At 38.0% G+C, this 72,089-nt stretch overlaps 1 protein-coding gene across 5 annotated transcripts; it reads right to left on the minus strand.

The window, feature by feature from the left end:
• Nucleotides 1-3,396: 3,396 nt before the first annotated feature.
• Nucleotides 3,397-56,526, minus strand: RBM26 (RNA binding motif protein 26). Of its 5 annotated transcripts, none has more exons than XM_069878281.1 (22): nt 56,235-56,526; nt 44,513-44,631; nt 43,844-43,980; nt 42,908-42,996; nt 42,149-42,387; nt 40,085-40,345; nt 36,144-36,383; nt 34,574-34,714; nt 34,051-34,191; nt 32,961-33,072; nt 32,032-32,191; nt 30,581-30,745; nt 26,985-27,116; nt 25,927-25,998; nt 22,681-22,809; nt 20,502-20,576; nt 19,845-20,018; nt 16,685-16,789; nt 14,626-14,835; nt 12,912-12,998; nt 9,690-9,803; nt 3,397-5,472 (listed from the first exon to the last, which is right to left on the minus strand). In XM_069878281.1, exons 1-22 carry the CDS (start codon nt 56,303-56,305, stop codon nt 5,383-5,385), a joined length of 3,063 nt encoding a protein of 1,020 aa, XP_069734382.1. In that variant the 5' UTR covers nt 56,306-56,526; the 3' UTR covers nt 3,397-5,382. The 5 variants fall into 5 exon arrangements, with proteins under 5 accessions (XP_069734382.1, XP_069734369.1, XP_069734399.1 ...); XM_069878268.1 differs by having other exon boundaries at nt 34,547-34,714; XM_069878290.1 differs by having other exon boundaries at nt 3,400-5,472; nt 42,176-42,387; nt 56,235-56,525.
• Between the last annotated feature and the right edge of the window lie 15,563 nt (nt 56,527-72,089).

Raw genomic sequence — 72,089 nt, forward strand, 5'->3', positions numbered from 1 at the left:
AATTCCATGGAAGATGAAGAATAAATTATGACCTTTAAAACCTAAGAAACTTCTCTCATTTCCCTGGAGAGCAAATTATTGTATAGAGAGAAGAGTAAGTATGCCTTAGAGCTGAGAAATTTTCTGCCTAGCTGCAGATCATTAGGAAAACATTTTAGAGAAGTTACTGTTTCTTTTTTTCCTTTGCATTTAAGAGAACATTAAGCCCAAGAAGCAAAAGGCGTTCTTTAGCAACTGGGAAATGGTCATCAGCACTGTTTGAGTTTAGAGGCCTGTAAATAGCCTTTCTGATATCAAATCATCTCTGATGTTTACAGTTCCTCCTGATGAACTATAGTTTGATTTTTTTTTTCCTACCACTTACTTTTAACATATGCTAGATTACAAAAAGATCTTACTTACCCAATAAACTGCCAAAAGTCTTATGGGAAAATGCAATACAAAAGCAAGTGTAAAAGGTTAAAGAGATGTTACCCCATCTGCATCCATTGTCAAAATGAAATAAGTATGTCTGCAGGAAAGTTTCTCAGAAAAATGAATTTTGAGGACTACATGCCTCAAAACTTTTCTCCCAGTTGCTGACAAGAAAATACTAAAATCCAGGTCATCAACTAGCACAGACAGATTTTCAGAATGTGGTATTTGCCAGAGAAAGGTGAGAAACCTAAATAGACTGTTGTGCTAACAAAGCAGGAAGGATCTTGGAATTCAAATCGTAACATCAGTCAAAACTGTTATAGAATACCACAGGGTCAGATGAGATGATTTTCAAAGACATGAACTGGTCTCAGGATAAGTGTACTGGAAGAACAAAAAAAAAATATTGTCACTCACATGGGCAAAGAATGAAGTACCAACATTCAGATAAGCTTTACCATTATTCCATATGTAAGGGTTTTACAAATAATGACCCATTAGGAAAAAGAAGTTTCTTGTACAGAACATTCTTGAAATTGCTCTCATTAGCATTCCAATTATATCTAAAGAGACTTTAAATAAAAGACTGAAATCACCGAAGTGTATTATTGTTTCAAGTATTTTTGATATCACATTAAACATTAAAATAATTTTATAAAACCACGGTGCTTAGCTGAGTGAAAAGCATGCCAGTGTGCTTATAAAGTTCTACATGAATCCATAAAAATTAAGAGTTCATTTTCACTGAGGATCAAATTACAGCTATATTGGTTCAACTGAAAAAGAATTTTTTTTTTAAATCTTGACCAAGACCTTTTAGTTTGCCTGATTTAACAGGTTCATTTGAAAGTAAATCAAGTGCTGTAACACCAGTAGAGTAATAAACAGCTCTGCTCAGAACAGGATAATGAACAACCTAAGTGTGAAAACCTGAACATTTAACTCCATTACTTTTTTCCTCCCTCCAAATCCTCAAATTTCTACTATTTGTTCCAGCTGTTCTAAACTTGTTAAATGTAACTTTATTAGCCCATTGTTAGCTTTTATTAACTTCAACTATAACTTCTTCAGTTGCAACATTAAAACAATGCTGAACTACAGTTAAAGAGGTGCTTCTTCAAAAACCTAAGGCCCTTAATATTATTTTTTGTATCCGTACAACAGTAGTTAAAAAAAAAACCCTGCCCTTCCCTATCTTTTTTTTGGCAAGACCTACTAGTTCAGGGATTAGTTAAAAAAATTCAGAGAATATCCAAAATAATTTGAGTCAAAACCAAATTCTTCTGCTAATTTTTGTTCTTTCATGCTTCGGAGACAACTGATAATTACAAGTTGTCTATTCCATCTAAAAAAAACCTCAAGTAAATGTACAGTTATTGAAAGTTATCCAAGGATTGACAAGAACATTAAGGTTAGCTGGTTTGAGGACCACTCAGAGTAGGTCAACAACACAATCAGGTATGTAAAATTAGGTACAATTTTGCCATGGTGATCTCAGATACCCAAATTACCCAAATAATACTTCTTGACTCCTTTTCTCATTAAGGAATAAAGATTGTTTTCAGAGAGTGACTTAGAACAGATATGTATTTTAAGTGCCTGAAGTTACACAATTTTCTACAGGCGTTTTCTCTATTTAAGAAATAGACCTCCTTAGACTTGGTTGTAAAATAAGTCCTCTCCTTCTGTGTTTCACAAATACCTTGTTTCTTCTGTGGCTTTTCTGATTTGAACTTACCAAGTTTTAAAAGAGATAAAATTACCAGTAGCACTGCCCATAAGTAACGCTTCAAAGAGGTATTGTTACTTTATTGTTTGGCAGACATTTGTTTTTTGTAATACAGTTTGAATTACTGAATTGGAACTGGGGGGGATTCTGAATCATGGGGAATTACTCCCATTATTTAAATTTTTTTTTCGTTCAACCTAATATTCGTTCAACTACAATATTGTCTTGTACTACATGTCAGAATTCATCTTATTCAAGCCCTTAAGCACCTACCTGGAAAAGAAAGTCTCCTCTTAAACGTTTACCTTTTCTTCCATAGAAATTTTGAAAAGCTGCCTGGGGAATATCAAGGTAAACCCACTCATGGTGTTTCAGACTAGGAAAAGCCATTTGCAGAACTGTTAAAAAAATACAATGTCTTAGCTAATCACAGCAGAGACATGCTTAGGAATGCATTCAGAAGGATGGACTAAGTAAAGGGAATAAAAGCCAGCAGGATGCTTGGTTTGTTGATTCAAACAAGGATGGATAGTGCTCCAGGTGACAACAGATTTCACTGACAGCTGTCCTAAGGATCTGACTGGGATGACAAGAGCTGGCTCAGGTAGTGGCAAGAAAGGGAGCAGAGCTAGACAAGAAATACAAGGTCAAAGCAAACAAAAAAGAAATCAAATCAAGACAGTATTTTGGAAGTAACATTCCAGTTTGTTTCTTAAAGCAAAACTAAATCAAGCCTTTCTGATCCAGGTGGTTTTCAATCATTCAGTTTCACAAGGTAACAGCAGAGGACAAAACACATGCCAGTAAGAACTACACCCTACACCTTTCACTGATGATAATTTGGGGGAGGAAGGTGGTAAAACCAATTTTAAGATATTTCTTCCCCCATATGTAGACCACAGTACAGTTATTACAAAATTAATCTTGCATGAATGCATTACCAGGCTGAATTCAAAGCAAGCAGGCAAACTCGCAATACTAATTTTAAAATCACACAATACAACAATTTCAAACGGCTCATAAGAAGCATCCATGTAAGGAACACACTAATAGTCATCATTAGCTTGGGCTGATTTACTGCAGCAAAAGGCAGGTTTGAACACCAAGCAAAGCATGCCGCACAACCAGCTTAGAGCAGCACAATCCTTTCCGGTGCTGTAAGACAACACACAAAAACCTTTCACCTTCCAGACTGTCAATCTGGCACCCTTCAGATGTACTGAATTATTAAAAAAGAAAAGTAGGAAAGCTTGTATTTAATTCAGTGAACTAGAAACAGCTCATTCAGAGCAATAGATAAAAAGGTTCTTAAAATATTTTATTTTGCCTGAAATCCAGTGTAAAAGGAAATGAATTTCCCAAATACAATTCCTTAATTCAAGATTTAGATCTTAATGTAACAAGCACGGCAGTCAATTGTGAAATTTCAATGTGAAACTAAGACTATAAAAAATATACAATGCATATTTTGGCAATAAGATATGCATACACATGTGGATGGCATACACATGTGGATGCAGAAAAAAACCCGAACAAAATAAAAAACAAAATCCCCCAAAACAGGATCCAGGTTTCAAAAACCCCTCAAAACTAAAAAGCACAGAACAAAAAAATTACCACTGGAGGTTTTCTCCTGGGATATTACTACTTTCTGCCACTTCTATCTTAGAATTAGAAGAAAAAAAAAGGGGGGGGACATGACTTAAAGGAATTTTCCAAACCTCCCATCAAAAAGACAAAAACACAGATAAAAGAAAACACTGATAACTGAAGTACTATCCCCTGCACCTGTTTGATAAATGAGGCTGTGGCAGTGAATTTTTGCTGCACTTCTTAATGAGTCGATGGGAGAAAAAATCCTAATAAAACACACAACTCTAACACTTCATTTTAAATGGACTTTCTTTTGAAAAGAGACTAGGAGAATGCCACTAAATGGAAATAAACCCAAGTCATTCTGATGAGAAAGGTCATTTAGTCCAGGCAGTATCCCTCCCTAGAAAGAGGGCCTCATGTAACAGAATGCTGTTAAAAAGCCTATTGGGTATTTCTGTGGTGTAGAAGTTCTAACATTTCATGTATATACATTTTTAAATGTTGATTATACACTACAGTGTGAACTTAGTATCTGAAATGGAAAAAATGTAATAAAATAGAATTAAAAAGATGCATTGGTGTGCACATTCAAATTTTTCAGAATAATTTCTACCAAACATTCGACTTCATCTACTGTATTTTTCTAAATTATATTTCAGTACTACATATATTTGTAGGAACTAATTTTCTTCTACAGTTGCACAGTGGAGGGATGCAGAATAAATTCCTTATTGTTGGAATATTATTCTATTTACTGCTTGACTTAAATGATTTTAAAATTTTGCAGACATCCAAAAGATCTTAAGCAACAGAGTACACCTGTGTTAATGTAAATGAAACATCATTATGTTGAGATATTTTTTATATTAAATAGCATTTCAGTATAAGTGATAGTGATTACAGCTCCTTTTGTGAATATGGGGGTGGGGTTGCCATCTGGAATGGTCTTTTTTCTTTTTTTTTTTCTTTTTTTTTTTTCCATTATGAAGGACCATAGCTTTTTTGGTTATTGCTTTTTTTTTTTCTTTTTTTTTTTTTCCTTTGAAGACCATCCCATTCCTTTATTTTTTAACATCTTAAAGTCATAAGGACTTATATGCAAAGCAGTCATACACTTTATCATTAAAATCCATAGGTAAAATACGTACACAAATCCAACAAAAGGCTAGTACATAGTAAAGCCTAAGCATACTACTATGCAATATTATGAATACATAACTTTAGAGACTTCAGTTTAGTACTGTTATCTATTCATTTCTGAAAACATTCACAAAGATTTTTAAATGCAAATTTTCATTCCGTATTTGGAATAGAACAAAAATTATCTATGTTATAACAACGTTTGGTCATTTGTGTTTGACCAATTCAGTAAATTACAAAGAACCCAAAGAATTCTGTAACTTTCTGTAGAACTATGTAATAAAAACATTGCATATGTTCCTAGTATGATGTCTTTAGCAATCATTTACTGAAATGTAACTCAAATAATCTCTCAAAACCCATAACTGACCAGCTGCTTTTTAGTCTAAATTGAATCCAACTTCATCACAAAATCCTTTTTAGTACAAAGATGCAGAAGTACATTAGATAACACTAATGCAACACAGGTGCAGTTCTAGCATTGTCATTCATCAGTTGAATCATCTTCTCCATGAACGAGATTCATTATCCTCCTCCTCTTCATCATCATCTTGAAGCAGCGAGTCATCCACCAAAGATTCCTCCTGAAACTTCAAGAGAAAAATATGATACTGTTATACTAGAAAATGGTAAAGATCAAAAGACAAAACAAATCTGATACTTGCAATTTAATTTTTAATAAATAGCAATACTTTTGAGAAGTACACTGTATATGCACTGTACACATATACTAATAGATGATGACTGAAACTTTCTTTCCAGTGGACTTCAAAATGACCATGCTATAATGAAAACTAATGTTAAGTTTTGGTATTTCACAATAACTATGCTTGACTTGATCCAAGAGCTTAATCTACCTGTGCCACAGTATCAGAAAGGTGGAACTGGAAACACTTATTTTGACAGTTTAATCAACCTTAAAACTGATACAAAGATTTAAAATATCAGGGCAGGGAGACAGCCATCTACATAAATTCAGAGAAAACACAGTAAAGTATTTTCAATTGCTTTCCGTGACAACAGCGTAACTCAGACTTAACAAAACCCTGAACATTTCACGCTGACAGTTACAGGCTTCAGAGAAGCAAAGTTAAAAAGTAAGATCAACAGAGTTGTTGTAACTTTTACCTATGTATAAGCACAGAGGTATATACATACGCTATCTCATCGCACACCTTTTTTAATGACCGCATGTATCATGGCAACTTCTGCACTAGCTAAAGAAAGGACTAGAACACAAGGATGTCTAGTAGTCTCCCAGTTGTCAGACAACAGTTATGGTCTTCCTTGCTTCTTGTACCAGTAACTTGGTTTTTGCTACAGAATTTCCAAATTCAACAAGACACCTGAAGGTTGACTTGTGAAATAAGGGAGTCTTCCGGAGAGTCATGAGACTCTAAGCTGAAGAAAGCCTAGAACTAAGCCTTCTCGATACCTGATCTGTCAATGTACACTTGGGTAGTCTGAGCCAGACTAAAATGCAGAAGCTTTCTCAGGACTTAATCCCTTTCCCTGCTGTACAGATGTCCAGCAGGCTAAAATATAAGCGTGCTGTCAAAAAGGAGGAGTCCTGGGCAGCACACATGGCAGAAATCTAAGGTGCTCAAGGCTGAGTGGCAGTAGGGATGATCAAAAAGCCCGGAACAACTTCCATATAAGGAAACAACTACAGGGACTTGGGTTCTCTGACCTGGAGAAAAAGCGAAGAGAGAATGATGATCTTTTTGACACAAGAGCAAGAGATTATCAAAATTAAACATGCAGGTGGCAGTATTAAGATACTTATTCTTGGTATCTTTAGTAGAACAGTAGCATCCCCTGTTGTAGGACATTAAAGATGTCATTCATATTTGAAACTACCCAGACAAAGTTGAAAACAAACACCTATGGAGGGCTTTCAACTACAAAGACCTCTGACTCAATAGGTCCCTGGAACCGCAAACCACTGATGATTAAACCCTTATCTCTATTTACAGGTCTTACACTCTTCTTAAGCACCTGCTGTTGACTCAGTAAAGTCAACTCTTACTAGGCACCCAGGTGTAGAACATAAGGCATGTAGGAAGATTAGGTGCTGTCATAACAGAGTGGCTCCTTACAATGGACCATCTACAGCATCCAGAAGACCTACTTCATTTTCCTAAATGGACCAGGAACCCTGTTCCACTATTAATATATCACTTTGCTGAATGATCTAGGCTACACATTGCCCCCAGCTCATCCCCCAATTTTTTAAAAATACCTCTGTAGTTGGTTTCACTGAAGTCTTAAGCCTGCTATTCCTCTTTAGCATAGAATTAAAATGAAGGGAACATTTTTCTGTGTCTACAATAGATGCTATAAAATAAAGCTAAATAAGTAGCATGATAAACTGTAGGTATGTAGAAACTAGAGACATTTTACATGCATAAAGAATGCAAGATAAATTCAGGACACTGACTGTATGAACCTACCCCATTCTCAATCTAATACTGCCTAAATACCAAATTTTAAACAGTAAAAACTAAGTAAAATTTCTTCTATACAATTGGTTGAACTTAGGCGCATGAACAAGAAGCTCTTGAACTCACCCATCCAGGACCTGGGGTTCATAACATTACACTTCAAATACTAACTTAACCAAATGCTAGAAGCAATACAGAACTCACAGAAAGAAAGAATGGTATTTAAATTTGAGATAACCCAAGGATTACAGAGCAGAAATTCCTCATGTAAAGAGGTTCAGAGAATGTTAGTTAGGACTAATTCAGTTGTAGAAAATTCAGGTGAAATCCAATGTCATTACAGAAAGAAGATATTAGAGCTACATAGATTCAGCTTGTTTTGAAAATGGAAAGGGTCAGAGGAACATACATCAATCATGTTAAATAAAACACATACTAGTGCAAAAATTTCAGCCAGCATACAAAATAAATAGCTAAGGGGTTTGATCCAAGATGAACTCCTGTACATTTTCCACAGAAACAATTAGTCAAGGAATAATTGCAGAAACAGTCCAGAGACAAATAAAATCTATTAAAAACCAAATCACATCAAGATGACTGACTGAAAAATAAACAGTCGGGGGGGGGAAAAACCCTACAATAGAAGTAAACATTCCAATAAGGAAATTATTTCTTAGTAACAAAAAAACTCTCATTACTTCCCCTTTTTACTTATATTTTGAAAATCTGGGCAGTTGTAGATGAGTCAATCAACTTATGAATTACAGAAAACCATCACACACAGTCTTTTTAGAATCATAGAGTGTGTTTTCGTTCCATACCTGATGACTCCTGTCAAGGAGAACTACCATTACCCTAAAACACATGTAACCCATTACCAACAAATATTTTTCAGCTGAAAAGTGGTCATCAAGCAACTAGCTCTGAGGTATTTTCAAAAGTCTGTAAATCCGTCCTTTCCTTCTGCCAGGGTAGCCAGTGTATGTCACTTGTTACTATCTTCAATCCCTTTCCCCAATACCTACACCCCAGAAGTTCCCTCCTACACTCATCTTCAGGTGTGATTAAAAGATAAATCTCACTGCAGTTCACCTACCAATGAATCAGTACTTCCATCAGTTATTCTGCTGAGTTGTTTGCATATCCCTGCATGTCCTTCTTTCATTATGCAAAATGGAGAAGTCTCAGTGGAGTAGTTACTCAGTGAGACCACTCAACAAGTTTAAGACCCTGGCAGCAACAAACATTGCTGCTGATTTTCACAGGCAAACATCCGTAGAGAAGTAACAAGATATGCAAGATGCTCTGAAGATGATTCATGTGGCCTTTTGTGCACTCACTGCTCATTACTATCTGACAATGCCTGAAGTTTGCACATACAAGGTAAGTAATATTTAGTAAGACTGCACAGATACCTAATAGAAATACATAGCAGTGGATGCTGTCTATTCTACCCATCTCTGACATGCTAAAAAGCAATTAGCATTTTTTGAGACAGAAAGCAGACATACTGGTTTCCCCTTCAGAAAAAAAAACCAAAACAAAACAAACCCACCAGAAAGTGAATACTACGAAAAGTAAAAAGAATAACCAAATCTGGTTACATAAAAACAATCTTGTGAAACTGCTTTTATGGTAGGCCTGCCAAAAACAAACAAAATACTACCACCAAGTAAATAAATGTGTACTTCTATTTCAGCTATTCTAGGGCGAATACAGTTAAATGACAGTAAATGAACTAAGAGAAAGATTGCTTGACTTCTTCCCCAAATGGCATTTATTTTTCAGCATTCACAAACATCGGCATTTTGACTGAATGAGTTAAATGCATCGAGAAATGTTGCCCCACTACTCCTATATTAACTAATAAAGGTTATTTGGACAAGGCTGTAGTATCTTTCATGCACCACCATGAAGCCTAATACTCAGCAATGGTATTCTAGATGTCTAAACAAAGTCAGTAAATGCACTAAATTAATCCTTCATCTTATTCTCCAATCTATCTCTCTTAAGGAAATGTAGATGCTGAAATTTGATACTCTCAGGAATTAGTGCTTAAAGTAGATGGTACAAACCACCACATTTTGGCAAAAATCCTCTGAATCTCTTGTGCGAGTTCAAACCCATCCCTTCCATTTTCCAGATATATCCCCTACAGTTTTCTGTTGTGCGAGAAATAAAACATTTCTGTAAGAAAAAGCAAAGTGTCTAGACTTCCAACAGCCTAGAACACAAGAAACAAGACTTAGAGTAATACACTTTCTGTATATAAATTCAAATCTTTTCTTTTGAAAAACCTGCATTGCTTCATGATAAAAAAAAAAAAGAAAAGTTAAAGGAAAAAAAGCAAAAAGCAAGCTTACTTCTTCTTCATCAGGTTCTGCTTCTTCTGGTTCAATGGCAGACATAGTAGCAACAGGCTTGTTCCATGCCAACTTTAACTCTTGTCCTTTGAAACGAGATCCGTGAATTGCAGCCTAAAACAAGTTTCAGTGTTTTAGTTATACATTTATTTGTCAGGGGATAAAATTAACTTCCATAATACTTAAATGCCAGAAATAAAACAAGAGCCTTGGTCTTTCAAAAGAAAATCCAAGTTGTAGTTTGTTTATACTGAAGTGTCATTACTAGGTTGAAACAAAACAACTTCATTCACTGCACATGGGATTCACACATCCTTTCAGGAAAATGATCAAAATATATTCAGAAGAATTAAGGTCTGAAAATCATAAAGCATTTGATCATGTGGGTTAACATATTGATGGAACATCCTCCTGGTTTTTAACATTATCTTGATGGGTTCTTCACATTTCAAAGATGGACACAAAACTGTTAATGCATAAACTTACTGGAAGGAGGTAGACACCCCACAAATACGAATTATTTAAAACATTAAAAAAACCAAACCCAAACAACTAAAAAAGCTCCTTTGTGATTACAATTTAATCTACTAGAAAATGTTCCACTTCCTGTAAAGACATTGTAATTGAAATGTAAAAATTTTTAACTTATGGGATATTCATGCCTTTCTAAGTAACGGCTGCATTAAGTGGCTGCTTTGGAAATAGTATGTTCAAATTAAAGTAACATGAATGAGCATAAATCAGCGTTAGCAACATTCCGAAATAACCGTCCTGGTCACAAAAGATTTATAGTACAATCTGAAAGCACAGCATAATGTGAAATGTAGAAACAATTACATGTTCAATGACATCTGAACATGAATTGTGTGATATTAAAGTCCCCAGGTATAAATTTTAAATCTGTACATATAAATTTATGATAAATTTAAAAGATTCTATGCTTATTAAAATGCAGCTCAGGAGCTTTTTGTCCATGGTCTCATCACAATGTCACAGAACTAGAATTTTTAGAAGTACTTATACGTGACATTAAGGTCCAGAAACAACTTGTAATCTTTGGAAGAAATTGCTACTACATAAAAATGCAACATTTTACAAGAGGGAATCCTCCACTTTCTTCCAGGCTAGAACACATGATAATAAAGCTTAGGCCTATTTTCATTTAAGAAGGTAAAATATTAGCTGCATTTACATCACAATTGGCCTCAACAGAGGTTTTCAATGATTACCTTCTAGAACTTCTCCTATTGCCAGCCTTAAAGTCTGGTTTAATAGTAAACACAGAAATTCTAGTGGAAATAAATATTTAAGAGTATCTCAAGGAAAATACATATTTAAGTAAATATGAAAAAAACCAGCTTTAATAGAACTTTAAATTAAAAATGATGCTGCATTTTGACACAAAATCATTCGACAATTAAAAGTTTTAATGCTAACTAGAATGTGGACATCTCACGCATCAATCATGAAAGCCGGCCCAGCTAAAATATCCCCACTTACCAGAGCATAGTCTGAACTTAACTGTGAATACAGCTTGAAAGTTCCACCTATTCTATTTGAGAGTGATTAAGGAAAAATACACTGCTTTTCAAATGCAGTGAAACGCAACGTAAAAGAAAAAAAAAAAAGAAAAAAGTACATAACATTGACTTCAACCTTTCCACCAAACATCTAACTTCGACCCCTGCCCACATCTTTCTTTACTCTTTTTCACTACCTTCTTTTTCAGTTACTTCCCATCTCTACACTTTATGTTTGGTTCCAAAATACTATCATTCCCTGCTTTTCAGGTACAGAAACTTAGCTAAGACTGATATGACTCTTCATAGCAATTTTTAGGTAAAACAGATAAGAGTAAAAACTGTATTTTGCTGATAAACAAATATCTGTAGTAAGAATCTGTCAAGATCCTTCTTGTGAATCATACTCCACCTGGGAGAAGACTTCACTCAGACAGTCCATAAAAACAGACTGTTGTTCTGGGCGATATTTTTTTTTAAGGGAAGCAAAAGTTTCTTTCCATATTTAGAATATAGCTTTTATCTGCACGCGCACTTTTCATCTCCACAGAGCTTTTGTTCACTGTTGAACTGTGTTCCTTCCATACAATTGTACAGTACTGTTTTTCCCTGTCACTCAGTATAAATTATGTACCATTAAACTACCTTTTTTAGAGAATAAATATAATCTCCATACTACTAGTGCTCATCGTTGCTATATATACGATTTCCTAAAACAAAATGTCTGTGTTTCCGTAAAACATCTGCACATGCATCAAATTGATTCTCAAAATATGGTAGCAGTAATGATAGTATAAATTTTAAAAACTATTGTCATTGGCTTAATTTGAATTGTAAATATCAATATTTCTGTCAATCAAGTCGCTAGTGTCTCAAGATGAAGCATATAAAAAGAGAAGAGTCTAGCCAGGACTGAAAATTGTGTTCAAGTTAAGTTCCACAAGACGAACTTTGTGTAAGAAAAGAATCTGTGCAAAGTAAAAATATAAAATGAAATCTTTCCATACAACCATACCATAAACATGAACACATTCTTTCTGGACTACCTCTTTTTTTCAGGATACTCCTTTCAAACTGTTATGGAAGAATTTTTTTAAGAAAAAAAAAATCATTTGCAGAACAACCACGGCAGTTATTTTGTGCAAGTTCACACTACCTACACCACAGGCCAATTAAGACAGGTGTCTCTACCAAGCCAAATGCATGAAGTCTTAAAGATCTGCAAGTAAGGACAGTGAATTAAAATTTATCTCAACTCTGGATTTCAGTCTCTAAAAGTTACTTCTATAATTCTATGCTTCTGTAATTACCTAAGTTGAACAAATATACTAAAAGAGGAAAAAAAATCATATCACATCAGATCACATTTACACCATCACAGGTTTTCAGCACAGGTAAATCCATCTGATCCCAAAACAAAATACACAGGCTTACTCCACAGGATGTCAGTGACATTTCAGGCAGACTGTGAAGGTACCAACTCTTCAGGTGAAAACAAGCGGCAATTAAATAGATATAAACAAAGGTATTTCGCTATCAATTGCAACATGTTTCTCTTAATTTCTCTCCCCTATCCTGCACTTCAGTTTGCTATAAACATCTCCATTTTCTAATACGTTCACATACATGCTGTTTAAATAAATCTGTCAGTCTAGAAAGTAGTTGAACGTTGTAGTGCATTTTCAACAAAGACTATACTCACAGCTTCAGCTTCTGCTCTTGTCTTAAAGGTAATCACCGCATGGAGAGAAGAGTCGTCTATCTGGCAATCTTCAATTTCACCATATTGCTTTTAATACATAAAAAAATAAAAGCTTAGTGAAATAGTTCTCTAATTCCAAAAATGCTGTCCTAAATCAAATGTCCTCAAAAATCACATAACATTAGAATAGCATACCTTTCACAACCTTAAGCCCAATCAGAATACTTGTCTTTGCAAGGAATACAGTTACTCTTACTTGCATTTCTTAGAAACAAAAGTGCTGTAGTCTCAGGCTTTTGAGTTGTAAGTATACACGTATGAAGTAAAAGTATGACAGAAAATAAGTTTTCTGCTTCAATACTTCCCTCTTGATCAGAAAGAAGGGATCTTGAAATTATTCCATTAGTCCATTATGAAACTCTTCCACAAAAAGATTTACCAGACACAGGGATTGTGGCCTGCTTTTACACCAAAAATTTGTAAAGTTATTGCTTAAATGCCCAGCACAACATGCATCTCTGTACAAAGTTCTTTTGTTCCTGTTAAATACACACACACTTATATACAGGTATGTATGAAGTTCAGTCTGTTTTATTTTTTGTATAGAAAATATTTTTGTTGTTTTTTACAGTTATGATAGTTCCTCTTCATTACCCTCCATAGAACCATAGTGCGGTTTGGGTTGGAAGGGACTTAAAAGATCACACAGCTCCATGCCCCCTACAACAGGCAGAGACACCTCCACTAGATCAGGCTGCTCATGGCTCTATCCAACCCAGCCTTGAACACTATCAGGGATGGGGCATCCACAACTTTCCTGGACAAACTATTCCAGTGTTTCACCACTCTCAGGGTGAAGAGTTTTCTCCCAACATCTAGTGTAAATCTTCCCCTCTCCAATATACAGCCATGCCCCCTGGTCCTATCACTAGATACCCTTGCAAAAAGTCCCTCCTCAGCATTCTTGCAGGTCCCCTTCAAGTAGTGCAATGCTGCTGTAAGTTCTCCCTGGAGCCTTCTCTTCCGAGGCTGAACAACCCCAACTCTTTCAGCCTGTCCTTGTACAGGAGGTGCTCCAGCCCTCTGATCATCTTCATGGCCCTCCTCTGGACATATTCCAAGAGTTCCATACCCTTATCTTGAGGACTCCAGAACTCGACCCTACACTCCAGATGAGGTCTCACAAGAGAGCAATGGAGCAGCAGAATCAACTCCCTTGACCTGCTGGCCATGCTTGTTTTGACGCTGCCCAGGATACGGTTGGCCTTCTGGGCTGCGATCACACATGGCCAGCTCATGTCAAGCTTCTCAATGAGCACCCCCAAGTCCTTTTCTGCAGGCCTGCTCCCAATCACATCACCGCCCTATCCTTACAGAAACCACAGACTGCCCAAATCCAAGCACAGGACCTAAAAACTTAAAATTTTACATATATCCCAAACAAATAAATACTGTAAGCCCTGACTTTATATTCCAAATTTCTTTTTAAGAAAGAAACAAGCCTTGTAAATGCTATGCGATTAGAGCTGTAACTAGCTGAACCAATGCTGTTATTTCTGTTTCACCTTTTTCTGATAAATCTGTTCACAGAAAAGAGAATGTGTCTTGTTAAAGAACCATTCCTAAGCAGTACTTCCAGATTAATTAAGTGGAAACAAGTCATTCAATAGAAGAACATCATCCAAAGAATAAAAACAGCGAAATTGCCACATACCGCAAAATGAGGAAGAAGATCTTCTCTATCACTTTCTGTAAATGCAGAGATTTCTAATGCCCTAGGTCGATGATCCACAACTGCATGCACAGGAACTCCTCTGCCTCTACCCCGGCCTCGTATTCCTCTACCTCTGCTACGTGATGCACCCCGACCTCTTGCATGAACCCCTCTACCACGAACTGAAGAAAGAATCCCTCGTTTGGCAGCCTAAGATGTTTATACAGAACACATTATGTATTGAAATTCATAATTCAAATATTCAGACAAAATTAACAAATACATTTGCTAATGTTTCCTAAAAACACATGCCCAAAGAAGCCTCAGAAAAAGCAGCTTATATGTCTTAAAACAGCAATAGGCGAACACATTAATAACATTTCAAAGCTAATACTGTTAATTATTAAAAGATCGAAATAGGATGAAAATAGGAAAAATAAAGGTATTAAAAATAGACGTCAACAGTGCTTAACTATGAGAATATCTCCTCACAGGAGAAAGGAACTGCAGTATAACATTTGAAATTTCATTGACAAAAGCTTTTTAATGGAGTGACTAACTACTTGATTTGTGTCTTTATCTACGCCTCTTAATTTGTCTCTTGAAGTCCAGTCAGGACTTTTATTCTGACTAGAATTAATCCAGTGTAATAGCTCTTGGCCACAGAATTGTGAGGTACGAACAGAGGCTTTAAGAAGCATCTGCAAGGACAAAGCATTTACTAAAAATCTTGCTCTATGTACTCACTAATTTCCATTCACACAATACCTGTGCATCTCTTCTAAAGAACTGGCATACACTCTCTGAGAAAAGTCAAAAGGCCAATGACCATTATCTCTGATAAAATTATTAAAAAATTATTTGTGATAGTATAAGATAGTTCAATTTTCAATTACTGTAAAGAGAATCCTGTGTGTTCAATTAAAAAAAAATTAAATGGTTAAATAAATAATCCAGACAGTTAAAGATTATGGTGACTCAACAAGCAAGCTGTATACTATTTGGGTTTTCTCACAGTAAAATCAGAGACTCCTAGAACAGAACAGCAGGTTAGGAATTGTGGGAGTTGAGGTCACAAAAAGTGTGTGTGAATAGTTTTTCTAAACAACTTGTAAGAATACTAAAGAATCAAACATCAAGGGAAAAAAGACTCAGAATATATATGATTAACAGAAGCTTTTATGACATCTCCATTCAACTGGCTTGGTTTACTAACAAACCTATTTCCACAATTATCAAAATTCCATAATAACTTCATTTTAAAGCAGGATTTTAATGCAACTTAGCCCTACTTATGAGCATTGTGTTCATATGTAGTTACACATAAGACATGACCAAACTTTATTAAGACAAAGAGGGATTTAAGCGACAGCAGCCTGCTTAACAGTAAAAAGAGATAAGATTATCATGCAATTGAGTAGATATTATACAATCATATAGGCAAGACAATGCAACATAACAGAATAACACACAGCATTCAGAATTTCTAAAGAAAAACATGTGAAAAATCTTGCACAGCATTCTGAATTTTTTTAAAAGCAAGTAGTCTTAAGACAAAGCACGTTTCTATACACTGAAGAGTTCCTTGAAACACTATTTGGTTCTGGTAAGTCATCCTTCTCTTGACACCAACACTGTAATACTACTTGGGGCACTTAAGCCTTTTTGGTTTGCCTCATTAAGAGGATGCTAACACTTAAGAATAAAAGATCAAGCAGCGTTTTTCAACTCTCCTCTATCAAACACAACATCAACTACAGGTAACAACTTAAAAACACTCCATGCTCTCAACGAAGCATTACTACCACAAATCTATGAAGTACCACGTCATCTAAACAAAGAATTTAAATAGTTTAACATTCAAAATTAAAGACAAAACTATTTTTATACCTCAGTAGCATTCAAGTACATTTTTAAAAATATTAGTGTTAAATTCCTTCATCTACATGCAACTTAATATCACTCTCCAAAAAAAAAAATAGTTGTTGATATAATACACAAGCTAATAAACATATATTAAAATACATGATTAAAAGTTAATTGCTACAAAAAAACATACTTCCAGCTGAAGCTCTGTGTATTTTCGTCTTAATTCCGTAACTTCTTCCCCAGCTTGCATCTTCTTGTATAAATCCAGTTCAGTATCTAGTAACTCTTTCTGCATCTAAGAAATTGTTACGGTAAATTATTAGTTTCACAGTTCACATTCTCTACTGAGGAAACAATTTCCTGATAAAACCCAAGATTCTATTGCTATGCTCCTATTAGCAGTCTATTTAAAAAATACACAGCATCTTAAGGATTGGCAGCACTGGCCTCCAGGCAAGGTAGAAGTCTGCCATGGTGCCTCTATTTGGAAAACAAGTTCCTAGAACCTCTAAGGAAAGGGAATTTGAAAACTAGAAACCCTAGGGAAATTTTAAACTGAATCAAGTTGTGGCGCATTAATTCAGACCACAGCTGTAATTTTGCAAGTATACTGCTTACTACACTAGGTTTCCATCTTCAAAAACAAACCAACCACAAACTTAAGAGCCTTCTTGTCAAGATAATACTTCAATGTGTAGCAGTGTCTTTCTGAGCTTGGTGATGTCAAAGCTTTTAGACTGCCACACAAAGCCAAAGGGAATGGAATTTTTCCTAAAGTAGAAATACACAATTATATGGTAGTGATGATGAGATAAAAAGGGATTCTACAAAAAAAGCAGTACAATTATGGATGAATACAAATCTATAACCAATAATGAGAAAAAGAGCCCAAGTTTATCGCAATTCCATTGCAAAAAGCACAAGTGGTAGCTGTGTTCAGGCCAGAGTATAAAAAACAGTAACAAGAACTCTGCTAACAAAAGGCTGGCCTCTGATGCACCTGGAGTTGCCTTCCAGCACACAGTGCTTTAAAAAAAAATATTAGAAAGCACAAAAATACATATGAAACTACAACTTGTCTCCAAACCTGAATTTAGACATGTTTATTGGAACCACTGATGTGCAGATGATGGTACAGGTGCAGGAAGGGGCTTTATGTGACCATGAAAGCTTGATTTGAAGTTCTGTCTCAAATTGAAAGCTTTTTTTAAAAAAAAAATAAAATATGGAAAACGCAGCAGCCAAATGTTCCAATGACAACAAATGAAGGATAAAATTACAGATGACTGTGAAACAGTTTTATATTTACACCCGATGATTCAAAACCACAGCATGTAATTTATTCAAAGGCTGGTTGTCAAGAGATGAAGGTTTCGCAGTTGTGACAGTTGGAAACCAAGTATCACCACTGAACGATAAAGGGGGTTTTTTTTGTTTCTTTGTTTTTTCCTGGAAGCTTTAAAAGAAAAAAAGCTGGATTATTCAACTGGCAACTTAAACCTGAACCCCTTTCACCCCATTTTCTGATTATCTACAGCAACCACAGTTGCACTTGCTGATGGAACAAGATGATCCCCAGAGAACCTTTCCAATCTCAAACATTTAGAGCAACTTCGTTTACTGGACTAGCCACAGGGTAAAATAACTGTCATGGGTCAAAATACTGCATTCAAGATTAGCTAGTCAAGAATTTACCAAGTCTGTGATGCAACTCACTAATTCACTTCTATGGGTCTATATTTTCCCTTGCATGTGACAACACCAGAAAACAACCACTATTCTTGGATCTAAACTGCTATAAACTATAAGCTATTCTTCCCATTTTAACTTAGGAAGCACTGTACAGCGCCCAGCAGAAGAGTATTCCTCAAAACCGGGAAGCTTTAACTATCAAATGCAGCTTTGACCATGTCCTGAAAACTGGCAAATTTACTCTATAAGTAGGTAACTTCTTCCTTCAGACCTCTTCTCAGAAACATTTTCTTACCAAACAACACCCCCTTTTTTCCAAAAACTTAAAACCTTGTGCCTCATTAAAAAAAAAAAGAAAGAAAAAGAGGAATTTAATCTTATTATAGCAGTGTCTGAATTCTGGAATAATTACAGTTAGTTCCTCCTCTAAAGCACAGTAGAGTATTCTGCTGCAACTTAAGTTGTTTAAAAGACAAACTGATTTCCAGAAAATATAATCTATGTCAATTTTCAGAACACAAATAAGATGCTTCATCTTTTTGACTGATGAACAGTGTAAAGACATACAGTCATTACAAAAAGGTCATTTCAGTATTTCTTGTTGATATTTCTTTTCAAAACTATGCATCATTAATTTACACTGTAGTTACTTTTAAAGCCTACATTTCCATGCAAAAGGAGTACAAATGCTTTTCCTAGTATTCTAATGATGCATTTAAAATAAACTTGGGTTGTAATATTACATCAGCTTTTTAAAACAGAATCTCAAACATTAGAGAAGAATAAGCATTCTGAAGATTTCATAACTGAATGAAAACAGCAAGAAAAGAAGAAGGCTTTTTGTACTCTACTGAGAACATACAAAGATCACCTCTTATTGGTATGCACTTCCTCACTCGATAAAACAAGAAAAGCTTATACTGTATTTCTAAGAACATATTAATTTCTTAAAATTATTATTTATTAAAGTCTCGCCTAATTCTTAATCACCTGGTGATCTGCTTAAGGGCAAATACTTCTGTATAAAGCAAAACAATGCATTTTAAAAGATATGTCATCTTTCGACAGTTGGGAAACTGGTTATAGACATATTAAAAAGAATCACAGTGGAGAAGGGAAATTCGTCACAGGTACAACACACACACAGATAACTCAGTAGAAGGAAAACAGAATAGTATAATCTCCAATCTAAAAAGTTTCATATGCTGAAAAATTTCAGTGTCATTAAAAAATGCAGAAAACTATGTACCATAAATAATCAATTATTTCCATGATGCAGTTTTTGTGTATGTTGCATGTTTTGCATAATGATAATCCTCTTGTGTAAGAAATACTATTTCCATGTTTTCCATTAAAAATTTAAGAAAGCAAGACTATCCACAAAAGATTGGATAAGGCAAATGAAATAATAATGATGGGGAGGGTATTTTCAAAATGAAAAAATATCTGTGTTACAGCAGATAAACCTTTTGGATAACAGTACAATTTCAAAATAAGCTATATTCCTTTAAAAAGTGGGCAAAACCAATGTCGCTTCAAAGAGGACTTAAAAATTAAACCAGTATGTTTCTAAATACTGCTGATGTGGCTGCATATTTTTATCTGCTTACACAGGCATGTGATTTCATCTTATTAAAATGCTGACCAAAATAGAGTACCTGAGTTTTAGTTTTCATGCTTTTTAAAGAAGCTGCTCCGGCTCCAGGTGATACACCTTTTAATTCATCCTTTAACTTGGTAATGCTATTAGTCAAAATTTCCAGTGTTTTCATGATTTCTGCTTTGTCTTCTGATTTCATGGCTTTATTCTTCTCCAGCTTTGAAATCAGCATCTGTCCAATTTAAAAAATATATATATAAATATCTTCTTGCCTAGAAACTACTATTACTAATCTGTTTTCCAGTTCTCAATACAACTAATGGAAAAAAACAGCATATACAAACTTAAATTAGCTCAGAATTTTAATTCAGTTTAAATGTCATTTTGACCTTTTTCTCCTCCAAGCCAAGTGCATTCACACATACTTTTCCTACATCAGTCTCTCTTGTCAAGCAGAACTCTCAGGCTTTCAGTTCCCCCCAAAAACATACACGTCAGACCCAAATTAGGTAATCTGAACTAAAATTGTATAAATTTGTAGTTTAAGTGAACTAACAAGATTAGTTAGATTAAAATGCTACACTTCAAATAATGCAATAGTTATTATTTCATAGGGCAGTTTCGCAGCCCATGCTTACAATCCTAAAATATTTTAGAGAAGTTAATTGAGATTCCACAACTGAATTGCTAAGTTTCTTTAATGACAACATGTTACCTTTTGTGTTTCAATGTGCTTCTCTAAGATTTCCTGTTTCTTTTTTCTCACATCTTGTTGAAGTCGTAAAGCTTCCTAGAAGCATAAAAAAATTACAGAAAGTTTCTAGATTTTGAAAAATAATGCCAAAAGAATAATACACTATACTTGACAACTGTACAGTAGTAACACATAATAGGGAAAAATTATTAACAGAAACTCAAAGTACTAATAGCCAATATTTCAATTATGCTTTGGAAAACAATTTATCACATATTAAGAAGGATCTAACAATCCTTCTTAGATCTGTACTGGGAAGGCTTCATTACTTCTTGCATATCAAGTAACCCCTTACACAACTCCACTGAAAGCTGAAAGGCAATATTATATGCTACAGCAAAAGGTACAACATACAAGAATTTGAATGTGCAAGGACAGTACCTTGAAAGCAACTGAAAATCAAGTACATCACTTAAAACACATTATTCAGTATAGTTACAAGCAAAATGAACGTACACTCTTGTTTTCTAAAATTAAAACATTATCCCAAGAAAATCATCTCTTTTGTGTCTGACTACTAATCTTGGAAGTGACAAGTACTACCACTTAATCTGCTAAAAACAGAATCTTGATGTTGCAATGGGCAAAATCAAAATTAATTTAAACTTAGAAGATTGTGACACATTGCACTCACAATGAGGAGATGCCACAGCTGCTTTGCTCAGCTCCTACTAAAGCTGCTTGAAAGAAAGCAATTGCTTCTTGCCCTCACATATAGAACACAGAAGTCTTAGATAGCAGGACACTTTCAGAAAACAACTATGAGTTTTTATTTCACTGAATAAAAGAGGGGAGGCAGAAGATAGTTTTGCACTTCTAGATCACCAATCACTTGGGGTTAGACTGGAAGTGACTAACATACAAAGAATATAAAAGCACAACAGCCACAAAAAACAGTAATAAGGTTTCTGTATGTCTTCCCAAATATTGACAAATTCTGCTGCATGAAATGTTAGTTCTGCAATACAGTATGCCATCAGTTTTCCGAAGGGAGAGGGAAGGTAACAAGGGGATGAATGCCAAGAAAAGCTAGGGAGACAAGAGTAAAGAAGGGAGCAAGTCCCACAAAATCACGGTTTGCTGCAAGTACTAGTAAATTGAAATAGAAATCATAGAATCATCTCTCAAGATAGGGAGGAGCCCAAGAGTATATGACAAGAGAGCCAATCCCTTTAGCACATCTTCAGTGTCCTCTGCCAAACAACTCGTAGAGCTGCTATTATGAGTCAATAATTTACAACAAGCTTTTTGCCATTTCATAGGTACTTAGTTTGTTAATTTGACAGGTAAAGGCTCCAAGTCCAAAAAACATGTTTAGGGGACAAAAACGAAATAAAATCCCCAGATTAGAAGTGATTTATTTAAAGTCTGGACCAGCACCACAACTGATGTGCAGTTACAAACTGCTATTTCAAATTAATTACGCATTAGTTAGAGAAGTTTACCAATAAGGTAAAATCTTTACCAGTTACACTGCTTTCAGTACTTAAGTTTCAATCTAACTTAGTGTTGAACTCTGTGGTTTGAAACCAGTAAGATAAACATTATTCTATATTTAGTTTCTCTAAATCATAGGAATAAGCCTGAAAAAAGGAGCTTGACTAGGTTCTTTTAATCAAGCTAATCTACAATCGAGTGACATATCTGAGGCCAAATGCATTTTTGTTGCATTTCCTCTCAAACATGAAGGCAGGAGGGGAAGAATAGAAAACCTAACGTGCAGAAATTAAAAACAGATGGAAACCATTTTGGTCACAAGTACAAAATACACTGAGAATAAAGGCCAGTTTAATGAAAATAAACCCTTCTGGAACTGGCATTTAAAAGAGAAGAATAGCGACAATACTTCTCACTCACAACTGACAATTCATGCTCCAGATGGAGATTTGCTTCCAGGGAAAAAAAAAACATTTCGCATTTTGAATTCCTGGAGTGTTTTAAACCTGCTTACACTGCCTGAACATAAATGGACAAAATAATGCAACAATGCTGAATTTTGTCTTTTGAAAAGAAGCCATTTTAGTGAATTTATTTTTTAACTAGTTTTGTCTACGCTCTTGAGATGAACATACATACTGCACTCTCTCTAGTGGTCACAAATTCCCAACCTAGGTCAATTTTATAAAGAAGTATAATTTACCTGTTTTTTCTTCTGTGCTTCATTAGAGTCTAGCACGGAAGTGGAAACAACAGGCAAAGATTTCTGTGCTGCCTTCAAAGCAGCAGGGTTGTACACAGTTTTTGTCAAGCCAGTAGAAGTGGATAAAACCTATAGGAGGAAATCATTTTATTTTTTGCCAGTGAATTTCAGTTTGTTTGGTTTTTTGAAAAAAAACAACACCATGAGTGCTTAAAAATATAAGTGTCTTTTCTTTTGTCTGTTTTGATGATATGGAATATAAAAATTTGGTGAAATAATTATATTTAGAGTTCCTGAATTTAAACAATTTTTAAAGAGGTAGCACCATATCAGATAAATAAGAATTATAAACATCAGATTATAAATGCTCTCCTTTCAGATTTCACATGTATTTCCAAATTTCAAATATATAAAGTTTTACATATTTGAATGTAATTAGGGAAAAAAGACAGATTTCTCCCAAAATTGTTTTTTTGTTTTGAAGTTCAAAATACAATTTTTCATGTTTGCATAAATTTTCCAAGCAAAAACTCAAGATAATTTGAGGCTAAGGTCCAAAGTAGACAATCGTTTTTTTAAACGCAGTTTGTGCAAAGCAGAGCTTGCACAATCAACAAGAAGTAACTGAAGTTCAGGGAAGTCTTCAACATCATACAGCAAAGGAAGAGACTCCTATGTGTCTCTGTTATTTTTCCTACATTTGTAATGAAGTATGAAATTCTCACAGGACTTGCTAAGAACACAGTTTTCTGCTTTATAACCTCTCAAATATACTATGTACATCTCCACAATACCTGATGATTTGGACTATTCTCTTTTCTTAGCACATTCCTTAAAGGACATTTTTATTGGCCATGTTAGTATTGAAAAATCCACAGCTAAGTGCTGCCTTGTCTGCAAATAATCACAGCAATTACACATTTGGCACCATTTCCAGGAGTTGAAAAAAACCCTTGAGAGAGATATATATATACACACATACATACGTGTGTGTGTGTGTGTGTGTAAAATCAAAAGATTCATGCAGAGTCTATTGAATAGTAACCATGCACTCCATAAAACAGACAATGCCCCCCCAACAGGAGAAAAGAGACAGTCAAGAAACATTAGAAATATAGAAAAGATCGAGAGATCAAAAGAATTTACGACAGAGCATTTTGTATAAGAGCTTTCCACTTCGTTGTGCTATTTATACTATCTTTTTCCCACACAGTATTTTCAAGAGTAAGCAGTGCAGAGAGAAGAGAAAAATTCCGAGCATGTCAGGGGTCTTTTAAAAGGTGATACAAAACACTCGAAGACCTTGAAAAAGGAGACAAAATATTTTCTTCAACTTTAAGTAAATTGATGTATGTACATCCCAGTCATATAGTTGCTATTACAAAGTAGCTTTAGCATAGGCTACATCAAAAACAAAGAGAGGGTTACGCAAAGACAAATATATTGACACACTCCATTTTCCCTGAACTGTCTCCATGGCTCCCTCATCTCTTCTAATACAAGGAGAGATGCTGCAGCACATCTATCTGCATCAACTAATACAAAAGAGCAAGAAGCAACACCTCAAATGTCTTCTAAATCTCTTAATAGGCTATAAGTAGTTTGAACCCTTTCACAAGTTCATAAATTGCAAGTCTCCATACATCTATCTTAAAAGGCACCATGATGACCATTTCCTCTCCTTTTCCTCCTGCTCTTTTTGAAAGCATAGCTATCAACTTTCTCACTGGAAAGTTCTTGTCAAATGCTGCATTCAGTCAGAAACAAAAAAAGTCTCAGATACATTTATGTTTGACAGTTGTCAATCCTCTACTTTATAAAGGTTATAAAGCATCATCACAGCAAACTAAGCAAAGTATTTCCTTGTAATAGGAAAGTAGTAGGTAAGACCAGGTCAAAACAAGTTTGTTTCAGACACTACTGAAAACACCAAAGGAAACTGCTGCTTCAAAACTAGTCTAAACAGTCCAGCATCTAGTTGAAATCAGTCTGTACAATAAGCTAATCACAGTGCAAAGCCATTATAACATAAATTAGCTCTTTCCAAAGAAGTGTTTCAGAATAACAAATCCTACAGAATGAGAAAAAAATATATATATATTTCTACACAAACTGAAGCGGACTTCCTATTTCTTAAGTATATAGTATCTATGTAAAATGCAGTCCTGGAATACACAGTAAGATAGTTATTTCTGACTATGTTAGAACAACAAGAATGCAACTCAAGCCAACAAAATATAGGCAAGAAGCCAGAATCAGTACATTTAGGTGGGCTGTTTTGCCTGAAACGAGACAAAAAGACATCCTCTGCAATTATAACTCAACATTAAGAATTACCACCTTTGTATGCCAAATATAGCGTAGTCTCTCTGGAGTCAATCTCACTTGTTAGATGCCACTAAATCCGTTAACTGCCATATCATAAGGAAGTGGGGAGTGGAGGAGTAGGTAGTGAGTAGGAATGTAGTCGTGCTTCATTTATTTCGGGTCAATCAAATTCCCAATAGAAAATACATATATACCTACACAGAGGAATCTTGTTACCAGGTAAAACTCGCTGCCTTTCTACCAAAGTCTTCTCAAATGAATGTTACAAACAGTAAGGAAGCCTGTCCCCTAAGGCACTTAAACAGATCTGGAAACATGTATCGTGAACTATGCTACAACTCTGTGTTCTGAAAATTGCAGCCAGTGGACAAAATATAACTCAATCACAAATCAGATGCACCTTTCCCATCTTACCTCTGTTCGTCCTTTTTACATCGATTACTTTCCACTTTTATCTTTTCACAAGTACTGGAAATTTTAGGATCAAATAAGGCTGTGAACATTTACAGCATCACCTTTTAAGGGACACAAACACCCAAAACCTTTTTTTTTTTTAAAAAGACTTTCTATAGATTCATACATAGTTTCGATTATTTTTGAAAAAATATTTGAATGTTACTCTAACAGCTCAGGATCCTTGAACATATCTAGTTATTTTCTCAAATGAATAAGTGGAAGCTACAATACTAAAGCAAAAATCACAGAATAACAGCTTTTGTTCTAGTATATTTTATTATTCTTACATTTAGGCATCTGCTGAGTTTCAATACACTGTACTTAAAAGTAACCTTTAACAAATAACTTCATTCAGTTATGACACAAAATTAATACTGACACCAGGGGTTTTATAATAAAAATTCTTAAATTCTTCTACTGAAATTATATGTGAGAGGAAGAGAACACGAGACAGTATCTTACCTTTTCAGTTGTTGGAGTGACAGGCTTTGACACAAAACCCAGTCTATCCTTCACAGATAATTTAGTCACATTCTAAGAAAACAGAACAAAACCATGGTTCAAATAGACTATACTTTATAAATATTTCACTGTTTCCTGTGTAATTGCAAATGTCAGGGATTTCGAAAAAAAAATTTAATAAAACCATACACTTTTGAGCAACAATATAAGAAAAATAATGTTAAAGCAATAAATAAAATGAACTTTAAATGTTTGATTTCACAGTTAACATACACCTATAAACATACTGGATAAGACAAAGATAAAGCCAAATCTGGATTTAAAGATCACATACATATTTTCTGAAAAGCCATGACTTGCTAGCTGGCAAAGGTTTAACTACACTTGTAAATACACTTCAGTTTTTGTGTTTTATAATCTATTTGCAGGCATCAATTGCAGAAAGTGGTTTGAAGTTAAAAGTATAAACGTCTTCTGAACCACGGTGATCTTCCTTCCCAGAACTATAGTAGCGGCACAATGCTAAGAATGAAACACGATAAAAATTTAAAGGCTATTCCTAATGGGAGTAACATGCCAAACCATCATTAATCATATGGTTACTACGACCTTCCTTACACTATCGGTGATCTATAAAAGTCAAAGACACTTTCAGATCCACCCACTAGTCTCTTAACAGTTTTAGCTGTATAATAGATATAATATTAGAAAAAGGATAGCTTTAGTTCTTTGGACAGAAACCAACTTTACTTTCAAATCTGAAACGAGCAATTTAACAGAACATTACCGAAATATTCTCACATTTTGTTGTTTTGTTTTTTTTTTTAATTAAAGAAAAAAGCTGTGATACTAAAAATTAAGTACTATGCTCAGGTAAGAAAGTCAAATATAATTGTACTGAAGAAAACGTTAATAACAAAACAAGAGTCAAATCAGATGCATTTATAGGTGCTAAAAGCATACTTGCACTATCAGAGTAAGTTTAAGAGATATATTCATACACTATAAAACCTATTAAAGGAAAACATGCAACTGTTTTTTTTTATTATCATGCATACCTGAGTAACTTCTGTATTGGCACTCTGTGCTTCTGCAGGTTCAATATTACTTGTGGGTACCGGACCTAATCGCTCCTTGACTGATTGTTTCACTACCGGTAAACTCGGCTGCTGAACTAAGGGTTGTATCACCTGTAACACCACCACATCCCCCAGAAAAGCACACAGTAATATTAACAACAGGAGGCTGTTAGGTATGTAGCTCAATAAACACAGAGAAATTGTTGCAACAGCATTTAGATTTACACTTCTTCCTTTCTATCATTCAATAGTTTTTTCACCTGATGGCAAAAATAAGCACTTCATGAGATGCAGGATATTATACCTACTATTTCTGTAGTGTATACAGCAATAACATTTATTTTGCACCTGCAGGTCACAGAAGTGATCAAACAATTCTGGTCTATTGTTATTCACCATGTTTACTTAAACTATCTTAATTTCTACCTGATACAACTGAATAAAAAGTAATAAGTACTCTTCCAATTCCTTTCATATATCTTTCATCATGAATCACCTAGTTTTGGAAGGCAGAAAAACTTGCATCAGTCTCACTTTTTACAGCAATACATCACGCTTCATCTCTTATGTGTTTAACTTAGACAAAATAAAAAAAAGAAATAAGGATATGGAAACACACCTTCATAGGAAAAACAAAACAGAGCAGCTGATCTTTGACCTACCATGGATATGCTCTGACAGCTAACACCCTGCCTTTTTATCTTTGACAAAAACATGAAACACTTAAGACCAAAAAAATGCTTCCAAGCAAGCCTCCTGTCATATTTATGACCCTCAGGTCACCTAATCCATTCCTTCACTTGAGGGCAGAGTCAGCTATACCTAGGCCATTACTGACAAAATCTATCTAGTTTTCACAGATTTCCAATGAAAGAGGTCCTATCACCTCTCTAGACAAGTGTTTCATAGTATTCTTTAGCATCAGAAAATGCTTTTTTAATATCTAACCTAAAACTCCCGTGCTGCCTTTAAAACTCACTACTACTTGTTTTATCTACCACAGATGAGGAAAGCACATTATTTCTGCTTCCTGGAAGAAGCTTTTTATTTGATGATTTATTATGGTTGATTCCTGCCATTTTTACTAAGCACTTTCACTCATTTCAGAATTTCCACAGTAAGAATGTTACATAGTAATCCTGCTGAAGACACAGCAACGCTCACAAAATTGTTCAGGACCATATTACCACTGCAGGGACAACTTAAAAACCAACTGATTTTATACTAAAAAAAATTCAAAAGCCTGTCTTTAGTGCCCAAAAGTAAAAAAAAAAAAACAGTCAGAAGCCATTTTAAATACAGCTGAAATTAATTCTGCTGAAATTTACTACTACACCAGAAATCTTGAAAAAATTCTAATACTTACACTATGTGAAATACTACAAGGAAAGTGCTTCCATACTATTTGTAGATATAGCACCAAATACTTATTTCAATGAAAATATTCATACTATGGAAAGGCATATGAATTAAAAATACCTATTTACTGACTCAAAAAATTTGTAATTGTTATATTTTGGGATAGAAGAACATGAAAGCATTGCTCTTAAAATTTAATTATCTGTTTAAATATTTCTTGTTGCTGTGTGCCCTCTATCACCCACATGCACTTCAAACTAATGTCCTGACACATGCTAAAAGCTCCCTTAATACCATCACCTGGTACCAAAGGGGATTTCATCCTCAAACCATCACAGTTAACTTTCCAAAAGCATTGTGCTGAGAAGCTAGGAACATGGCTAAAAACTGTAAGATTATTTAAACCTCATGTTTTGCAAAGTTATAAATATACAGATCAGATACTTGTTTGGAAATACAGTCAATACTCCAAGCTGGATAGCATAATCGGCAAATAAGCCTATGGCTATAACTGTTGAAGCTATCCTTCTCAAGAGAGGTAATGCTTGTATGAATGCAAATTACGTACTCCACTGCCCTCTTCCGGCTGATGAGATGTAAATCAAGATTAGAAAATAAATACCATTCTGAATAGCTCAAGTTCAGAGCAAACATCCAGGATGTTTATAAATTTGCTTCCAAACTTAAATCTAAAGGATGATAACTGGGGGGACAGCAAGACAGGTGTAGTTGAAATTGCATTTTTATAGACAAAAAGTGGAGCATTTGTGGCAAAAAAGAGGAGAAAAATAATCTACAGCAGGACTGCTTTGGAAAACTGGGTCACTGATTCTGAATGATGATTACAGGTATCATCCAGAGAAGAAGGAATTTAAAATTTAGAGGATTCTTTCAATTGTTGCTGCTCTAACAACTCATTTGTTCATTACATCAGTGTATATAAGTAACTGAGCATTTCTTCTACAGGACTTGCCTTGTATTTTTTAAGTGTATGATGTATTGTTCCACATTGACAGCAAGTTCAATGTAGCACGACACAAGTATTTAGAAGGACTTGCTAGACCAGGAGCTAACTAACAAGACTACCTACACAGATGGAGTACCTACAAAGCCTAGGAGAATGCAAGTTTTCTCTTATGTTTGACCAGAACCATTACGCCTCCTAACGAATACGCTTTGGCTTGCCACAGTTTATGAATCTAAGCTTCACAACAGTAACTGCTATTCCATAATCTTAAAAAGTCGCCAATGCTACTATACACATGACAACTACCAACAGGTCCTCCACTGTTCAATTCAATCCAAAAGCATAGAAAATAATAAAATAGTTCAGTTGGAAGAGACCTACAACGACCATCTAGTCCAACTGCCTGAGAGTTAACCGGAAGTTAAAGCATATTGAAGATATCACCCAAATGCCTCTTTAAATACTGACAGGCTTGAGGCATCAACCACATATCCAGGAAGCCTGTTCCAGTGTTTCACCACCTTTCCTGCAAAGAAAAGCTTGCTAATGTCCAGCCTGAACCTCCCCTGATGCATCTTTGAACCATGCCCAGGTGTCCTGTCACTGGATACCAGAGAGATCAGTACCTCCTTCTCCACTTAAACATTTAAAACGCCCCCGATCCATTCCCACAGAATTAGCCTTGCTAATGCAGCCCTCCTGTACATTGTTGTTTGCATGCCCTCTCTCTATATACATGTGCATGTATCTCTATATACACAGAAGTAGCTTTGTGTAAAACAAATTTTATTACTACTTTTTATAGCAGCATGCATGCTCATCAGGAAAGAAGACTGAAAAACTCAGCACATTTTGGAAGAAAATGAAGACTGTCTTTCAAGAAATGAAAGAACTCTGCTTTCTTAAGAAAGAAGAAAAAAAAAAAGCCTCTACTCATTAGACCAAAATATGTTATTTATCTGATAGCATTACCAAATCTTGCTTCACAAAAGATAGAAGAGTTGAAGTCTCTGCAACTCACAGAAGGGCTTTCTATAAACACTTTCTGTTTTATCTTGCTAATAAACTCCTGAACCTTGTATCTGAGGTCAAAGAATCCACAAGTGAAGAATAACTTTAGGAAAAAATTACATCAAGTATTCATTATTTCAGAAGCACTTAGTTTACTTTCTATTAAGCATTTGTTTTAGATGTTTAAAACATTACATTTCACATAACATTCTAGATAGACTAGACTTGGATTCTCTACCTTCTGTGCAGTAGCTTGGATTTGTGGTGCACTGCCTTCCCGATGCCAATAAACTTTAATGAAACGATTATTTAATACTGCTTCTGTACTTGATATAGCTTTCTTCGCTTCCTCGTGTGTGGCAAACTGAATAAGGGCACCTTCTGGATCACCTTGATATGCAACCTAAGATTTAAAACAGAAGAAAAAAAAAACTTACTGCAGGTAGAATTTCCATGTGTCTTGATTATCATACAATCAGTAATTTCAAGGCTCAGAAGCTTTCAATAAATATCTCCCATGCATGATTCTGTTCAACAAACGTGGCATCAACACACAAACTTGAGATTAAGCTAATAAACTACGAATAGTTAAAGATCCCAAAACAAACAGAAGTAAAAAACCTAACCAGTCTAACAGTATTTCTAATTGCCAATATGAGTAGTTCTTAGAGGGTCAGTTAGTAAGTGTCCTGGCTAGTATCAGAGCTAGACAACAAAGTTCATTTTGATTCTCCTCCTTTCCTTTGAGCATCAACATATTTTCAACACCTTCAAAGGATGAACTCAACCTTCTGGAAGAAGAATATATCTTGCAATAACTATCTGTGTCTCTCTATACAAACCCACACACAATTTTACTTGCCCTAAACTATGGAAAAGCTTCAGAAATACTTAACAGCAATTAAGAGAGATTTAAACTCCTTCAAGTGTTCATTTAATTGCTTCAGTGTTCAGGCACAGGAGGTTTACCCTCTACTGTATCAGTACACACAAATATTCTATTCAACCTCTTCATTCAACCTCTCATTGCAAACAAGGAAGTGTACATAAAAACACAAGTTAGCATCTGAAACTTAATGAAGCATAATGAAAGATCAGACTAAGCAGCTTAGAGATTGGATATGAAATATCAACACTACCCATACAGCCTCCAAAATGTAACATCAACATAAGTCAGGCCTTAGATCTTTGCATCTCTTTTGTACCTTTCTCTAATTGTTTGATGGTTTCCGTCTATAAACGCAGGTCACTCAGATACACTTCAAAGTAATTATACGTGACAAATTGCCACTACTATGGGACCAGAAAACAATAATATCACAAGAACTTCTGGATGAGAAATACAGGTTTTCTGTATTTATAATTTATCTCAAAAAATACAAAGGGTTTATGATACCAGATCCAAATCTGAGAAAAGGGGTGAAGGAAAAACATTTCAAATAAATTCTCAATGTTTTAAACAACAAAAGTCTTAGCTGTGAGGAAAACAATTATTCAAAAATCTAAAATATGACTAGAACATCTCATTTCTGCTTCCATTAAAAACAATGAGATCATGTTTAAGAAATAAGTTATGAAAACAATGAGAACAGTTTCAGAGAACCCGTTAAAAAACAGCTGGCATTCTTATTTTAGCTACTACCTCTCTTGTTAAACAATGCATACTGCCTTCTCTTTATTGACTCTTACCTGCAAGTTGACTAAGTTTCCAAACTTACTGAAGTGCTCATTAAGTTTGCTGATATTGTTAAGTTCTGCGGGAACTTTTCTCAATTCAAGTTTTGTATTTTCATTTCCAAACTGCACCTTCTTCTGGAAACCTGGACTATTTGTTCTGTTAAAATTTTGCCTGCAACAAAGAAAAAATCACGCCAGAAATCCATAGCAAGCTAGCAAACACAATGTTAAAACTGCATATGCTTACATGGGAGCATGTGTGTATGAGACAAAGATGTGCAGACTTAAAACAATTTTATAAAATCATAGAAGACTGCAGCACTATTCCCCACTGATACTCTGCATAAACCAGCACATAAATCTGCAAGATAATTCACAATAATTTGCTTTTGCCCGCAAGTTCTGACTTCCACGTTGCTTCTCTAAAAACTATTTCTCAGCTATTCCATGGAAACTTCCCATTAAAATTTCAAATAACTATTAATTCAAGGCTAGTCTCAGTCCTGGTGATCTCTTAAAAATCCCTTCCAATCTTCTGTCACCCCAGGTACCTGTGGACACTAAGCACTGCACCTTATACTTTGTCAGTAACATACCTGGCAACTCAAACGAACGCAGCAATGATACAATTCACATTTCCAAACTAAAACCAGTCATTTCTAACAAACATCATACTGCAGTTTCTCTGCATATTTTATCATTCCAGCTTTCAGGGAGTAGATATCTCTATCATCCACAGTGACTTCAGCTATCCCTATACTGCCTTTCAAAGGAGAGTCAAATATAGATCACTCTTGTAGTGTGATTTATTTTAGCACAGTCAGGTTAGTCACAATTTAACTTGTTGGCAATTTATATAGATATAACTATGTTTCAGATTACAGCAAAGAGCTCCACAGAAATGCAACTATTAGGACAACCTTGTCTCAATGATCACTCACTTGTCAAACCACATCTTCTTTGTAGGAACTCCACCATCCCCTGCACCAATTGTTCTTTTCCTGGATTCAGCATCTACTACTATTCTCATACTACTTTTATTAGGAGGTTTTTCTGTAAACAGACAAAAAGATTTTTCAATATTTCTTTTATTTTCTTTGTATTTTATTGTAAAATGTATTCTGCTCATTCACATCAAATTTGCACTGAAAAGCACACCTGTTTTCTTTGAAATTACCATGATCCTTGTTCAAACTGAATAAAACTTGGTCAGACTTTTCTTCTTAACTATCAACATATGACGCGACAGATGAAAATAGCTAGTAGCTTTCCTTTTTTACAGTAATATAACACAAAGAAAACAGATGATGTGTGACAAAAGATGACTGCATTCAAAGACTCACAATGTCCCACAAAATACTCTAAAGCTCAGACTACTTCTGCTAACAACTCTATTATACTCTTAGATGGCACACAAAAATGCTTATGACAGAGAAAAGTACATTACTCCAGAGCACTAACAGCTCCAATCAAGACTGTGGGAGAAGAGTGGCTCTTGCTGAAGAACAAGAATAATACTGAGGGACTCCTCACAGAAAATACACCAACAGCAACACAATAAGATTAAATAAAAATACACACAAATATAAACAAAACGACGTAAGAAAAAAACCAAAACAAACAGGTTTATCCCTCTTTTCTCATTTTGTGCACTACTTCTCAGGGCCACAGGAACTATGAGGTTAAGATTATACTTGCATAACTGTTCTCTATCAGACAAAAATAACTCCCTCTTCTCTGCAGCAAAAATCACCCTAAGATTCTGTTACAGAAACATCCATGTTTTTCTCTATAAATGGTATACAGAGTCACCAGTTATTACAGCCAAGTGCAAGCTATGCAATACTGTAGCAAGAGATTTCTTTTTCCTGTAAAAATGCACACACAAAACAAGTATAACTATTCAATTATACTTAATATCAAAAGATTTTCAAAAATGCAATGTTTACAGTAGTACATTCTCTGAAAATTGTCTCATTCTGCATTGATGTAAGAAAATCAGCTAAACTCAACATAGCTTTCAGCACATACCTCTGGGTGGTAAATCCATATCACCTGACGTGAGCCCTATCAAATTTGGTCTTTGGGCATGTACTCTATGCCTATACATAGGTCTTGAAGTATTTGTTATACTTGGAGCTTCTGGATTATAGCCATCTGTGTCATACGTTTCTGGTAACAAAGAAATTGTCTAATTAAAATAAATTGCAGTTAAAACCCCTAAGCTTTTAAACACAATATTTAATTTAATTACAAGATACTGTTACAATGGAAGCATTACATAACAACTATCTTAAAAAAAAACTACCACGCCAAGTTTTCTGCTTAAACACAATGAAAATATTATTCCACAGTCAAGATTCACATTTTACATGCAAATTTTACTTCTGTCCTGAACTAAGTCAGAAAAGAAGTGCTAAGTTACTGTCACAGTGTAAATGATGAAAACTTATTCTCTCAAACCATGAAATTATAATCTCTAAAAACTACAGTATAGTATGAATCAATGTTATTCTATTTAGCAAACCTTGTGGGCAAAGCCTCAGTACTACACCTGCTGTGAAAAGAGAGGGTGGAGCAGGAGGCGGCTGATGATGAATACCCGTTGTAACAACGGTAGGAACTGAGCTAGTTGCTGAGTTTGGGGGGGCATCCATACCAGCAGGCTGTAATGGGGGAAGTGGAGGGGGTGGTCCTGTGAAAAAGAAAGGAAAATACTATATTCATTTACCATCCCCTAAACTTACATTACACTCAATTCATAAGGAAATCGATCTCCCATGTTTTTAAGGATATATTAAAAAAGAGCGAGAGTGCATGTATACAGACATGATGCTGTACTATTCACTCATAGGAAGTTATCCCCACCAGCAGATGGCTCAGAATTGAGATTACACAGAAAAACATTTGAACATTTTTTAACATTTCCCTAATTATTTTCTTTCTATAAGCAAAATTCAATCACTACACAAAAATATATCATCACTAACACAAGATGTTTAAAGCTCTATAAAACCTCCCTTCAAGAAACAAAATTCTCTTTTAATAGTGTATCATAAAAATACTCTATGATAATAGCTAACTTGATCGAAATTATTTTTCCAAACATCCAAGAAGAAACGTACAACTCTGGCAGAAAGCCAAAAGGACCCTTCTTTAAAATGAGAGGGGCTCTTGGTTGGTTGGTTTGATTGTTTTTGTTTTTTTTTTTAATAAGTGACACTTGCAAAGCTAAGTAGTCCAGCTTGACCTTCAGTTTAATCATTGTCAAAACCAGGTTTTAGAAAAACATACCAAGTCACATATTTTGACTTCCCATTTATATCTGGAAATACGTGAGGCAGAAGCCATCACCTAGCAATACAGGTCTTCTCCATACTAAGTGAAATAAATACATTCAGATATTAAATATGCTATCAAGTGGAAATGAAACAATTGAAGAAACTTCCAAGAAATCTCAAATATAAATTGTTCTTAAGTTAAACTTACCAAGTCTGACATCTAAGTTAATAATTAAAGAGAGAAAAGAATAGTCACATAAAACTAACATAAGTTTTTAAAACACACAGGGGAACTGAAAACTGAACTGCTATTTTACACATCAGAGCCAGACACATGGGTCTTTATGTAATTTTTAGAATTTGAGCCCAAATGTTTTCCAATGGAAGAATACACAAGCCGGACAGTTTCTCTTTATTAGTCTCAAAATAAGTGGCAAATTACACTTTCAGGTGTAAATCTGATGGGGTCATGAGTTCCCTTTAATTTTAGTATTACAAATAAAATGTCAAATATCTGTTCTTTCCAGCATTTCCCCTTCTTCTCTAACAGCAGTCAGCGTTGGACAATTTCTATAAAACTCAAACTGAGTTTTGCCATGCCATGCTTTTGCTTAAACAATTAAAATATTAGACAGTCACTTGAAACATGCACATTTTTTAACAATCAACTCTGCAACGATTACCATAAAACCCAATCATTTTGGGGTAATCTATGCCATGCCATAGTATAGTAAAAATTTATAAAATATAGTTGGCATTCTTAAAACAGCTTTTTGCACTGTGGACAACCCAAGTAACATCCAGGCTTATCTACTGAAAAAATAGGGCTCAATCTTCATTTACCTGTTACAGGTGGAAGACTAGGTGGTAAGGGGCCTGGTGGTGGTACTGGAGGTCTAAGGTTAACAGGAGGGGGACTCAGAATTGGTGGAGGAGGAGGAAGTCCAGGAGGAGGTGGTCCTTCGACAACAGGGGGCTGTGCTGGAAAAGGCAGAATGCCAGGAAGATTCACATCTTCTACCACTACTGGATCACTTCCATGATCAAAAGGGCACATGTCTCCTCTCATACAGAAACCCTTTTCTGAAACAAAACCAAAAATAACTGTTGTTACTATTCAGTAGCTGCAGTTTAATTCAGACAGATAAGAGATGTCAGGAGCTTCACATATGAGTAGAAATCTGTAATAGAAATCAGAACTGACCATTTAACTTACTTGAACAGCATACAGAAGACTGCAGCAACATTCCAGCAGCATAAATATAGAACCATAGAATCATAGAATAGTTTGGGTTGGAAAGGACCTTAAAGATCATCTAGTTCCAAACCCCACTGCCATAGGCAGGGATGTGTCGGACTAGACCAGGCTGCCCAAGGCCCCATCCAACTTGGCCTTGAACACTTCCAGGGATGGGGCATCCACAACTTCCCTTGGCAACTTGTTCCAGCGTCTCACCACTCTCAGGATGAAGAAATTCCTCCTAATGTCTAGTCTAAATCTGCCCCTCTCCAGTTTGTATGTGTTCACCCTCATCCTATCATCACAAGCTTTTATGAACAGTCCCTCTCCAGCTTTCTTGTAGACCCCTTCAGGTACTGGAAGGTCACTAGAAGAACTCTTTGGAGCCTTCTCTTCTCCAGGATGAACAACCCCAACTCTCTCTATTTGTCCTCACAGCAGAGCTGCTCCAGCCCTCTGAACATCTTTCTAGCTTCCTCTGGACCCATTTCAACATCTCCATATCCTTCTTACGCTGAGGATTCCAGAACTGGACACAGTAGTCCAGATGAGGTCTCACAAGAAAGGAATAGAGGGGCAGAATCACTTCCCTCGACCTGCTGAATCCGCTTCTTTTGATGCAGCCCAGGATACGGTTGGCCTTCTGGGCTGCAAGTGCACACTACTGGCTCATGTCAAACTTCTCATCAACCAGCATCCCAAGTCCTTCTCTGTGGGGCTGCTCTCAAACACGTCATCCCTCATCATGTACTGAAACCATATATTGCCCCAACCCAGGGGTAGGACCTTGCACTTGGCCTTGTTAAGCCTCATGAGGTTCTCACAGGCCCACTTCTCCAACCTGTTCAGGCCTCTCTGGATGACGTCCCATCCTTCCAGTGTGGCAACTGCACCACTCAGCTTGGTGTCACCTGCTAACTTGCTGAGGGTGCACTCAATCTCACTTTCTATATCATTGATGAAGTCACTAAACAGCACCAGTCCCAGTACAGACCCCTGAGGGACATCACTTGTCTCAGATTTGCATCTGGACTTTGAGCCATTGATCACTACTCTCTGAACACAACCATCCAACCAATTTTTTATCCACCAAACAGTCCACCCATCAAATCCATATCTCTCCAATTTGAGACAGATGTTGTGGGGGACTGTGTCAAAAGGCTTTACAGAAGTCTAGATAGATCACATCCATCGGTTTATCCAGAATCCGCCAACATATAGGTGTTGGATTTTTCTTGAAGAATTAATTCTCCACTGAATTGTAACAGAACATGAAAGCAAAGCATGAAATCTGAGTGTCATCACATTAACAAACACACAGTGCTTTTAAGTAAAAGGTGCAGACCCTGGGACTGAGGAACTCCTTTTAAAGCTGGAAGTTAATTGGAAAGTTCCAACATCAGAAAGATCAACGTAATTCTTTTTTCTCTTTTGGAATTATTTCAGAAAGAATTAGAATATTTTGCCATAGTTAAATGTGATTTGGTAAGAGCAGAAAATCTTGTTATGTAAATATATACATATTGTATATGTATATATACATATAAATACATAATATGTAAATATTGAATATACACATACAGATAAAAAACAAATATGCATTAGTTTTGTACGTGCAAGTAAAACATTGGAGAAGATCCAAAGGAGGGCTGCAAAAATGAACAGAGGGCTGGACCACCTCTTCTATGAGAAAAGGCTGAGAGAGTTAAGGTTGTTCAGCCTGGAGAAGAGAGAGCTTCAGGGACATCTTTTTGTGGCCTTTCTGTACTTCAAGAGGACCTATAAGAAAGATGGCGACAGACTTTTTAGCAGGGCCTGCAGCAAGAGTGCAAGCAGCAATGGTTTTAAACTAAAGGACAGTAGACTGACTAGATATCAGGAAGACCTTTTTTTACAATGTGGGTGATGAAACACTGGAACAGGCTGCCCAGGGTTGTGGTAGATGCCCCATTCTGGAAAGATTCAAGGGCTGGTTGGACGGGGCTATGATCAACCTGATCCAGATGAAGATGCCGCTTACCATTGCAGGGAGCCTGGACTAGCTGATCTTGTAAGGTCTCTTGCAAACCAAGCCATTCTATGATTCTATGACTATCTGTTTAGCAACAGCTCCAAGAAAAAAAACAAAAACCAAACCCACAACATAATGCAAAAAAAAGCTGAGTGTCCACTTCCTCAAAACAAGATGCTGAAAAGCAGTTTGTATTACCTCACCTTCAGTAATTGTTCTTAGAAACTGAAATGTGAATGAAAATAGAAGTTCTGCAGAGGATCGAGTAGAGAATATATCAAAGTGCAGATAGGAAGAGCAGTATATTGGAAACAACCAGCCACTGAAGAGAGAGATGAGCTTATAAATTTAGAAGATATGAACAGCCACAAGAAAAAGAAGTGGAAGAGATCTACTGGGAGATTTTAGTAACAGAAACTTAAGGGGGAAAAAAACCAGTAAAAATTTGACAAGAACTCTATCAGTTTTCTGACACATTATCCTTCATTTCACACACAGAAACTGGAAATAATAAGCTAGTATAGAAGACAAACTGTTAAAGACAAAGTTTCAGTGTCATGCCTGGAGATGTTATTTCAAAAGTATAAAACTCTGCACCTTTTTTTACTTTTTAAAAACCTTGTAGAACTGGCAGACTATGACACAACATCCTGTAGCTCAGCTTGCATTAGAACACTTCAAAACAAAACTACACTTTCACAACCCTACTCACCCCACAGTATTGCTATGTTGTATCCTGGCAAAGCTATTCTTCACTAGCAGAGCTGCCAACACCTGAGACCTCAGCCTCCCATTTTCTTTACTTAAACAAAAAATAAATCCCATTATTATTCTAATAAGAATCCTTAATGTAAACTGGCCTAGATCTTAAACTCATCGTAACTGTATACAACAACAAAAACCCTCAGAAAAAAACTTGAGGGAGAAATTGAAACTCTTTTGAGCTAACGTGTCAACTGGCTGAATTTAACCAAGTCACTGCCAACTGAAGCAGCCTCTTATGTAGATTTTGCCACAAGACACACAAAAAGATGGCTTAAACAGATAAGCAGAAACTCTTGCTCAACTGTAAGAAACACACTTAAAAAACTGGATTAAAATGACTCTGGGAAATTGCAGCTCTAGACCTTTCTAATTAAAAACTACCTCATAGATAGGATGGAATTAAAAATTATGTCAGTAAGGTGCTAATCATGCTCAAACTATCGAACACAGTACTTGGCTTGAATGTGACAGATGTCAGGAAACCCGGGTAAAACTGGACTTTCTGCTGTTTTTTAAAAATATAATATGCTATATTACATCTTTATAAAATAATTCTGGTAATTAACAATACCATACAAAGACTAATAAAATTGCCTAAAAGCTAAGTGATTAAAAAGCAGGATAAAGTTTGTGTTTGAGAATTGTGTAACAGAAAATACACAGTACTAGGGGAGCCCAGTAAAGCAAGGAAAGTTACCCCAATCTTTTCAGAAAGGGGCCAATCATAGCTGCAGGAAGCAATAAAAAAAAAAAGAAATACAGACTTACCATCATAATCTCTGCAGCGTTTCTTTGGCAGCGGAGGTCTTCCGTAAGAGTTGTGGTCCAGCTGCTCTTCATGGAACTCCGACCAGCTTTCAGTAGTGTTATTTCCATGATGAGCAGGAGCAATAACAGTAATAGTGCTGCTCAATGTAGGGACGGGGTAGTGGCCAGATGAAATATTTGTCACAGAAGAAACTGGAGTATAATTGTTCTCTAGTGGATCTGTTCTATCCATATCATATTTTGGCTTTCCCAAATCCCTTTCTGTTAAAAAATAAACCAAAACAAACCCCCCACCATAGTTATTTTATGATTCCATTCTCAACCTAAACAGACATTAACCTATGGTTAGTATCCTTATTCCACATCTACTCAACTCAAAACACAAAAACCGTAATTGACGTGTTCTACAGGTTGCCCAGAGTGACTGCAAAGTCACACCCATGGAGTTAGTCACAACTCAATCAGACAGAATCCTGAGCAACTTGCTCCAGTTTATCTGCTTTGAGAAAGGGTGTTCGACTAGATGGCCTTCATAGGTGTCATCCAGCCTCAACTATTCCGTGATTCTACATTCCAAGGGTTTAATTAGAAAAATAACTATCTTTAAAGTACACATTCAATCACTAGGCTATTTTAGTAACAGCTATACCCACAATTAAAGCAGAAACTCTATAAACTTCAAGTAGACTACTGTAGCAATGCATTTATTCCAACAACTTCAGCAGGAAAATTATTCTGAATAAAGGGAAGCAATGACAAGGAAAAGGTATCCACAAGTTGATAATACTATAGAAGTTATACATTTTTAATGTTTCAAGACATCGTTGTTATTGAATGTTCACACTGTTTATCTTCATTTTGCCTGCATGCAAATGCATGTACATAGCCACACACAAGGCTTTGTCATAAGCAGGGAAATAACAGTACTTGAACAGCGTGAAACACTCCTGGCCAGACACAAAAAATAACATGATCTTTTATTCTGAATACGTACAAACTATTCTCTTAGTTTTCTAGTATTATGATCAAACAAACTCTAAGTATCCAGGTTAAAACACAAGAGTTTTATCGTAAGATAAACTGGTAGGCTTAAAAAAATCCCACATTAAAGGAACAGTAATAATGTCTTGAAGACAGCAGGTAAGTATCAGTAAAACAGCTTTTTCTTAATGCGCTTAAGAAAAAGAAACAAAGGTTCTACTATAAGACGCTGTCTACAAGATATACCATTAAAATTTATGTACAATAATCCTTAAATTAAGATTTGATCATACTGTAATCTTTTAATTAAAACTGCTGCAAGCCATTTAAATTGATTGTATGTAAGTTTGTTTCGAAGATATCTCCTTGCCTATTTTCAGGAACTCTGCATTCCTACTCTTTAGGCTAAGTTAGCAAGACTCATCCTATGGAAAGATAAATAATAAACAGGAGACAAACCAGACTATTTTTTTACCTCTACATTATTTTAAACAGAAGAGATTATAAAAATGACACTCGATGTTCTGTTTCAATTTATCGGTAACAACTGTTGGGGGAAAAAGCATTCTTTTCACCTGAAGAAACAGCTTTGTTTTTAACGAAGCTTAATTTGAAGAACTACTCTACTGAAGCCTTAAGATAAATATACAAATATTTACTGTAATAATTTCAGTATGACATCAAGGAGGGGACAATACATAATTAACAGAGTTGTACAGTCTGCTTGACAAGTTCTTTGCTGCCAAACAGGAAGTATCTGCCAACTCTACCTCCACACATGGGTATTATTTTGTGCATCTTTGCAAACTAGACTCCAAATTCCTAAAACTTAATGACACATAGTTAACTCTGATTTTTCTGCCTCTCTTACAACACTGCTTAGAAGTGATCAATACCGTCAAAAGAATCAGAGAAGACTAGAAGGAAAGATGGGAAAACAAGCACTGAAAACAATCATAAGCCTTATTTCCACAGAAAATTAAGTTAAAATTAAATGAAGAAACAAGAACAATAGAGGAAAATGCTATGTTAAAGATGAACCAAAATTAAGTTTAGTGTCTAAATTTTGTAGGCAACATTCACCGTATTTTAGAGACCAACTGTTGCTACCTCTGCTTCGTGTTCGGCTCCGGCTTCTGCTCCGGTCTCGATCCCGATCCCGCAATCTCTCTTTGCTCCAACTTCTACTACGACTCCTGCTGTAGCTCCGACTCCTCCCTCTTCTTCTGTTGTATCGATCCCTATAGGAATCTCTTCTAGGTGGATTGCGGTCATAATCTCTCTTACGAGAACGTTCATCTTTCTTCCTTTCATCACGGCTTCTAAGCATGTAATTTTGTAGGTTAATAACAAGAATAAAGCACAATTTAAAAACTTAACCACCATTAAAAACCTTAGGAAATGGCAATGGAAAATTAGAGAAAATCTACAAACGGAATTTAACCATGGCCTTTCCTTCCTTCTTTGAAGACTTCTAAATTTTTTTGTTGTTGTTTATGCATTTTACTTTTACCATCCATAGGATTTTAGAATATGTGTAAAATAATTGCTGCCCAACAGCACACCTTCCCAAAACTGGAAACACTAAAAGGTAAGTTACTGAAGAGAAGGCTTCTAAACTAAGTTATCAGTATTCAGTCTCAATAATGAGCAGAGTAATTGTAATATAAACCACAAAAATTGCATCCTTGAATTCAAGACTTCTATACTCATAATTTAATTACATACACATGAAAGTCTTTTTAGGCATATCAGGCACAGAAAGGAAAGAGTCAATTTAGTAACAAATCGTAATCCATTTGATTACTGATATAACACAAGAGGTTAAGCGAAAGTTATTACCTGGTATCTCTGTAGCGAGAGCTTGACTGAGGAGGGCTGTGATTTAATCTTCTAGAAAACTTTTTCTCACGCTCTTCCTCTTTAACTATCTGAATGTCAAGTATATAAGATCAAAACGTGAGTACACTATAAATGGAGACTTCTGCACAATCAAATAAGAACTATATCCTAAAAATGCTGAGCAACATCAGCAGTAACATTGAACTGAGGCAACATTTTTGCACCTAATGGAATTAGAGTATCTTTATAACATGAAAACTCTGTATTCAAGGTGCAGGGTGGGAGAAAATAAAGCAGCATAAGCCATCCTTACTGTGTTGCACTGAAAATACATCTGATTTTGCTACATGTGGACAAAAATCCATACTGAGGTGAAGTGACAGATCTGGGAAGACAATCGATGCAGTAAGGTCTTTTCTTCACCAGCAGGCTAGCTGGTTCAGATCACTGATAAATCCTTACATGCATCCAAACCTAGGGTGCAGTTGAAAAGAGCAAACAAACCTACTCTCTTTTCTGGCTCAAAGAACAGTGTAAACACTTGAGGTGGAATAAGGATTTTATCTGGATCAAGCAGCTGGAAGAATGAAGACTGCCATTTGGAATGGCAGCATGGATTTATGCCAAATGAAAGGCTAGTGTAACTACAACTGCAAACCTGAGCAAAGAACTAAAGTAGGCTGTATTGCAACTCCTGCACTAATAAGTAACTATCTAATGTAACTAGTCAGAACCATTTCTGTTTACCTTTGAAGCACCCACTTACATTTAGAAAAATTGTGCAGCAGTACTCAACATATTAAGGCCAAGTCTTCTGAAATTTTAATAATGTACTATATCTTTGGGGACTATTATTAGTAGACAAAAACACAATGAAGCTCAACTACATGAACTACAGAAATGAGAAAAAACATGCAAAATAAAGACCATGTCTACCTCTTCTTTTTTTGTCTCTTTTTCTTGGTGCTGAAAAAATTCTACTTTCAGGCTTCCTGACGAGGGCTGTTCTGGAGGAGGTAGATAGCTTTTTGTATTCACAGCATCAAACAGTTTTTCCACAAATATCTGTGTTTCTAAAAGTAAAGTGCACAAATACCCATATTATTCAAAATATCAGTTAAAATTTGCTTTAAAAATAAATTAAAAAACCCCAAAAGACAATAGCCACCAAAAAGTTAAAACAATTAGGAGTATTTTTTTAAACAACCTCCTGGTAATTTTACATTTTAAAAGGACATTTACAGAGTTGAGAAACCTGTCAATAATGATGATGTTTCAAAAAGGCTTTATTTCCTTGAATTATTTAATATCTCTTAAGAAAAACATTTGGAAGAATATATCCAAAATATATACAGAGCTCCAATGCTTCGAATTCTGTCAACAACTCTTTACATGTTCTTCCGGGAATAGTAATAGACAAAACATATACCTATACAATATGGTACTATACACCCATTTTAAAACAAATTACATTAGGAAAATTTAATTACAAGCTTCAAGTAATAAAGCTAATTCAAAGACAGTCTTATACTACAGGATTGTGTTTGTCTGAATGAACAGGACAGATATTTTGCTCAAGCTTAGTGGTTGTGATGAAGACCGTACCTTTCTGAAGAAATACATCCAGCTGATCAACACACAATGCCTTCAGTTCCTTTTCACTTTTATCCTTCTTTACCAAAGCCAGAACATACTTAGCCAGGGCAGATGGATCTGCATCGCATCTGCAAACAGATTAAACAAGAAAAAAAAAAAAAGCAGCAATTAAATTGCAGAAGTTAATGTCTGAAGCTGGTATAACTAATACATACAAAGGACCAAAACCTTTCCTATTGAAGTATTTGAAAAACAGAAGTACTTTTTAAGACACAGCCCAGATATGTAACATTAAGTATTACCTTTCTTTTCCAGAGGAGCAACTGCCTAGAACACTTCCAAACAATATTCCGCGGAGCACCTTACAGCAAACTATCAAGAACTACTCAGAACGAAATAGCTCCAACTGTCATAAGAACAATTGCAAATACTACAACTATTTAAATCATTTCCCAACAATGGAATCATTCATTCTGAAAGTAATAATGAGTAACAGGGAAGTCTAGCTAATTACAAATGAATATAGTGGCAGATGCAATCCATGCTGTAGAAAAATTCAGACTGAGAAAATCTCACAAATACATTTCTAAGAACCTCATTACTAACTACATATGAACACAATTAAAAAGCAGATTAACTGAAAAATCTTAATTCTGAAACCCAAAGGAAAAAGTGTTCACGCAGTACTATTACAGAAATTTAAGTTACACAGCCAATGAAGCGAAATTTAGAGGATCATCCCTTCTAGACATCTAAATTCAATCTAAAACTAAGTACAGAGCACCTCAGTATAGAAGCTGATGATCTCACACAAAGAATTCTGAGTTAAACTGTATATTCCCATTAAGTAGAATACTATTTAACTGATAATTCCATTATAATGCTGCACAAATAGTAATCTACAATGAGTTTTGTAGTGTTGTTACAGAGTAAAACCTGCCATAGCAAGCAAGAATACTGGAAATAACTAGAGAACTGGCAAGACATTAGCTTATCAGGCAGAAGAGCATCATTTTCTTAGATCATTTAATCCCATTATTTAGCATAAACCAAAGGAAGACCTCAGACCCCTCAAAACCAGGAAGACTTAACACACGTACGCTGGTCATTGGATACAGACAGCTAGGCTGCTTGGGCGGTGACCAGAGTTAATACTAGTGTGTTTAAAGAACTACAAAAGGAAAAACATCACACTGATACATCCTAACTGTACACTGCCTCCAGCAAAAAGAAGTGAGAAATAAGTAAAATTAACCTCTGGCCAAGGAGTTGCTCTGAATACAAGTATCACACAAATACCGTCACAGCGTAAAAGTCCACTAGTCAAAATGAAGGAATAAAACAGCAGTTCCAATCTTTTCCAAATTTCACCAAATTTAAATGCAGCGCTGAAGCTTAATTGTAAATAAACATGAATGTTGATCATTTCAGTGACATGTATTTTAGCCACTAGGCAGAAGAAACCAAATCCTTCACCATAACATGCTGCTTAACTCCTCCCTCCAAAGAAACTATCTTATCTACAGCAAGTGACATCCTCTGTGCAAACATATCAACCATAGTAAGGGCATCCATCCTCAGAAAAGCTTCTGGATAGACCAGGCTTAGCACTGAGTTCTCTGAAGTTAAAGATCAGAGCTTCAAATATAATCCAACATTCTCTAGAAAGCAAGCAATAGCAGAATTTCATGTTGTAAGAGCAACCTGAGCTGTTAGGAGACATACCACAACATTCTGTATTAGTCTGTATTATTCATAGGTACAGGAGAAGGAAGTTCACAATCAGTTTACATTCTAGAAGAACCCGCAAACACTCAACTAAACACAAATATATACTACGAACCAAAAGGACAGGCTGCATATTATTATTATATCATAACATTAAAGTAAAAAGTCATGTTTGAAGCAAGCACATAACCTCCCACAGTGACAGGACTGCATTGTCATTCTCTTTCACTGCTAGCACCTGAACACATCCCCCAAGCAGACTGTCTAAAAGCCCAGCAGAATGTTCAACACAGGCTGCATTGAGGGTTCTCATGCCGCACAGGTCCCAGCAAGCCCCAAGGCCAGCACTGCTTGAACTTGCAAATTTTTTTTTTTTTTTACTATTCCTTAATACAACTTCAGTGTCACAACAGAAGATTCAATTCTCTCACAGTTTCAAGCTGAATCATGCCTCAGAAAACTAGTGTGCTACTTTCATATTATCAACCTATAGTCATAACAGGAAAACAATTCTAGAGGAGGGAAAGCTTTTCAAATTATAATCCCCAATTATTTTCTCCTCCTTTCTATTCTCTACAACAACTGGATAAAACACTACAAGCTGAATTGGTTTATTTCAATTTCTATAAATTTGGTTCTCATCTGTCAATATGAACAGTTACGAGCCACTGTTCAAAATCTGCTACAACTGATTTAAATAATGACACACTCAAAACTATTTTGTGAGAAAGGGGAAAAAAAGGTCAGTCTGCATGGTAAAACCCCACTGCCATTAACTACTGCAACATACTTTAATTCTCCAGCTGCTCCAGTAGGGACTAGACAACAACCTCCTATTCAGTTTAAAGTAATTCCTCTCTCATGAATCGGGTGGAAACCAGAAAATTTTGTCTGCAAAGATACCTAGATGCCAAGCAGTGTAATAAAAAATAAAAACAAACAAAAAATCCAAGCTCCAAACAGGCAAACAGAAAACCTGTTTAAAATGAACAATTACTGGGTTTTTTCCCCTCCTCCACAGTGATGATTTTGGAAAGTCTAACAATATTGAGCACTCCAAAACATCCTCAGAATTTTAATCCATCTACCCAACTGCAAGATACAATAAAACAACATATATGAACGTACTTTTAGTTTTCAAAACACAGAATCACTCTCTTCTGTGGCTCTGTCTTAGCATTTATCACTCAATATGGGTATACAACCACCTATCAACAACATAAAACAATTGTAGTAAGCTCTACTACTATTCAATACATCAGTGTAGAAATTCCCCCATACACAACAGAAGAACTTACATGCTTTCAAGTTGGAACCTTATATTTATTTTGGCTATTCAAGAAAGACTAACAGATTAATTACTTCAAACTGAAGCTATTAAGCAATAATGACTACCATGTATTTCGTGGTAGAGTGAGACAGAGTAAATGTGGGTTTTTAAGTTGACAGGAAGGTTGTGATTCCTTTTCACTTTTTAAAATTAAACTGCAAATGATCTCTACATCGTAGAAGGTTGATTTCCTTTTGTATGCACTGGCTTGAAACAAATCTCTTCTACATCTGTTGTTCAAAGCCTGAAAAACTCCTTAAACAACTGATCTATTTTCTCCACACAGCTAAAACGACTTGCTTGTTTCTGTAGCTAAGATATTCTGTAGTATTTTAGATTTAGATTTAAGAAGGTTATAGCTCAACCTTTTCAGATTCTTCTAGAACATTTTAGTTTTGTTTTTGTTAAGATGATGCTAAAATTAAATTGCCATCAACCTGAAGAGGTGGTCTCGTGAAATAAAAATGTAATTTAAATCTTAAAGAACTGAACACAGGAGGTCTGCCTGGAAATTTGTCTTCTATAGCTATTAAGAATTCTAGATATTATCATCAGTTGTTTTGTTTGGGGGACAGCTGCTCTTTTTAAAGCAATTCCTTTCTACTTTTTCATTCAAACTGACTTCTGAAACGTTGCATATTAATTCTCTATCTTTTGGTTTAGTCAACATCTGCTGGTTTTGATTATACGAGCCTTGAGTTTTTCTGATAAACATGTTCTTACCTTCTCTAGTTTGACAGCACTTTCTTAGAGAATAGCAGCCTATGCATGTGAATAATAAGCAATATGCTTCCTGTATCTTTGTTGGGCATGCATGGATTTTTCACCCATTTTGAGCTAGTTTTACCAGTTTTTCTCAACCCGTCTTGTATTTTATGCTGTCCTACTCAAAAATGGTTTATTAAATGATATAACTTCAAAGAAAACAGGAAAGGCATCCATGCTGATGGCAGCAAAACACACTGTGTAGCAAAAGGACTTGATGTATCATGCTGTATTCTTATAAGATTAATAAAGGTTCTTAATTGACAATTCAGAAAAGCAAGAAAAATCAGACTACCATGTAAACATTTCAAACACCTAAAGCTGTACTTGAAATTAAAAATAAATCCACATTTCCATTCCAGTATTCACTGACTGATGCACATTTCCCACTGTCATATATAGGTTAGGATCCTTAGATTAACTTGAACGTGGTGTGGTACATCACAGACCTGAGCATAAATGGAATCTGTTTGTTAAAATTGTGACAGAGATTCAGATATAACTTCATTTTTTATGCCAAAATTTGACCATCAGAACACACACATTCACTGAAACATGTAAGACAACATTTCTCAACTTTGAATCCCATGTCTAGATCCCCTCAAGTTTTGTAGTCATGTGCTACGAGCAGTAACAAGCATCGGTATTCACATAAATTTCTCTTCCTGTTTTCTCCTTCGTGTTTTCTTTAACAAACAAAAACCAGTGGACATAAGTAACCTGAACTCATTTCCACTGCATGAAGTGCATCCCTGTGTCCACTACAACTAAACACCACAGCATATTTTTAAATGCATTTTCTGTATCATAGAATCACAGAATAGTTTGGGTTGGAAGGGACCTTAAAGATCACCTAATTCCAACCCCCCTGCCATGGACAAGAACACATCCCACTAGATCAAGCTGTCCAAGGCCCCATTCAATCCAGCCTCGAACACCTTCAGGGATGGGGCATCCACAACTTCCACAAGCAACCTGTTCCAGTGCCTCACCATCCTGAGAACTATTTCATAGAATCATACAATAGTTATGGTTGGAATGGACCTTAAATATCATCTAGTTCCAACCCCCCTGCCCACAGGGAGGGACACATCCCACTAGATCAGGCTGCCCAAGGTCCCATCCAACCTGGCCTTGAACACCTCCAGGGATGAGGCTTTGTACTGTGTTTAAGCACCAGTACAAAAATGCATATTCAAAGCAAAGACAAAATATGCTGTTTGAATATTTTTAGTGTGAAAGGTTCCAAAAGGGAAGGCAGATCTGAAAGTCTCTGTTGGACTAAACATTCACTATCAACTGCGAAATTGGGCATGTCTACCCAACAGGGTCCTGAACTCTTCACTAAGCAAATATTAAATAAGGCCACTAGGACTCATGTTCACATACTTACACCTACAGGAAAAAAAAAAAAAAACCCACCACAAAACAAAACAACACAACAACAAAAAACCCCACCCACCTGTCGGATTCTTAAACCAAGACAAGCAAGAAGAAATGTAAGGAACTGAAAAATTACAAGTAGACTCAAGAACAACAGTTGTGAAATTGATAATATACCTGAAACTTTCACATATTTAAAGAGCTTATTAACAAAGCCTATACTACTCCAGTCCAACCTCCTCGAATGCTTTCTTTCCAACATGACAAAGTGCAGAATGAGTGAAGATATATAGTCTAGATTCCTGCCTATATACCAAGCTGAAGTCTTTTAAAGTATTATTTAATTACCTTGACGAAAGTTCTTAAATACCGAAGCCCAGCTATTTTCCTCTTAGAAAAATCCATATCTCAAGTGCTATGAAGTTCCTCATGCTGCAATTCATCATTTAAGTTAGTTCCTAGTAAGTAGCCGTGTTGAACTGCATCCTTAGAAGAGTAATTATTTTTTAAAAAGTGACCAGAACTAATATCTACAGCATTTGCTGCAGACTTGGTACTATAGTGCTGCAGTAAACACTACAGAAAACAATTTAGGAAGAGAATAATTTTTTGTTTTGCTAAAAAACTGACAAGGCTAAACAAAATGCTACTTAAATTTTACAGTTATTAAACAACTCAATTTTATGTTTTTCAGGTTTTTGACAATATAACTTAATTTACACTTTTGTACGTGCCTCTTCTAAGAAAAAATGATCTAGTATTCTAAAGTCTGAAGCCTGGTGAGAATGTTTGGAAAATATATGCAAATTCCTGAAGGGAGACATGCGTAAGTAGTCTTTTCCTATAGGGTACATAACTATCTGTTAGAAAAAAAGGAAAAGAAAGAAATCTCAAATCGTAATCTGACAGCTTTCAAAAAATGAACACAGTTCCTTACTTAGGGGAAGAAGTATGCTTGGGGGAGGGAGAGAAGTGAGGACAGAAAATAAACTTCCATACAGTGTCCTTGTAACTAGACCACTACTTGTTCATTTCAGATATATTTCATCACCTTTATTTCAAGGTAATGCCAAATCCTCCATCTGGACTACATTTTGGATACAGCTAGTGTGCACATACTACTTAAAGATAGTAAAAAGAAACTACATAAGAGGTTTGGGGGTTTTCTTCCTTTTTTTTAAATGAACGTGCAGACCAAGAAGGTGCTGCGAGTCCTGAAACTAATTCCTCGACAACTTTAAACTACCACAATATATTGAAACTGCAAAAGCATGTCCTCCAGGCAGCAAAAGGTCCTTCTGCAAAGGGAATAACATGTACATGCATGTTATTCATTGTACTCTGATCCCAAGAATTTACAACCTAATTTGTAGGTTTTTGTTGCCTAAAGATTAATACTTATAATTCTGTAGATTACTGCTCAGTTCTTGACGTTAATGAAGGTGGACGTAGTTATGTTTGAAGTCTGAGAGATACGGTTTGTATTTGCATGGCTGAGTGAGTACTGAAAAACGTACATGGCATTTTAGGCAGAGCAGCTAGCTTAATTTAGGTGGTTGTACCATTCTGCCGGGTTGCTACGCTACTGAAATAAACAAAAGCCTATTAAAAGCAACAGTGTTCAATAAGTAAAATGAATGATAAACTCCAACTTTAATCTTGAGCCACTACTGTACATGAGAAAGACCACTCTCACAATGCTCACTTTCATTAACTCTTTAACAGTACTTAAAAGTAGCAGAAACAGTGAGGAATGCAAGTCTCCAATGCTGTTACATAAGTTACTGACGTCATTACAATAGTTCTAAATTATCATGATACCCAGATCTGACATGTTCATACAGCTGCAACCAGTAACCAGCAGCTTAAAATGCCACCTCTAGATTCAAGAAAGCTCTCACGAGGTAGAACAGCTGTCAGCTTGCTGGTTGTCCAACACACATTCAATGCAGAAAGCAATGATCAAGATCACGTCTCCATGACTTGCAATGCAGCCAATGGATTCCCTTTTGCTGCTGATGTTCAGTGCAAGAACCAAGTTTCCTGCAACAGGAACACTTTTCTCCTCTTTTCTACTTTCAACTACACCGTATAATATCAATATTTTAAGATAGTACTTACACACAGAAGCTTGATGCTCTATATTAGGAACCTCAATTTCTCAAACAGAGTAGCTCTCCATGAGTCAGGTGAACAAACTATCCAATTACACAACAGATGTGGAAGGCTAACTTCCCAGTGTTAGGAGAGGGTCATACCAGCCATGTGTATCTGTGCTTTGTCTTAAGTTATAAATAGCTTAATGTAAAGGGTTAACAGAGCAAGTGAAATTAAGAGAAACATCTATTGCTTTTGAACTTGCTAGGAAGTTCCAAGGGAAACAAGACTGAAACCTCCTAATGGGCCTACGAGTGTTACTGGTAGGATGGTATACCACATGTACATAGAAAGGAACGATGAAGTTTTTCATTTTAACTTATTTCTATTCTTTCAGCATCTTGGCTTATTAGCATATTACTTACACCACTGTTAAACCATTTCTAGTCATACCTTTCTTAAGTAACTAGGTGAAAATAAGTAACCATTAACAATTAAGCAAAGATCCAAGCTGCCAAAAATAGGCTAACGTTTAAGAAAGGAAGGTTAAAAAGCCTGACAAACAAAAAGAGTGAAGGCACAACAGAACACCAGATCCAGAAAATATTCCAATTATAAAAATACTCAAAATATTCTTGAACTACTTGGATTTTATTCCCTCTGACATAAGCAGATACAATACCATGATCACTTACAATGAAAAAAAAACCCTTTCCTCTTTAATGAGGGATGCCTAAATACTGTATAGATGTTTTAGGTATTTTTTCATCTTTCATGCAAGTTTTATTTAGTACATAAAGGCAAATACAGCAAAGCAGAGAAAATTAGATATGGGAGCCTTAATCATGTTGTAAGTAAAATTCAGTGGGCCACTGGAAGACTTTAATTAAATCTATTTTACACAAAGTAATTAAAAACAAGAACATTTTCCATTGAAAATAATTAGGGCAAGGGGGAGACCATTACAATATCTTACAAGGAAAAATGGTGAGTGCAGTTTTAGTACAAAAGTGCTAATCTTTTCACAGGTAGAGATTCAAAAAAATTCAAGAAAAATTTAAAAGACAACCCTACTTGGAACTTCGCTAAACCAGATCATGATATTCCAGCAAGGATTATATATAATTTATACAGGATGTGGAATGGATTTGCAGAAAAGAAATCCATCCCAATAAGATACGACTCTGTGAAAACCTTTTTAGTGCAGAAATGGTAAGTCACAGACATAAGGTTACAGTCCAAGGCTAACATTATTTTCAAACACTTCACAGGAGCCAAGTCATAATGTCTAACACTAGAAACTAATACTGTCAGCAAGGAATGAAGATGACTTGACAAGCACCTTCTCTAGAGAGACAGCTGGAGTCGACCTTACAAGATAGTTCTACTCAAAGACAGAGCAGGCACGTCACAAAAAAAGTCCCATTCTTCCCACTTGGTTCACACTAGTACAACATTCACATAGATGTATTTAATAATTCTCTCTACACCAAAGTGAGCTGCTCTAAGAGTTATTTCCAAAACAGCAGAAGCAGCCTCTCTTTGGAGAGCTATAGAAAGTTATTAGAGAACTACCACCCCACAAGTAGAGATGGACTCAGTGAAAGCTTCAGCAGAGCAGCATTTGCAGTTTCTGCCTCACTGCAACACGACCAACCTCAGATAAGGAGTGTTTGTGTGAAGGAGCCCCAAGGCTTTGCCAAAGGCACTAGAGCAGTCCAAAACAAACAAAAAAACCCATCAACCACCACAAACAAACAAAAAACTCTAAAACTTAAAACCTATATCATCCCACTCCTTCAAACATTTTGTCGAAGTGTTTCCCAGAGCCACCAAGTGAGATCAATCCAACAACCAAATGACCTCCAGTCCATCTAATTATATAACACACTTGTTTCATTACACTAAAAAGTTAACATTCTTGCTAATACTTTAAAATAGTTTAAAGAAAAATTCATGACAAAATGAAAAAACTTAGATATTAGTATCTTCTAGGTCTGAAAAACATAAGAGGCAGAAGTATAATAGTCTTTGAAGGAAGCTATGCATCCTGATTAAAAACAGCTAGCTACTTGGAAAATAAACCTTGATCTAACCACTCAGCCTTAGCTATCTAGCACATAAATACAGACCTATGGCTACATGTATAAAATTTATTTACAGATATTCCTAAGCACACTTCTCCTCTTAAAACTACTGAAGACAATGCCTCTGTCGTGGTCTAATACAGTGATGCCCTCCGTAGTCTAGCAAGGAAATTCAGGTGCCTATCTTGGAGGTAAAGGTTTCTGAAAAAGTCACAAGATAAAAATAGTTGGCACTTTTTTTCGTTTCATTAAAAAGAAAAGACAAGTTAAAACTATTTTGAGGCTACAATAACACCTCCTGAAGATCAGCACTTAGGCCTTCACTGTACCAGTGCTACATTAACAGCAGTTACTTCTTCAGGGGCAACTTCTTTAGACGTAACTACACGCTAGAATTTTCATGCAACCAGAAGCTATGTCTGTAGGCACACAATTCAGACGGCTGAGATGAGAAGTAGCAGGAAGAGTATTTGACTACTAGGAAATTATAATCCTTTTCTACTGATTCCGATATTTATTGGAATAATGCAGTTACTCTGTGCAAAACTCCTTAACAACTGAATTTAACAGTCCCAGCTGGCTTATTTCCTCTCAAAGCTAAAAACTTGGGTAACTCCTTCAGGCCAGCAATTCTCTACTCCATAACATAGTTTTCCAGGATGAGAACCACATTTGAACTTCTCACACACTACATTTACCAGAAACATGTTAGTCTTTTCAGCGTTAAAAACAGAAAATTGCACTGACAACAAAAGCTGAAAATGCTCATTTCACCCTTTAACTACTGATTATCACTAGAAGATATCACAGTGCAATATTAAAACAAACGGAGAAGCACTGAACAACCTGAGTTTGTTACCAGAATAAGACGTTACTACTACACATCACAAATGAATGGAGCTTGACAAGAAAGACTGAGGAACCACACTGACCTCCAGCTAAACGGTACCTGGCAAATTTTCAATACTTTATATATTGTGAATAGGAAATGCTTATCATTCAATGGTCAAGTCAAACTTGAGCTCCTGATGCGTATTACTCAAGGAAGAGCAGAAAAACTATATAAATTAATTCTGGATACAAATCTATAAAATCCAAAGAACCTATTTACTCAATAAAGGGATTTTGAAGTCAACTGAAGCCCTCCTATAAATGCTATAAATAATCTACCAGTCTTAAGGGACAAACCTTTTATATAAAGGCACTCAGCACTATTTGCTGCAGGCCTGATTCAAAGTCCACTGAAATTAAGTTCAAGACTCACCTATTTCCATGTGGTCTGGATTAAGCTCTAAGGAAAAGAACACTACACTTCTTTGCCAAAACACAAGTGAAGCTCTCCTAAGAACGCCCCAGCATTTTACAAGTAATTTCAGCAAAAGCCATACAAACTACACATGTACATACACATACTTAACTAATGGCTACGGAAGCCATAAGGAAGCTTTCCCCTCCAGCCCCTGCTTCAATAGCATCAGAGTAAAACCAAGGATGGCCAAACACTTCAGAAGAAAAGTTAACATCAGTATTAACTTGTAAGTTCTAGTTCTACTGACTTAAATCAAGCTCCAGGAATTTAATTCAGATATATTAAAATGATGTTTCAGAATAACAACTAAAGTTCGTGCTTTGATCTAAAAATGTCTACAGGCACCATACTTCCAGAAGAGGAAACCTTCAAAATCAAGTTCACGTCTCAGTTCCACCAAAACATCATTCAGAAACAGAAGATGTTAACTATTTGCAGAAGAGCCCCGGTTACTCATATGAATGTTATGCTTAGAAGCCAAGCAGGTAGTCACAAATAGGCAAATTATCCTCTGGGACTTCTATTCTCAAGCGCTCTACTGATGCAATTTTTATGGGGGGTGGGGGGAGGGGAGGTAGGGACAACAAAGCGTCAAGTCTTCAAAACAACATAAAAGGACTTGAGACGAGTCTATGGAAAAAGGCTACTAGGAAAATCCTCAGGTCTTGGAAAACGAAGCAATGACACCTGAGCTTTCTCACAGAAGGTGAATGGGACGGCAGGCCGGGGGCTGAGTGCAGAGAACGGGGAGCTACAGGGACAAAACACGTTATACCCCGCTTACGCCGGGCTACCCAAGGGAGAGGCGGAGGCGGTCGCTGGGGCAGCGGGAGAAGGCGCATCCTCCGGAGGCGGCCGGTCGCGCCTCCCCGCCGAGGGGGGGAACGGGGCCACGAAAGCATCTCCCGGGGCGCCCCGACGGGCCCCTCGGCACAGCGGTTCACGCCTTCCCAAGGATCCCCAGCTCCCCCAAGAGAATGTTGATTTCGGAGGGGGTGGGAGAGAGAGAGAGGAAGGGTCGCGTATACTCACATGGGCTCCAAGGTTTTGCTGAGCCAGGATTTCAGCGCCTCGAAGTTTTCTATGATCATTTTAACCACCATCCAGAGCGGCCTGGGCCCCCCGCCTCCCCGGCAGCAGCAGCAGCAACCGCGGCGGCGGGGTCCGCGCCGCCCCGCCCGCCGGGACCCCGGCTCCCGCCGCGCCCCCCGCCCCGCGCCCGGCTCGCCGGCGGCCGCAGGCCCAGCGCCACGAAGGGGGCGGAACCGGCCGAGCGGCTCCCCGAGGGCCCCGCTCTCGCCGCGGAGCGCGGTTCCCCCGCCTCGGCGGACAGGCGGCGCGGCCGACGGGCCCGGCGAAGCGGCAGAGGGCGCCGAACGCGGCTCCGGAACGCACGGCCCGACCCCGGCCCCGTCCCTCCCTCAGCCGCGGAGCCGCACGGAGCGAGCGAGCGAGCCAGACAGCGGGTAAGATGGCGGCGCCCCGCTGCCGAGAGAGGAGGGAGTCTCGCGAGAGCTGGCGGCGCGCGGGGGCGGGCGGGGGCGGAGCCGGGAGAGGCGGGGGCCGCGGGGGCGTGGGGGTTGCTGGTGCTGGTGCTGCTGCTGCTGCTGCTGCGGCGTATAAACTGGAGAGGGCCAGATTTAGACTAGGCGTAAGGATTAATTTCCTCACAATGAGAGCGGTGTGTCCAGGGAAGCTGTGGGTGCCCCATCCCTGGAGGTGTTCATAGAATCATAGAATCATAGAATAACCAGGTTGGAAGAGACCCACCGGATCATCGAGTCCAACCATTCCTATCAAACACTAAACCATGCCCCTTAGCACCTCGTCCACCCGTGCCTTAAACACCTCCAGGGAAGGTGACTCAACCACCTCCCTGGGCAGCCTGTTCCAGTGCCCAATGACGCTTTCTGTGAAACATTTTTTCCTAATGTCCAGCCTAAACCTCCCCTGGTGGAGCTTGAGGCCATTCCCTCTTCTCCTGTCCCCTGTCACTTGGGAGAAGAGGCCAGCACCCTCCTCTCTCCAACGTCCTTTCAGGTAGTTGTAGAGAGCAATGAGGTCTCCCCTCAGCCTCCTCTTCTCCAGGCTAAACAACCCCAGCTCTCTCAGCCGTTCCTCATAAGGCCTGTTCAAGGCCAGGTTGGATGGGGCTGCCTGGTCTGGTGGGAGGTGACCCTGTCGACATGAGAAGTGGGCCTGTGAGAACCTCATGAGGTTCGACAAGGCCAAGTGCAAGCTCCTACACCTGGGTCAGGGCAATCTGCAATGTTGATGGGGCATGATGTGATTGAGATCTGACCTGCAGAGAAGGATTTGGGGTTGCTGGTTGATGAGAAGCTCGACGTGAGCCAGCAATATGTGCTCGTAGCCCAAAAGGCCAACCGTATCCTGGGCTGCATCAAAAGAAGCATGGGCAGCAGGTCAAGGGAGGTGATTCTGTCCCTCTACTCCACTCTTATGAGAACCCACCTGGAGTATTCCGAGTATCATATCCGATTCTGGAATCCTCAATGTAAGAAGGATATGGCACTGTTGGAACAGGTCCAGAGGATGCTAGAGAGATGTTCAGAGGGCTGGAGCAACTCCCATATAAGGACAGGCTGAGAGAGTTTGGGTTGTTCAGCCTGGAGAAGAGAAGCCTCCGATGAGACCTTATAGTGACCTTCCAGTACCTGAAAGAAGCCTATAAGAAAGCTGAGGAGGGACTGTTTACAAAGGCTTGCAGTAATAAGACTAGGGGCAATGGGTATAAACTGGAGAGGGGCAGATTTAGACTAGACATAAGGAGGAATTTCTTCACAATGAAGGTGATGAGGCACTGGAACAGGTTGCCCAGGGAAGCTGTGATTGCCCCATCCCTGGAGGTGTTCAAGGCCAAGTTGGATGGGGCCTTGAGCAGCCTGATCTAGTGGGATGGATTCTTGCTCATAGCATTGGGGGTTGGAATTAGATGGTCTTTAAGTCCCCTTCCAACCCAAACCATTCTATTAGTCTATGATTCTATGATAATGAATCTTAGGTGTGTGAGAAAGGCTGGGAAAACCCACCTGGGAATGTGTGGAGTAAAGTTATGACTGAAGACAATCACAAGTGTGGGTGTGCCTGGAGAAGAGGAGGCTGAGGGGAGACCTCATTGCTCTCTATAACTACCTGAAAGGAGGTTGTAGAGAGGAGGGAGCTGGCCTCTTCTCCCAAGTGACAGGGGACAGGACAAGAGGGAATGGCCTCAAGCTCCGCCAGGGGAGGTTTAGGCTGGACATTAGGAAAAAATTCTTCACAGAAAGGGTCATTGGGCACTGGAACAGGCTGCCCAGGGAGGTGGTTGATTCACCTTCCCTGGAGGTGTTTAAGGCACGGGTGGACGAGGTGCTAAGGGGCATGGTTTAGTGTTTGATAGGAATGGTTGGAATCAATGATCCGGTGGGTCTCTTCCAACCTGGTTATTCTATGATTCTATGAAAGAGAGCAATGTTAAATATCCTGTTTGGCTTTACAGTTCGGAAACCAGAGAGATGTATAAATTTGCTTGAAAAAGAGGCAATAGTGTACTTTCTTGATTTTGCTTCTGCATGCTGTGCTGATTAAAAGAATATACTAAGAGAAAACTGCGAGGTCTATGTCTCCTTCATCACCACAGCCATTCCCGCTGCTGTTCCCACTGCTCCCATCACCCTCCCGTGATGGGGGAGCAGTCCTCAGGTCCCCCTGATTAGTCAGGATAGTGCTGTAGTAAGAACACATGTCTGGAGAAGTAGAAAGGGAGGCACAGCGAGTGCTCCCTCCATTGTGACATGAACTCCTGTAAATGTTTGCAACTAACAGAAAAAAATAAAAGTTTTCTGGTTTGTTTTCTTTTTCTAAGAAAAAAGATCGAAGTAGAAAATTTCTTGGAAAAAAAAAGGTCTTTTGGAAAGCTTTCTTTGAAGATATGACAGCAGGGGAGTCCTGTGTGCACCTGATCCAGTGGAAGGCTGGAACTGGACGATCTTTAAGATCCCTTCCAACCCGAACCTTTGTATGATTCTTCCCAACATTGATCCTGCATAGGTGGGATGGGGCACTTCTGTGGGCTGGTAACAGATGCCAACATCGACTGTTTTGGCCCAGCAAGGTAGGCTTGGCAGAAATGCTGAGCTCACACAGCTACTCAGTCACCCCTAGAAGCAGTGCAGGGGGCGGGGGGGGGAGGGGGAGGGGCATGGACTGGTCCCCTAGAAGTGAATGTTCACCAACGTGGGACCTTCCCATGAAAAGTTAACATACACCACTGCTTCTACTGGGTCTCTGGATTAACTGAACGCTGAGAGAAAACTTTCGTGGTGAATTTATCTCAGCCAGTTTTTTTGGCTTCTGAAAGACCAGCATGTCACTTGAATTCCCAGGTAAGGTATTTTGCACACTTGATGAAAAATGGTGAGTATTTCATATAAATCATATGCTCTGCCTTTTTCAAGACAGAGTAGATGACTCTGAGCTACCTGTCTGATTTTCTAAGATACAGAGGAACTTGAGGTAATCAGGTCAGATTAGACAGCAACTGTGGTCTTGGCTGACTGGTCAATATGTAAGCATCCTGAAGCATCCTACCTTTGTCATGCAGAGTTGGGATAACAGCAGAAGGACTCCTATAGTGCAGGGATTAAGGGGAGAAGATGTTGAGGGGATGCCAGCTGGCTGTCCTGGCATGGGAGCTCCTTTAAGATCCTTCCCCAGCTTTATCCTGCCTGTGGGAACTCACTACGGACTGCCAGTACTTCTCTTTGAAAAAGCTCAACTTAACTTTGCTTGCATCTGTAATGAAGCAAGGGTCATTGGCAATTATGATCCTTATTTGCAATATTCCATGCCACCGAGAAGCACTTGACCTCAGCATAGAGACTTCTAAGAAATCCAGTATCTGAGACAGCTAAATTTGAACTGGAGGAGGCCGAGGCTGCCTGCACATGATTATTTGTGGCTTGATCATGATCCCTGAAAGTTTGTTGAAAAGAGAGTGTAGGAAGCCAACCAAATAAACTGCCAGGTTAGTAGGTACTTCAATAAGGGCTTCTGAATTACAAGATACATTGGTTTCCTTGCATCATGGGGAGTGAACAGCACATCCAGTCAGTAAATGGAAAATTGCCACAATCTGAAATTCCTGGAAACCGTTCCATAGACATCTAAAAAGTCTTTGGCTCACAGTCACCAACTTGTAAGCTAGCTCCCCCTGAACACATAAAAAAGGGCACTAAGCTTGGAATTCTGATGGATCTCTGAAGGGAAAGGCATGTAGAAATTAAGCACTCTGCTAAGAATCTAAATGTGGGTTTGGATATGGCCCTTAATCCTTTGGAAAAGCCCGTATCTAGTGGAAATAATTCAGGCAAGCACTGTGTCAATCTACTTCACTCTCATCTTTGTAACTACCTTTGATCCTTGAATATACAATGGCTAGCAAGAAAACACAGCCTCTAGGTCTTCCTCAGATGAAATGTATGTATACAATCATAGCAGCAACTTCTTTGTGTTTGACATTTCATTTTCTGAACTACTTTCCAGCCATTCAGAAGCACAGCACTGTAAGTAAATGAAATTTGTTATCAGCAAAGCATTTCAGGAATTCATTTTACACATTGGATAAGACTTGGCTACATGGGGCAATTTTGTAACATTACTATGTGGATAGTAGTATACTGTTTTCACTCTTGTGTGGCAGTAGTCAGAATAACAATAATATATGTATAAATCAATAAAAGCTGCTGACATTCTCAGTTCTAGAGCCTGCAGACTCGAAATCCTAAGGTCTTATAAAGATTTAGATCCCGTGTCCTTGTAAGTGTTCTGTCGCATCTTTGAGGCAATTTTTACTTCATTTCAGAGCAGGAATTGATGTATTAGAAAGTAAAATTTTATTCGATGTCAGCAAACAATTTCCTCTGATATACAAAGTGTCTTCTATACATAAGGTGGTTTCTATTTAAAACATAACATCTTTAGGCTCTTAATAACAATTTTAAAAGCACAAAATAAGGAATAGTCTACTTAAATGAAACTTCAGTCACACGTGAAATCAATACTTCAAACTGAAAACAAACCCTGAAGATCTGGTACACCAGAAACCGTGTGGCTAGCAGGATGAGGGAGGTGATTGTGCCCTTGTACTTGGCATTGTTGAGGCTGCACCTTGAATCCTGTGTTCAGTTTTGGGGCCCTCACTACAAGAAAGATATTGAGGTCTTGGAGCATGTCCTGAGAAAGGCAACAAAGCTGGTGAAGGGACTGGACAACAAAACTTATGAGAAGCGGCTGAGGGAACTGGGGTTGTATAGCCTAAAGAAAAGGAGGCTGAGGCTTTATCACTGTCTACAAGTATCTGAAAGGAGGTTGTAGCAAGTTGGGTATTGGTCTTTTCTCCCAAGTAATAGGTGACAGGACAAGAGGGAATGGCCTCAAGTTGCACCAGGGGAGGTTCAGATTGTACATTAGGAAAGATTTCTTCACTGAAAGGGTTATCGGGCACTGGAAGAGGCTGCCCCGGGAGGTGGTTGAGTCATCATCCCTGGAGGGATTTAAAAGACAGGTAGATTAAGTGCCTCGGGATATGATTGATTAGTTAACAGGTATGGTTGGACTCAGTGATCTCAAAGGTCTTTACCAACCAAGTGATTTGATGATTCTGTGTGTCATTTAATGCAACATAATAGAGAATCTGTGCAAGGGGTCAAAGTAATTATTAACTTCTACAACGTCTTATTTCCGTGAGACAAATAAGTTTCCATTTCTCCTGTAGCAGTTCAAGATAAAATCTATAAACTGTTCAAGGAAAAATAAAACATACCCTAAATTTTATCTCTACCTGTACAAAGCTGAAACTTCGTAGAGGATTCCAAGACAGTAATGAATCTCTAAAAAGACTTGAAAGCAGCAAAAGAAGAATTAAACACATTCTCCTTAGGTTTCAATGATTTAATACCTTCATTTAAAAAACTAGTTCCTGTTGCTAAATAGTGATATTCTGTATCATGTATATGAGCTACAGATACCAAACATTTAATAGCCACTAAATAATAGAACTCTCAAATCCCCAGAATAGATGTATATATATTGTCTGGATTAATATGAACAGTGCATTTTAACATCAATAATCTTAAAATATAAATAAATTGTTATGTTAGTAAAGTAATACAAATCCCTTATTTATTCATGCATCAGAATTACTGGCTCCTAACAGACTTTTTGGCTTATAAAAACGTTGCCAAGTTCTTCACAGGAGTATAGATGTTCTCATATATAACTCCCAACATTCATAGATTGGGTGTGCACTTAGTTTGCAGTAGTCTTATCTAACTCGGTTTAGTGACCTTTGATGTCTAAAAATAATGGGTTGTATTTTTTTCACCTGCTTAGGTGAGAACTGAATGTTTCTGGCTAAGACAGAGCTATCAATCCTTCCTGAGATTTCTTAGGTTTTATTTCTGCTGATTTCTCTCCAAAGTTATTGAACTTGTACTTATAAAAAATCTTTGTCAATGTGTAAAGCTGCAGTTTTTAAGTTTTAAGTATTTTGCTTTGAAAATTTACTTTTCTTGAATATCGAACAATGTCTTTTTAGCTCAGGTTTGTCCTTTTAATGTTTTAATATAAAAAGTAGTTGTAGAAGAGAATAATTTTTGGGCACATCCATCTTTTTTGCCAGACTTGTCCTACCTTCATCAGTAAGTGTTCGTATCACACAGAAAAAAGGTTAGCTATTCTTCTTTTCTATTTATTTGTGTGTTTGGTTTTTGTTGGATTTTGTTTTGGTTTGGTTTTTGACTGTAATATTTTTGCAGCTGCCAGACTGGTCTATGGTATTAGGAAATTCTTCAGTCTGTCTTTCTAATATGTCATCTTTTTATTTAGGAAACTGAAATTGCATTTAAATTGCATTTCAAAATTAATCTCTGCTTGCAGGTTTTTCTACTGGTGTTAAATGTGATACTGGTTATGCATAGCAGATGTAACCCACCAGTTCCAGACACAGGTCCCTGGCATGTCCCAGGAAAAAAACACTTAAGCATTACAGGCCTTGGCTGTATCTGAGTGGATGATCTGGGGATCAAGGGTTCCACATCCTTGCAGCATACAATGGCCCCTAGACTCAGAGCATGGGCTGAAACAGCAGGGCTGATGAGACTGGATGCCATCAGGATGGTTTGATGGAACAAAAACATTTTGGTATTTTGTTCAGATTTTTGGTTTGTCCTGTCATTGAGTTTAGGGGTTTGCTGTTAGTATAGATATGTATAGATGTACATCTGTACGTTTATAGATATACCCCTTTTGGTCTGAGTAGAAGGGACAAATTATATTCCTCCTGATACTTCCTGTCTGCTCTACAGTGAGTTTCATCTCAGGAAACATCAATATGAGTTTTGAGGATGATGTCACAGAATGGATCCAGACTTGAAGATTCCTTCTTCTGTCCTTCACAAATAGCAAATGTCTATCAATTCCTGAGCAACTGAAAGCTGAGGCCTTTCCTCTTAAATACATCTACTAGTACATCTTAAATACATCTACATCAACAGAGCAGTAGGTCAGCTTAGTATTGTTATTCCTTGACTGTGCCTCAAAAAGATGAAGGTTTATATGAATGTTTATTCCTCAGCTTTTTTACTTTTGACTCTTGCTAAGCCATTGCCACTTAAGAAACAGGGCCTCAGAGCAGATGATTTTTAAGACCTGAATGTCTTTTTCTAATAGTGAAAACACAAAAATTTAATCATGACATATGTTGTGGGCATCAGATGACTTTCCATGACCATGGTCTTTCTATACAACAGACTTGTATATGGGATTGTGTATCTCTCCTGCTTTCTGTTGCTGCAGGAAGAAGATAGGTAATATAGCTGGGGAAAAAAAGGTTCTATGTGGCTCTGCTTGAGCTAGGGCTTTGGACCAGATGACCTCCAGAGGTCCCTTCCAACATCAACCATCCCACAGTTCTATAAAAGGCTTTTGGCAAAGTGTCTCAAAAGCCACAGGTCTTTGAAGTACTTGTAGCTGGTACATGTAGCATTTAGCCTGAGATTGCAAGTCGTAGAACTGAGCATTGCTTTTTTGAACTGACATAACTGTTGTTTAACAGGTTTTCTTGAAAGACAAGGTCAAAAAAGTTGTTACAATCAAAAAGCCTAGTCTGCAAACTGTGTGTAGCAACATTACTATTAGTGGATATTTAACAACATACATCACACTTCTGAAGTCACACTATGCTAAGTCTATATTGTGTATCTTTAAAAGACCTTGTGTTTTAAAAAATAAAATGGGTCAGTTTTGTAATACAAGATGCTTGTGTTGTGTAACCTCATTAGCTTGTACCAACGCAGTGACAACTTGTGTACTTGCTCATTAGATTGTACCAATAAAGGGACAGGATTGCTCCACTTTGCCAATGGCAGCAAAATTAAGCTTATCCCCAGCTTGTGCCTATGGAAAGGATGACTGAGAAAGGGCCCAGGGTGTAATTAATAGCTCCTCTTCTTCCCAAAATGCAGTGGAGCAGGAAAGGAAAGGCACAGCTCATAACTTTGTCCCTATGACGCCAACCAGCAGAGCTTCATCTTCCAGAAATCTTCTTATTGCAGTCAGCAAGTACCAACTGTGTCATTCTGGTCTGTGCAAGCAAACAATTATGGGACAGAGCCACACCTGGATTTGTGCCTGCACATAGGGGTAAGTGACTGCCCACATTCCCCAGCTCCCTTGGGCAAACCACTGTGATGGTGGCGGCCATGAGGCCACCGTGCCTTGCAGGAACGTGGTGGCTCTATGACACTGTCTGAGTCTGGAAGCAGCTGTGACACATGACAGCGCTGCAGTCTCCGCTTCAGTGTCATGAAGCTTGTGCTGTGTGGAGGGGATTTATTGCTAGATAAGAGAGGCTGAATTCCTAGCAATTAAGCAGGTCCATCCCAAGTGTTATGTCTAAATTCCTGCCTACTGTACATCTTATACACCAGGTAGTGCCCTGCCCCGTTTTTGGCCATAAACCTACACAACATGTGGACTGTGGACTCCTGGAGTGGCAGGTTTTGAGCTGGCATTGTGTAGTGTATTTTGCTATACAAATCCTCTGCAGAGACAGAAGACATGGTATCCTCTGCATTTCAGATACTAGTCATACACAAACCATACGAGGAAGCAAACCTCTTATTATTTTTCCAAGCCTGTGTTTGTGTAGGATACACTGGAGGTAAGGCATCCCTAAGCCAGAGTATGAACCTCCATTGCCTCAGAGATGGCTCATCTATCTAAGATCATAATCGTAGTAAAAGAAAAGAATAATCAGAAGTGGCAGAATGTACTTAATACATTTATCTTGAATCCAGTAACTTAGTTTTATTTATAAATAAAAGGTCATTTCAGTTAATACTAGCCATTGTTAAAGACTGCTCTGACAAGCTATGTGACAAGGATAGCTTTGTACTACAGATGTAAAAGTGCCGTGTTGAACATTACAAACATTGACAAAGAATTTTAAAGACACCTTCTGTCATATTTGAGGTTAAAGTTGTATTGTTCGCACTGTCCTTCTTCACAATAGAGTACTGCCTACAAAATCACATGTGCTGCAGCCACGAAGTCTTGTTTGTATGAGTTCTTCCCACAGAAATATAAAAATAAATCACTCTTGGGAGGATGAGGCTATCATGGAATCATGGAGTAGCTGAGGTTGGAGGGGACCTCTGGAGGTCATTTGGTCCAGCCACCTAGAGCCAGTTAGTTGGTCAAGACCATGTTCAGGCCACTTTTGAATATCTCCAAGGATCAAGACTCCACAACCACCCTGGGCAACCTGTGCCAGTGCTAAGTCACCCTCACAGTGAAAAATTATTTCCTGGCATTTGAGGGTACCTCCTTTGTTCCAGTGTGTTCCTATTGCCTCTGTTCCAGTCACTGGGCGCCACTAAGAAGTGCCTGGCTCCATCTTCTTTGCGCCCTTCTTTCAGGTATTGATACACATTGATAAGATCCCCCTCGAGCCTTCTAACATAACGAATCATAGAATAATAGAACCACCAAGGCTGGAAAAGACCTCTAAGATCATCCAGTCCAACTGTCAGGCCAGCACCACCATGTCTACTAAGCCATGTCCTCAAGTGCCACACCTACATGCTTTTTGAACATCTCCAAGGGCAGAGACTCCACCACTTCCCTGGGCAGCCTGTTCTAAAATTTGACCACTCTTTTGGTAAATATTTTTTTTCTAATACCCAATCTAAACCTCCCCAGGCTCAACTTGAAGTAACTTCCTCACTTGTTACTTGGGAGAAGCGACCAGCACCCACCTCACTACAACTTCCTTTCACATAGAAAGAGAGCAATAAGGTCTCCCCTCAGCCTCTTCTTCCTCAGACTAAACAATCTCAGTTCTCTCAGCCGCTCCTCATAAGACTTCTTCTCCGAACCCTTTACCAGCTCCGTTGCCCTCCTCTGGACACGCTCCAGCAGCTCAACATTCTTGGAGTGAGAGACTCAAAACTCAACACAGTATTTGGGGTGTGTCTTCACCAGTGCCAAGTACAGTGGTGTGATCACTTCCCTAAGTGCTGCTGGCCACAGTATTTTTGTTAGAAGCAAGGATACTATTTGCTTTCCTGGCCACCTGGGCACACTGCTGGCTCACGTTCAGCCATCTGTCAACCAGCACTCCCAGGTCTTTTTCTAACAGGCAAGTTTCCAGCCACACTTTCCCAAGCCTGTGTTGTTGCATGGGGTTGTTGTGATTGAAGTGCAGGACCCAGCACTTGGCCTTGTTGAGTCTCATCCAATTGGCCTCGTTGCATCGATCCAGTCTGTCCAGGTCCTTCTGCAGCACCTTCTTGCCCTCGAGCAGATTGACACTCCTACACTACTTGGGTGTCATCTGCAAACTTACTGAGGGAGCACTTAAACCCCTCATCTAGATTATTGATAAAGGTGTTAAACAAGACTGGCCCCAACACTAAGCACTGGGGAACATCACTTGTGACTGTTCAGTAACTGGATTGATTTCTGTTCACCACAACTCTCTGGGCTCAGCCATTCAACTGTTATTTTGCCCAGCAAAGAGTACATTGGTCTAAGCCATGAGCAGCCAGCTTCTGTAAGAAAATGCAATGGGAGACAGTGTCAAAGGCTGCACAGAAATCCAGATAGATAAGATCCACTGCCTTTCTTTCATCCATTAGGTGGGTCACCTGGTCATAGAAGGAGATCAGGTTGGTCGAGCAGGACCTACTCTTCATGAACCCATGCTGGCTGATCCTGATCCCCTGGTTGACCTGCACTTGCCTGGTGAGATCATTCAAGATATATCACTGTTACTGTTTGTTTTGGAGGAGTCACTGGGTTTGCAATTAGTCAATTAAAAAGGATCTAATTTTATTGTTTAAAAAGATTTAAATATTCTTTGTGAACAATTTATTATATAAACTATTATTTTCATAGAATCATAGAGTCATAGAATCATAGAATAGTTTGGGTTGGGAGGGACGTTCAAGATCATCTAATTCTAACCCTCCTGCCATGGGCAGGGACACATCCCACTAGATCAGGCTGCCCAAAGCCCCATCCAAACTGGCCTTGAACGTCTGCGGGGATGGAGCATCCACAACTTCCCAGGACAACCTGTTCCAGTGCCTCACCACCCTCATTGTGAAGAAATTCCTCCTTATGTCTAGTCTAAATCTGCCCCTCTCCAGTTTTTACCCATTGCCCCTCGTCCTATTACTGCAAGCCTTTGTAAACAGTCCCTCCTCAGCTTTCTTATAGGCCCCTTCAGGTACTGGAAGGTCACTGTAAGGTTTCCTCAGAGGCTTCTCTTCCCCAGGCTGAACAACCCCAACGCTCTCAGCCTGTCCTTGTATGGGAGTTGCTCCAGCCCTCTGATCATCTTTGTAGCCCTCCTCTAGACCCGTTCTAACAGTTCCATATCCTTCTTATGTTGAGGATTCCAGAGCTTGACACAATAGTCCAGATGAGATCTCACAAGAGAGGAACAGAGGGACAGAATCACTTCCCTTGAACTGCTGGCTGCTCTTCTTTTGATGCAGCCCAGGATATGGTTGTCCTTCTGGGCTGCGAGTGCACATTGCCAGCTCACACTGAGCTTCTCAACGAGCACCTCCAAGTCCTTTTCTGCAGGGCTGCTCTCAATCACATCATGCCCCATCCTATACTGAAACCACGAATTGCTCCGACCCAGGTGTCGGACCTTACACTTGAGGTCTCTCACAGGCCCACTTCTCCGGTCTGTCCGGGTCCCTCTGGATGACATTCAGTCCTTCCAGTGTGACAATTGCACCACTCAGCTTCGTGTCATCACTTTAAAGTTTTCAGATTGCCCACCAAAGAGGGCAGGCTTTCTATAACTGATTCAATTATTAAAAATTACTGTAGCATTACAAGTATTGAAAAAGTGCTGTCATCAATTGTGTGAGGCACTTTTGTATTTTTCAAATGTCAGATCTTGGAAAAAACTTCCAAGAAGTTTGGAAATAAAATGTTTTTTAACCAGTTTAGTTTTTGTTTGAAGCAACTTTCAATTTTTCTCTTTAAGGAAGCTGTAACCGTAGGGTTATGTTCTTGTTGTCTCAGTTGTGCACAGGCCTTAGCCCTGATGGCTGCTTAGGATTTGTTTAGGTCAATGCTGCTGCAGAGCCAGAAGAGGGAGCACAGACACTGCTTCTTGGTTATTCTGTAGAGGCACTGGGATTATTTCACAGAGGAAAAATTGCTAAATCTGTATTTAGAGGAGGCATTGTATTTTCATAATAAAGTAGATAGAATATTATTTATACTGTATTATGTATATGCTACTGAATGTATTGTGTTTTGAGCTCATATTGCAGTGCTGACGCTGCAGATGGTTATCTTCACAAATCCAAAAGTTTATACCTTAGAAGAGTTCTGTTGAAGCCAAGGTAACTGCAGCCTACAGGATTCTTTTCATTTGGAGTATTCATCCCTAGGATGATCCTGCTGCCATACTGATTTAATTTGTTTGAAAATTCCCAAACTTTACAATTAAACAATTACCAAAAAAAGAAGAAACGGGTGGCTAGGACCACAGGGGGAACAAAAACCTGAACAGAAATGAAGAACATAGAACCCTATGGTAAGGGGAAGGATTTGTAAATGCCTTTTAAGAATTGTAAGGGTGAAGGTATACTCTGTGTCCAAAGAATGTTTATGTTAGCCACTGTGTAAATGGAGAATAACTTGTTAAATCTCAGTACAATGGAAGGTTTTCTGGTGGGCAGAAAGGGGCATTTTGAGGCTTGGGTGCTCACAATACAGTCCTATGGTAGAAAACCCCAACAATACTGGTCCCCACTTGAGAACTACTGGATACTCTGCTGAGCTCCCAGGATGTAATTCTGTAATTTCTTACTGGAGAAAAAAAAAAATACCAGCGAGAAAGCCACAAACCTTGTCAAATTCAAAATGTAACAGAACCTGGCAGTGCATATTCTAGCAGCTGGCACAGAAGTCATTGTAATCAAAGACGCAATGGAGACACAACATCCCAGAAGCAGAATGGGTGCAACAGACCAAGCCTTCGTCCTTCCATCTTTGCACAGCATAAGCCAATGCCATAGACAAAGGACACCAACTTCAGCAGTCTGCGACTACCTGTAGTAAGGAGCTCTATGTTAGCACACTCCTGCCTGGCAGCACAGCCTCAGGGTCCGTGCTCACATTACAGGGGGATGCTCCATGCATAGCTGTATGATGCACAAACACTGTTCCCAGTCAGGGGGAGGTGCCCTTGTGGCTGCAGGCAGAGGCAATGCAGCTTCTTGGCCCAGCTGCATCCAGCTGACACTTGCCCAGCCCCATCCTCACCACTGCCACTGCTCTCCACTCAACTGCTGGCTACTGCCTAGCTGTATTGGGGAAGCTTGGAAGCGCTGGCAGGAGAAGGAAAAGGCAGCTTGGGCCTCATATAACTCTTCCTTTGTTCCTTCCCTGTGCACAGGCCACCAGAAGGAGCGGAGGGAGCCTAGGTGACCCAGCTGCCTTCCATCAAGTTCCTCCTGAAGGAGCTGAGTGGCCACAAAGCCACTGAATGTCCTTCCTGTCTCCACTCTGCCCCCAGACGCTGCTCTGGACAAGCATCCCATGCATTGCTTCTCATCTTCTGCTCTTTTCCCTTTGCCAAGCAACAACACTAGATGCCAGGAGCCTCGAGAGGCTGATCAAGGGCCAGGCAAAGGGGAGGGATGTGCAGGGTGCAACCTTGACCATCCCCACCTCTCACACATGGCCAGGGGCCCTTTCTGCTGTGGGGCTGCTCGGTAAGCACAGAGACTTTCTTGCTGGCTGGTCAAGAGCAGTGACCACCACCCATCCCCACTGACAGCAAAGGTGGACTTGGCTGCTCAGCTAGTGAGTTTGGAAAAGACAAGGGCTGGACAGCCCTACTGTCACAGGTGGGCACTTGTGCTGTACTGGGTTTTCGGCTAACTTTCCTGGAGGGCACATCCATCTCCATCACTCTGTGGCAGGAGAGAGCTGAGCCAGTACCCCTCATTCCCAAATTACACCTCTCCCACGTGCTTGGTGGCAGGGGAACAGCACTTAGAGGGCTCAGGAGTGCTCCTTTCCCAGAGTCGTAGGACCACAAGCAATAAAGCAGTGACTCTCTGATTATGCATGCTGAAATTGCAAGGGGTCACCTGTATCAGCTGAATGTTCACGAGTCCGTGGGGCCTGATGGGATTCATCCCAGAGTACTGAAGGAGCTAGTGGGTATTATGGCAGGACTCCTCTTGATCATCTACTAGAGTCTGGGGAGGTTCCTACTGACTGGAAGCCAGTACATGTTATTCCAGTCTACGAGAAGGGCATGAGGGAAGACTCAGGGACTACTGACCTGTTGGTCTAACCTCAGTTCTTGGAAAAATTATATAGAAGATCATTTTGGGTACTACTGATAAGTGTTCAAAAAATAATGGAATCATCACGGGCAGCCAAAGTGAGTTCACAAAGTCCAGCTCAACTAACTTGACACCTTTCTACGACAAGGTCATCCACCTAGTAGATGAAGGGAAGACAAGGGATGGAGTTGCTCTGGATTTTAGTAAGGCTTTTGATACTGTCCCTCACAGCATCCTTTTGGAGAAGTTGTCCAATTGAGCAATGAGTTTGTTTACAGTGCTCTGGGTGAATATCTGGCTGAACAGCAGAGCTGGAAGGGTTGTAGTGAATGCCCAGTGTAGTAATACGAAAGAAAGGAAGGTTTCCCATTTTTAACATCTTTTACAAAGTATGTTGATATTTTCTCCTGCAGCCATAAGGAAGGTGAAGTTTATCAGAATGATTGAATCATAGTGGATGAAGGGAAGGCAGTGGATGTAGTTTTTCTCGACTTTAGTAAGACTCCTGGGTGGAAAACTGGTTGGATGGCCGAGCCCAGAGAGTGGTGGTAAATGGTGTGAAATCCACCTGGAGGCCAGTGACAAGTGGGGTTCCCCAGGGGTCAGTGCTGGGTCCAGCCCTGTTCAATGTCTCTATCAATGACCTGGATGAAGGCATCGAGTGCACCCTTAGCAAGTTTGCGGATGACACTAAGCTGGGTGGGAGTGTCGATCTGCTGGAGGGTCGGGAGGCTCTGCAAAGGGATCTGAACAGGCTGGACCGCTGGGCAGAGTCCAATGGCATGAGGTTTAACAAGGCCAAATGCCGGGTCCTGCACTTGGGGCACAACAACCCTGTGCAGTGCTACAGACTAGGAGAAGTCTGGCTAGAAAGCTGCCTGGAGGAGAGGGACCTGGGGGTGTTGGTTGACAGCCGACTGAACATGAGCCAGCAGTGTGCCCAGGTGGCCAAGAAGGCCAATGGCATCTTGGCTTGGATCAGAAACGGCGTGAC

This window comes from Phaenicophaeus curvirostris, chromosome 1 (genome assembly GCF_032191515.1).
Source record: "Phaenicophaeus curvirostris isolate KB17595 chromosome 1, BPBGC_Pcur_1.0, whole genome shotgun sequence".
Classification (NCBI taxonomy): Eukaryota; Metazoa; Chordata; class Aves; order Cuculiformes; family Cuculidae; genus Phaenicophaeus; species Phaenicophaeus curvirostris.

Bases quoted from the DNA above. Each gene is read 5' to 3' on its own strand.
- RBM26 (XM_069878268.1), bottom strand. From the start codon at position 56,305: ATGGTGGTTAAAATGATCATAGAAAACTTCGAGGCGCTGAAATCCTGG. The intron at 34,715-36,143 runs GTAAATGAAGAT...TCTTTTTCACAG, and splicing joins TAGTCTTCCACCTGTAACAG to GACCACCCCCTCCACTTCCC. The intron at 30,746-32,031 runs GTAAGAGTCAAT...TTTAAATCTTAG, and splicing joins GAAACTTAGTCAACTTGCAG to GTTGCATATCAAGGTGATCC.